The following is a 64,104-nucleotide window of genomic DNA, read 5'->3' as shown; positions in this document are numbered from 1 at the left end:
AGGGTGGAAGGTGAGCAGCAGGGGCGTTCTGTCCTTGTTACTGTTGGAGGGGTGGTATCTGAGGGCGGAGGTGTGGGATGTGGACGAGATGCGTTGGAGGGCACCTTTAACCACGTGGGAAGGGGAATTGCGGTCTCTAAAGAAGGGGGCCATCTGGTGTGTTCTGTGGTGGAACTGGTCCTCCTGGGAGCAGATACGGCGGAGGCGGAGGAATTGGGAATACGGGATGGCATTTTTGCAAGAGGTAGGGTGGGAAGAGGTGTAATCCAGGTAGCTGTGGGAGTCGGTGGGTTTGTAGAAAATGTCAGTGTCAAGTCGGTCGTCATTAATGGAGATGGAGAGGTTTCCAGCATCTGCAGTCATTGTTTTTACCTCATTGGTCTATAGTTCCCTGGCTTGTCCTTACCACCTTTCTTAAGTAGTGGCATCATGTTAACCAACCTCCAGTCTTCCCCTGGCAACATCCTCGTAAATTTCTTCTTCTCTCTTACCAGTTTAATAACATCCTTCCTGTAGGAAGGCTCCAAGTGCAGCCTCACCAACGTCCTGTACAACTGCAACATAATTTCCCAGCTTCTATACTCAATGCCCTGACTGACAAAGACCAGTGTGCCAATAGCCTTCTTCACTGCCCTGTCTACCTGGGACTCCACTTTCAGAGAACCGTGCACCTGAACTTCAAGGTCCCTCTGTTCCACTACATTCCTTGAGGCCCTACTATTTACCATGAAATTCCTATCTTGATTTAACTTTCCAAAATGCAAGACCTCACACCTATCTATATTCAACTCCATGTGCCATTTCTCACCCCACTTCCCCAGCTGATCAAGGTCCTGCTGCAATTTCTGATCACCTTCCTCACTATCCATGACACCGCCTATTTTAGTGTCATCAGCAAACTTACTAATCATGCCTTGTACATTCTCATCCAAATCATTGATATCGATAACAAACAGTAATGTTGTGCTGAACACAATGTCAAATGAAATTAAACCCTTCTGCCTGCCCTTGATCCATATCCCTCTGTTCCTTGTATATCCATGAGCTTATTTAAAAGTCCCTTAAACACACCTATCGTCTCTGCCTCCACCCCCACCCCTGGCAGCGTGTCCCAGGCTCCTATCACTCTCTGTGTAAAAAACCTGCCCCTCACATCTCCTTGAAATTTCCCCCCTCACCTTAAATACATGCCCCCTTGTAGTAGACATTTCAACTCTGGGAAAAAAAATTCTGCTCACCCTATCTCTGCATCTCATAATTTTCTAGACCTTTTTCAAATCTCCCATCAGCCTCCAATACTCCAGAGAAAACAAACTGAGTTTTTCTAGCCTCTCCTTATAGTTCATACCCTCTAATTCAGGCAGCATCCTGGGAAATTTCTTCTGCACCCTCTCCAAAGCCCCCACATCCTTCCTGTAATGTGGTGACCAGAACTGGACTCAATACCTTGTGTGTGGCCGAACCAAAGTCTTAGACAGCTGCAATATGCCATCCTGACTCTTGTACTCAGTTCCCCGACCAATAAAGACAAGTATGCCATACGCCTTCTTTACCAGCCTACCTACATGTGTGACCACTTTCAGGGAGCTATGGACTTTAATCCAAAGATCCCCCTGTGCATCAGCGTTGTTCAGGGTCCTGCCACTAACTGTATACTTTTCCTTAACATTTGATTTCCCAAAGTGCAGCACCTTATACTTATCCAGATTAAACTCCATCTGCCATTTCCCTGCCTATATCTACAACTGATCTATATTCTGCTGTATCCTTTGATAACCTTCTACAATATCCACAACTCCACCCATCTTTGTATTGCTTGGAAAAATTACTAACCCACCCATCGACATTGTCATGTAATTCATTTATATATGTCACAAACAGCAAATAGGTACAGGAGTAGGCCATTTGGCCCCTCTGGCCTGTTCTGCCATTTAATACGCTCATGGTTGATCTCATTTGGCCTCAACTGCCCATTCTCCATAACCCTTCAACCCATCCCCAGTTAAAATTCTGCCTGTCTCCCCCTTAAATTTACCCAATGTCCCAGCATCTACTGCACTCTGGGGGAGTGAATGCCACAGAATCAAGAGCCCTTGAGAGAAGTCATTTCTCCTCATCTCTGCCCCTCCTTATCCTAAAGCTATGACCCCTCTTTCCACATTGCTCTATGTCTACTTTGTCAATCCTCTTTAGTATCCTCTATACTCCATCACATCTCTCATTCTTCTAAGATCCAGAGGGATCTTGGGGTTCAAGTCCATAGCTCCCTGAAAGTGGTTGTGCAAATAGATAGGGTGGTAAAGAAGACCTAAACTACTCAGTCTCTCTTCATAGGACAACCCCCCCCGCCCCCCACCCGTTGGAATCGATCTATTGAACACATTGTTTGAACTTCCTCCAATGCAGCGACACTCCTCCCCGAGGGTTCCAAATTGTCTGGGATACTCTGGATGCAACGTCAACAATGCCTTAGTTCTGATGAAGAGTCGCCTGACTCAAAACATTAACACTGCTTTCCCACCACAGATGCTGCCAGACTTGCTGAGTTTCTCCAATTTCTCACCAATGCATGGCTGCAGCACTTCCCCACTTTTATACTCCATTCCTTTAGCAATAAATGCCAAATGATTAGAGTTAATGAGATATAGTGAGAGAAATTACTGGAAATCTGGAATTCACTCATTTAAAAACATTTGAGCATTTGAGTCAATTTGGAAATTATAAACAGAGTTTGGTAGATTTTTGTTCATTAGGGATAAAAAGGCAAATCGAGCAAAGCCAGATAAGTATAGCTGAGATGCAGATTGTTGAATTGAATGATTGAACAGGCTTGATGGGCTGAATAGCCTGGACCATTTTCTGTGAATCAGGTAAAACAGTAACATCTCAACAATGAGTTTTATTAACCTACAGTTACATTAAGGTGCTCACTTTAAATGGAAGCTAAATTAGATTTCATTCACGTTTAACTGCAAACACTATCTTAATCTCCAAGACAGAGCAAATTACTGTGGCACTGATTGCAGTTGTCCAAGTGACTTACAAATATGAATCTCATGTTTAACACACCATTACATGTAAATGGTCATGGGAGCCCTTTCAAATATTCCCAATGAATTTTTATTCACTGGCTGTGGAGTTGAATAGCAAATGTCAGAGAAGGATTTGAATGATTTATTTATTTGTTGTCACTTGCATTTTACAGTGAATAATACAGTAAAATACAGTGAAAAGCTTCAAGACACCACACTCTGCCACCATCATGAATAGTTTAAGATAAAAAAGGTTTAAAAAAAGTCTGAAAGAGAGTCCTGAGCCCAAGCTAGCTCACCAATGACATCCACACCAATACCCCTCCTCCACCACCTCGCTGGACCCACCATCATAGGAGTCACTACTCTGTCGGTGTCACCTCTTCGCTGTTGGGCCCACCTTGCCAAATCCCCAGCTGATGTTGATGTTCGGTCCCATGCTGAACCCGTACACATCTGCAACCAGGAGCCCCTGCTCTGCACCTACTGCAATGAGGAATCCCTGGCTCTGGGCCTACTTCAACCAGGAGTCCCTGTCTCTGGGCCTACTTCAACCATGAGTCTCTGGCTCTGGGCCTACTTCAACCAGAAGTTCCCGCTCTGCACCTACTGCAATGAGGAATCCCTGGTTGTGGGCCTACTTCAACCAGGAGTCCCTGGCTCTGGGCCTACTTCAACCAGAAGTCCCCGCTCTGCGCCTACTGCAATGAGGAGTCCCTGGCTCAGCTGTCAGACTGGGCCACCGTGATGCCTCGCCAAGAGTCCTGTTTCAGTCGCCCTCCTCCAAGATGTCATCATGCTGCAGCCACCATCAGAGTTAGGGTTAGAGTGAGGTTAGAGACACCAGAAATAAATGTGTCATACTCACATTAACAGCCTGTGAACGGGAATCAGCAAGTAGGCTCCAGTTGTAAAGGAGCTCGGTTAGACTGCTCCTGGAGTGTTGTGAGAACTCAGGAAGGATATCACTGTCAGAGAGGGAGTTTACCGAAGGTTCATCAGACTTGTACCCAGGACGGTGGGATTGTCATGTGAGGAGGGATTGGACAAACTGGGCCGGGATTCACTCGAGTTACAAAGAATGAGAGGTGACCTGGTTGGGGGACTCAGTTACTAGGGGCCACGAGTTCAAAGTGAGAGGGGAAAAATTTAGGGGCGATATGTGTGGAAAGTTCTTTACGCATAGAGTGGTGGGTGCCTGGAACGCGTTGCCAGTGGAGGTGGTAGAGGCGGGCACGATAGCGTCATTGAAAATGTATCTAGACAGATACATGAATGGGCAGGGAGCAGAGGGGTAGAGACCCTTAGAAAATAGGTGATAGGTTTAGATAGAGGATCTGTACTGGCACAAGCTTGGAGGGCCGAAGGGCCTGTTCCTGTGCTGTAAGACTCTTTGTTCTCTTTGTTCTTTGAAACTTACAAACTACAAAATGTGAGAGACGGGCAAGATGCAGGTGGAGATGTTTCCCCTGACTGAGGAATCTAGAACCAGGGGCACAGTTTAATCATAATGAGGAAGCTATTTAGAATGGAAATGAGGAGAATATGTTTGCATAGAGGGTTGTGAACCTTCGGAATTTCCTCCCACAGAGGGCTGTGGAAGCTTAGTCTTTGTTTAAGGTAGAGATTGATGGATTTCTGATTCCCAGTGGGGAATGGGGATGGGGTGAGGTGGAGAAAAGTTGAAACTTTATTGCTGGAACAGCACAGCAGGTCAGGCAGCATCCAGGGAACAGGAGATTCGACGTTTCGGGCACAGGCCCTTCTTCAGGTGGAGAAAAGGCAATGAAGAGGTTGATTGGTAACCATGATCATATTGAATGTTGGGGCAGTCTCATTGGGCTGAATGGCCTACTCCTGTTCCTATGAGACACAAATTGTTTCTGTACTTTACAAAAACTGAAAGAACTGTGGATGCTGTAAATTTAAACAAAAACAGAAGTTGCTGGAAAAGCTCAACAGGTCTAGTAGCATCTGTGCAGAGAAATCAGAGTTAACGTTTCGGGTCCGGTGACCCTTCCTCAGAATGCACTGTATTTGAGTACACATGGTAATAAAATCTAATTCTAATTTTCTTCCTTAAAAACAATATTTTTGACAAAGTTTTTTTTATATTGTTCATTCACAGGCTGAAAGTGTCGCTGGTTAGGCCAGCATTTATTACCAATCCCTAATTACCCCGAGGGCAGTAAAGAGTCAACCACAGTGGCATGGTAGCTCAGTGGTTAGCACTGCTGCCTCACAGCACCAGGGACCCGGGTTCGATTCCAACCTTGTCTATGCAGCATTTGCATATTCTGTGAGTTTCTTCCCACAGTCCAAAGACGTGCAAATTAGGGTGGATTTGTCATGCTATAGTGTCCAGAGATGTGTAGGTTAGATGCACTAGCCATGAGAAATGCAGGGATAGGGTAGGACATGGGTCTTCAGAGGGTAGGTATGGACTTGTTGGGCTGAATGGCCTGTTTCCCCACTGTGGGGATTCTATGATGATTCACGTTACTGTGGGTCTGGAGTCATGTATGAACCAGACCAGGTAAGGATGGCAGCTTCCTCCTCTAAAGGATATTAGCGAATCATTTATCGTCATCTATCCTGATATCTCCTTACCATGAATCAGTCTCAAATTTTGTCTGAGAATACAGGCACTTTGCAGGAGCACTTACATAGATGTGGTTGTGGTTTCGGGTTACATACAGTCTTCAGTGTGATGTAGTTTAACTGACAGGCCCATGTCCCTGTAGTAGCTTGAGGCAATTAGCAAACTTAACCTTTCATGCCAGTGAGCTATTTACCCATGGGGTGATCAGCAGGAGCCGATCACGGTGGGAGATGAACGATGCACTAATCCTCCAGGAAAGGAAGAGAGGATGTGAAAAGATTGCAGGTGTTGCACCAGGAGCAGACTCACAGCCTGACCTTCCTCCTCCGGTGATGAGGATAATCTGCTGCAGCATGGCATCCAGTCAGATGAAGATCAACCATTCAATGCACACAATCTGCCAGCCTTCCCTTCTGCCACACACTCAACGAAGGAATTCATCAAACGAAGGAACCCAAACCCTGTCACTATTTAATCCCTGACACTCGCTAAATTATAAAAAGATGTTGTAGTCAGGTCTCAAAACAGGGAGAGCTCAACTCTGATGTAAAGCGACCATAAGGGACAAGATTAAAATTGAGCACTCCTTGCTTCTGCATTTCTTTTACAGAATACCATAGTGATGGATAAAGCCCTTTGTTTAATAGTTTTTTCCCTCACTGAATTAAAAAAGTGCGAGCATTAGTCAGTTAATTTTGTTTGCTTTGATCTTCAAAAGTTCCATTTTGCCTGTTCTTATGATCTGACATTTGCTGATCGAATTCATTTATATTTTAATGAAGGCGCAATTTCATTTTCATACACACAGTTGGATTTTGTTCTTAGATTGCTTTTCACACTTCCCGACTTCTGCCTTTACACCGGACTTGTTAATTTGCAGCTCATTTTCAGACACCAGGCAGTGCAGGAAATCATTTCTTCATCATAGGTTCAGGCTTTCAAATTAGTCACTATGCCGCTATGACAAGCATGGTTTTATTTTGCAAATTAAATTTGCTTTAAAAAAAAAGTTGCTTTAAAAAAGTCAATTTAAGTAATGCTGAATTTTTACAGAAAGGTTCATACTCTATTACACTTATCGCTAGTTGGAAAATCAATGGAATTGTGCATAATATTGGTTTATACTCAGACAAACTTGAGAGGATTTAAATACAGCATTCAGTTTATCCAGGATTCTGACCCAGTGACACCGAAGGAACGGTGATATATTTCCAAGTCAGGATGGTGAGGGGCTCGGAGGGGAACTTGCTGGGGGTGGTGTTCCCATGTATCTGCTGTCTTTGTCCTTCTAGATGGAAGTAGTCATGGGTTTGGAAGGTGCTGTCTGAGGATATTTGATGAATTTCTGCAGTGCATCTTGTAGATGGTACCCACTGCTGCTGCTGAACGTCAGTGGTGGAGGGAGTGGATGGTGAAGGTGGAGAATAAATAGCTGGGGGCTGCTCTTTCCTGGATGGTGTCGAGCTTCTTGAGTGTTGTTGGAGCTGCCCCCATCCAGGCAAGTGGGGAGTATTCCATCACACCCCTGACTTGCGCCTTGTGGATGGCTTAGCGGAGTCAGCAGGTTAATTACTTGCTACAGAATTCTCAGTCTCTGTTCTTACAGCCTCAGTATCTAAAACAATTGCCAAAATTGCTGGAGAAATCAGCAGGTCTGGTAATGTCTATGGAAAGAAAGCAGAGTTAACATTTTGAATCCAATGACCCTTCTTCAGAACTGGTAGTCGCTCGGAAATGGTGGTGTATAATACTAAAGGCAGCCTGGGGTCAGGGGCTGGACGGAGAAAGGAATAAGTGGATAGGTGAAGATGGAGCTGTAAGAGTGTGAGAAAGACTGTTCAGCAGAAAATGATGGAAATGTTAACCCAGGGACTGAGAAAGGCCAATAATGGGGATCATTAGGAGGTGAAAATGAGGTGACTGTGCCTGAAAGCAGCTGCCAATGTCATCACAGAGCCTGAGGTGGGGTCCAGAACATGGAACAAAGTGTTCAGGTGGATTAGATTACTTACAGTGAGGAAACAGGCCCTTCGGCCCAACAAGTCCACACTGACCCCGCCGAAGCGCAACCCACCCAGACCCCTTCCCTAACACTACGGGCAATTTAGCCTGACCAATTCACCTAACCTGCACATTTTTGGACTGTGGGAGGAAACCGGAACACCAGGAGGAAACCCACGCAGACACAGGGAGAATGTGCAAACTCCACACAGTCGCCTGAGGCGGGAATTGAACCCGGGTCTCTGGCGCTGTGAGGCAGCAGTGCTAACCACCGTGCTACCCAGGTATTTATCTGGTTAGTCCAGTTCAGTTTCTGGTCAATTGTCAACCCCAAATAACAATACTGAGGGATTCAGTGATGAGAAAGTCATTGAATGCCAAAGGGTGGATTCTCTCTTATTGGAGATGGTCACTACCTGGTACCTGTGCAGCATGGATTTCACTTGCTCCCGAATATTGTCCAGGTCTTGCTGCATTTGGACATGGGCTGTGTCAGTATCTGAGGGGTAGTGAATGATCCTGAGCATTGCCATGATTCCAGTAGATGGTTTGGGACTATCTCAAGGGCAATTAGGGATGAGCAAAATGTGTTGGCTTCACATCCACATCACAGTGAGAAATTAGTAATCCTCTGTGTAAAAGTTGCCTGTGGGGAGTGGTTTAAATTGGTAAGTATTGACACCTCTACGTGAATGGGTGAGTTAGGAGTGGGTGTCTGTACAGGAATATCTGTAAACAGATAACATCCTGCCCCATTAAGGTGGACTGAAATAAAGTCTCTTTGAATTGCTCAAGAGGGAATTCAAAATAACAGCGCTTTCTCCTGATGAAAGCATGGTGCTTTCTCCAGGAGTCACTGGGGGTTAGTGATGTTATCCATATGACAATGAATCACAGCCCCTTACAGCAGTACAAATTCCAAGCTCGATAGATAAGGGGATTACCAAACCATCTCAATTCTCACCAGCTCCCGTCGCTGTTGCAGATGAAGTGGCTGCAATTTATGACCTGACCAATGCTGCCTGGAGGCCACACTAGGTGCTTCCATCTCACTGGTGAAGGAGCAGCACTCCAAAAGCTTGTACTTCCAAATAAACCTGTTGGACTATAACCTGGTATTGTGTGACTTTTAACTTCATCCCACTGTTGTGAGCGTTGGACTGAGCACTGGCCTCACTGTGCTTCCTCCCAGTGTCCCAGAACCCTCCTGTCTGGGTTAAAGCCGATAGCGGTGTGATTGCAAATCCCCTCGATAGCCCACCCCCTTCTCAACACTGACTTTGCCCTTCTGAAGTTCCTGCTGCAGACACTGGAGAATAAAGGGAGCTGTTAGAGGTGGATAAGATTGAGGGGCATGGACACGATGGCTAGAAAGCAGCTGTTCCCCTTAGTCAAAGGGTTAGTAATGAGAGGGCATAATTTTAAAGTGAAATGCAGGAGGTTTAGAGGGGATTTAAGGAAATTTTTTTTCATCCAGAGGTTTGTGGGGATGTGAAATGCACTGCCAGAGGTGTGAAGGGGGTAGTGGGGGGGGGGGCAGGGGGTGCAGTGTTTAGGTAGGAAACCTCACACTCTTTAAAAGATATTTGGAGGAGTACTTGAAATGTCATAACATTCAAGGTTTTAGGTCTAATGTGGGAAAGAGGGACTGGTGTAGATTTAGAGTACTTATTTTCTCTTGGTACAGACCCGATGGGCTGAAGGACCTCCTATGTACTGGGTGATTCTCTGATTCTATGAGCATGCTGGTGATTTCATTGAAACATTCTAAAGGGTCAATGCTGAGAGAGTGTTTCCCCTCATGGGAGAATCTACGACCAGGGACACAGTTTCAGAATAAAGGGGGCACCAATTTCAGACTGAGATGGGAAGGAATATCTTCTCTTAGAGAGTTGTGAACCTTTGGAATTCCTTGTCACAGAGAACTGTGGGAGTAGCATCCTGTGTCTATTTAAGGCTGAGATGGATAAATCGGTCAAGTTATGGGGAAAATGCAGGTGGGTGGACATGAGGGATGTTGGATCAACCATGATCCTAATGAATGGGGGAGCAGGCTCACGGGGCCAAATGGCTTATTCCAGTCCCTATTTCACATGGTTTTATTATACTCCCAGCCAGAGCCGACCAAAGAGGAGGATAGAGAGTAACAGAACATCACTGATGACAAGACCCAGTTGCTTTGACATTCAGAAACACCAGCTCTGATATTGGCACATCATTTACCTTGGAGGTTTGCATCAATTATGAAGGGCTTATGCTCGAAACGTCAATTCTCCTGCTCCTCAGATGCTGCCTGACCTGCTGTGCTTTTCCAGCACCACTCTTATTTGACTCAGTTGGGTTGATCACATGGTACGCCAACAGGTTCGAAATGGCTACACTCAAGGATGGCAAAGCTGCCAGCTCATTGGAGGGTGAGGACACAGGGAAGTTCCCTTGGGGCAATACCTCTTCCAAACCCAGCAATGCACAACAACAGTGCTGAGAAAGACTCCCGAGGTAAATCCAGAAGAGCAAAGCTCCTTCTAAATCAGCGTCCCCACAAAATGGGATAAATGGGGTTAATTTACACCAATGTAGAGCCCATCCTGCAGCTTAGCTTTCAGATCCAAATTAATTGTCCCTTCCAGTCCATGGGCTTCGTGTCATCAGGGTAGCCTGAGATCTCTGAAGCTTCTAGCGGAGTGTGGTGATGTCTGAGCAGACTGCACTAGGAGCAGCTGGGGGTCTAGACCACTGCAGGTAGACGTTGTGGTAGCGAGACAAAGTCTGCCCTGTGCTGGGGTATTGCTGCGGGGAGTGGTGTAATGAATGGATTAGGTGCACACTGTTGAGGGAGATTTCTGTGGTTGTTGTAAACCTCAGAACTGTTGCCTTGGAGATGACAGGTTATAACAATCGGAAAAGCCAGCTGAATGCACATTATTCAATCACTTTTTAACACTTGGACAGTGTTACTCCTGATTTACAGTGCATGCACAGCAGATACAAAGCTTCTATAGAAACAGATTCGTAGATGATTTCATGCTAGATTCTAACAGCCACTCCACTTAGGTTGCCATCTCGTTAATCATTTCAGAGGAATTAGCACTTCACTCCATTAATATTACAATCATCAGTGGTCCTACTCCCAATTTACACATTTAAATTATTTTCAAGGAAGGTACTTATTTCTAATTCCACCACAAATTGCAAAGTGGTGCTGAGAGTTGTATGCACACACACACATGCTGACATAAGTCCGGGTATAAATTCTAATTACAGCTCACCGAGGTAACCCAGTTCCAGAAGGGACTTGCTGGGATATTGTAATCCATTTTACTTCAAGCCTTGGCTCAGTGGTTGCCTCAGAGTCAGAAAGTTGTGGGTTGAAGGCCCACGTTAGGACATTGGCACCAAAATCCTGTCCGACCCTGTCGTTGCAGTCCGGAGAGAGCGCTGCATGATCTGAGGTGCTCGCTTTTGCTAAGGTGAAGCCCTGTTGGCCCTTTCAGGTGAATACAAAACAGGCCACTGGGCTGTTTGAGGGAAGAATTCTCACACCAACATCACAATCACAATCCTGTCCATTGAAGCACAAACTGGCTGCTGTAATTCCCGAGTCACAGCAGAGCCTGACGTTTAATTGGTGATGAAGTGATTTGGGTTTCCATGAAAGGTGCTACATAAATGCAAGTTCTTTCTGACTCTGCTTTTTCAGATTTGGGGTCTGAGCATCCCCTGAAATGCAAGGGTTTGATCAGCCACAAAGTATTTACTTATACATAATCCCAGGAACATAACAGTGTGCCTCCTTGAAATATGAGGTGATTATTAGTTGCTGGATTAAGAATTGGGAAGGAGAGCATTGGAAAACTTTAACCAGACATGGATTGCCTTCCCGCATTCTGCTTGGCCAATCAGAGCCATGGAAAGACCTCTTTGGAAGTCAGCCATGAGCCAGTAGGGAGCGTCAAACTTAATAAAAACCCAAAGGACTGCGGATGCTGTAAATCAGAAACAAAAACAGCAATTGCTGGAAAAACTTAGTAGGTCTGGCAGCATCTGTGGAGAGAAGTCAAAGTTAACATTTCAGGTCCAGTGACCCTTCCTCAGAACTCTGAGAACAGACCATTCTGAGGAAGAGTCACTGGATCCAAAATGTTAACTTTGCCTTCTCTCCACAGATGCTGCCAGACTTGCTGAGCTTTTCCAGCAACTTCTGTTTTTTGTTTCTGCGTCAAATCCCTCGGCTGACCAGTGCAGCATTCAGAGTGCAGTACTGAGGCAGTGCCGCACGGTTGTAGGTGCTGAATTTCAGATGAGATTTTAAATAACATGCATTAGACAGACCGGGCTTAGAGAGGAAGAAAGCTTTTCCCTTTGTAGAGGAGTCAATACACAAGTGTCACAGATTGAAGGTAAAAGGCAGGACACTTAGAAGGGTTTACAGAAGGATTTTTTCACCAGTATCTAGCCCTCACTACCTATAAGTGTGGGAGAGATGGGAGCCATCACTACATTTAACAATTATTCAGATAAACATTTGAATGACTACAGCATATAAAGCTACGGGCCAAGTGTTGGATTATGGGACTGGAGGAGATAGCGTAGTCTGTTCTGATAATGCCTCTTTCTACGGGGGGGGTGGGGGGAAGGCCTCAGAAATGGCCACCTTTTTCCTCAACTGACAATCCCCCCTGACCATGATCGAATGAGCCCTCCAGCTGTATCTGAACCATCTCCTGCACTTCCACCCTCGTCCCTTCCCTTCCCTCCCACTGTAGCGAGAGAGTTCCTCTTGTCTTCATCCACCAACTCACCAGCCTCCCCATCCAGAGAGCTGTAAGCTGTCACTCCCACCATCCCCAGTGAGATACCATCACCCCAGACACATATTCCCTTCCCTTCCTTGTCAGCCTCCCGCAAGGACCATTCCTTCTGGGGTACTCTAGCGCACTCCTCCTCCATCCCTAACACCTCCCCACAGCCCCACGGCACCTTACCCTGCAGCCACTGAAGGTGTAACACCAGCTTGTTGACTTTGTCCCTCCTCAGTACCCAAGGCCTCAGATTCACCTTCCAGGTGAAGCAGCACCTAACCTGCACTTCACTCAATCTAGTCTACTGCATTCGCTGCTCACAATGTGGTCTCCTCTACACTGGGGAAATGAAGGGTAGACTGGGGGACCGCTCTGCATTCTGTCCACAGAAATGACCCTGAGCTCCCAGTTACCCATCACCCTGTTCCCTGGCCAACATCTCTGCCTCAGGCTCGCTCCAGTGAAGCTCAGCACAAACTGGAAGAACAACACCTCATTTTCCACTTAGGAACCCTGCAGCCCCCTGGATCCAATATCGAGTCCAACAATTTTTGAGCTTAATTTCATCCTTCCGTGGTTTTAACTCACTCCCTCACCCTGTTTCTGTTATCTCAAGACTTGCTTTCAACACAGCCCACCCTTTCTCTCCTCCCCTCAGCTGTCGTTAAGACTGGCCTCCCGTCAATAACCCTCTTGGCTGCCTACCCTTTCTAGCTCACTCTTTCTGTCTCTGGGTTCCGTCTCTACCTATCCACTCACCTTTTCCCCATTCCCCAATCTTGTCTTCAGTAAAAATACCCAGCTGCTCAGTTCTGATGAAGAGTCACTGGACTTGGAATGTTACCTTGCTTTCTCCCCACAGACACTGCAAGACCTGCTGAGATTCACCGGCAATTTCTGTTTTTTGTTTCAGATCTCCATTGTGCACAGCTCTCTGTTTCATTTCAGACTGGGTCGGTGCTGGGCTTGGTGCAGACTCGATGGGCTGAAGGGCCTGTTTCCACGCTTGAAAATGCTCTGACTCTAAATGCCTGGTGGGTGTGAAAGACCCTCATCACTGTTTTAAAGAAGAACAGGGGAGTGCTCCCAATTAACAAAAACAGAAATTGCTGGAGAAACTCAGTAAGTTTGGCAGCATCTGAGGAGAGAGAAAGCAGAGTTAACATTTCAAGTCCTGCGACCCCTTGTTCTTGCTAAAGGCAAGTGTATGGAATTAGATCACAAATCAGCCATGATCTCTTTGAATGGTGGAACAGACTGGAGGGGCTGAATGGCCTACTCCTGTTCCTATTTTCCTGTAGCTTCATTGGCTGTAAAAGCACTTTGGGATGTCTGGTGTACATTTATGGGGTTTCTTTGGATTTATTTCAACAGTATTTTCACAATGGTCTAAGATAATGAATGTGTGACACTTTCCCATGTTTAGTGAGTTGTCTTTTTTGATTTAAACAGAACTGGTTCCAGCTACCAGTCTGCAACCTAACCAGAGTCTTAGAAACCTTCTGTTTAAGTGCCAAATGATTGTTGCTTATAACCGTTGTGTTCCCAGAGGGTAGCCAGGATGCCAGCCATTTCTGGACAAATATCTGCTTGCTCCTGATATAAATGCTGTAATGTGTTTATCGATTCCCAAGGCAAGATAATGAAATGTTTATGGCATTCTTGATGAGGATGATGATGATCGCAGATTAATATTTCACAGCATCAGAGAGCTTGAAGCAATTGTTTTTTAAAAAGTCTCCGTTTTAAGCATCTCACTCCAGTGCAGAGTCCACTGCTGCCCTCCTGCATCATCGGTTGATTTCTTTATCTTGAGACCACTCAGCGACCTCTCGTACCTAACCTGTGAAAGAAGGAAAGCCACATTATTAATTTCTGAAACAAAGGAATTTTAAAAGATTCTGCTAAAAGACAAAAGATCACAGCGTACAGAAGAGGGCATTCGACTCATCAAGTCCATACCAGCCTACCGGCACCAGCCCTGTTTTCCCACACTTAGCCCATAGTCTTGAATGTTCTGACATTTCAAGTGGCTCATCCAAGAACTCTTTAAAGGGTATGGGGTGTCCCAACTCAACTCCGCTCCCAGGCAGGGCATCCCAGACTCCAACCACCCTCTGGGTGAAAAAGCCTTCCCTGAAATCCCCTCTAAACCTCCTGTCTTTCATTTTAAATTTGTGCCCCTTGTAATTGGCGCTTTAACTGGGGGGAATAGCTGCTCTCTATCCAGCCTGTCCATACCCCTCATAACCTTCTACACCTCTATTGGGTCCTCCCTCAAAACTGCTCTGCTCCAAACAACACACCCCGGGCTTATCCTGCCTCCCTTCATCGCTGAAATGCTCCATCCTAGGCAACATCCTGGGGAATCTCTTCTGCACCCCCTCCAGTGTAATCACATCTTTCCTATAGTATGGGGGCCAGAACTGCACACAGTACTCCAGCTTTGGTCTAACCAGCTCCAGCTCCAACATGATCTCCCTATTCTTATAATCTACACCATGACTGATAAAGGCAAGTGTCCAGTATGCCTTCTATAGTACAGGTCATTCTGCTATAACGCATGTTTTATTTATGTGAATTGTGAGAACGCAATTGACAAATTGGGAACACTGTTTCTAAAGCATGAACTTTTAAAGCGTGTATTGGTTATAACGTGATTCCAGCCCCATTAGTGTAAATGGTGCTGCTATTATACAATGTTCTTATAACACAGGATTGCACGAGAACGGAGCTACCATGTTATAGCAGAACCAACTGTATCTATTATCCTTAAAAATGATATAGAAGGAAGCTGATGGGATGAATAGTCTCCTTCCCTGATGTAGAGTCACATAGTCATAGAGATGTACAGCACAGAAACAGACCCTTCGGTCCAACCCGTCCATGCCGACCAGATATTCCAACCCAATCTAGTCCCACCTGTCAGCACCCAGCCCATATCCATCCAAACCCTCCCTATTCATATACCCATCTAAATGCCTCTTAAATGTTGCAATTGTATCAGTAATGGGGTTTATTGATGTTCCCATTTTCAGTAGAATTTGTTCCAGTGATGTTTGTTTGTGATCAGTCCAATTGTCCAGAAGTCAGTTCCATATAGACTTCAGCACAAGTAGGGAGGAGCCTTGTGCCTATGTTCATCACTTCAACCACATCCACACCTTTCATACAGAATCATAGCTCAGAACAGCATAGCAACAGACCAGAGTCTAGATTAGAGTGGTGCTGGAAAAGCACCAGCAGACCAGAGTCTAGATTAGAGTGGTGCTGGAAAAACACCAGCAGACCAGAGTCTAGATTAGAGTGGTGCTGGAAAAACACCAGCAGACCAGAATCTAGATTAGAGTGGTGCTGGAAAAACACCAGCAGACCAAAGTCTAGATTAGAATGGTGCTGGAAAAGCACCAGCAGACCAGAGTCTAGATTAGAGTGGTGCTGGAAAAACACCAGCAGACCAGAGTCTAGATTAGAGTGGTGCTGGAAAAGCACCAGCAGACCAGAGTCTAGATTAGAGTGGTGCTGGAAAAACACCAGCAGACCAGTCAGCCCATCAGGTCCTATTCTAACTACTGGCTCTTCCAAAGTTAGTTAGTTAGTAATTTAGACCTCTTGTAGTCATAGAGTCATACACCAGGGAAACAGACCCTTCGGTCCAACCAGTCCATGTCGAACATAATCCCAAGCTAAACTAGCCCCATCTGCCTGCTCCTGATCCATGTCCCTCTCAACACCTCTTAGTCATTAACTTATTTAAATGTCTTTTAAGTATTGTAAATGTACCCACATCCACCACTTCCTCGGGAGGTTCATTCCACATACGAACCACTTTCAGTAATAAAACGTTGCCCCTCACGTCTTTGTTAAATCTCTCACCTCTCACTTTAAAAATATGCCCCCAAGTCTTGAACTCCCCCACCCGAAGGAAAAGACATCTGCCATTCATCTTACCTATGCCGATCATAATTTTATAAACCTCTATAAGATCACCTTCAGCCTCCTACACTCCAGTGAAAAAAGTCCCAACCTATCTAGCCTCTCATTATAACTCAAACTCTCCATGCCTGGCAACATCTTGGTAAATCTCTTCTGAACCCCCTCCAATTTAATAATATCCTTCTTATATCAAGGAGACCAGAACTGCTCACAGTATTCCAGAAGAGTCCTCACCAACATCCTATACAACCTCAACATAATAACCTTGTGTGAAAGACATGTGCCTTCCTCACCCAAACTGACCCTGACCACATCATGTGGAGATTTGAGAGGAACATTCCACCAGCTATTCCTTCAGGAACAATTAGAGTTGGGCAAAAACTGATTCTTAGGCCAACAACACTCTCATCCTGAGAATGAAGTTTAAAAAATGCCTGAGCTAAATAATGATGATATTGTGTTTGAGTTAACAACGGACACAATCATTTCAAAAGGTTTTATCTAATTTACGGAGTAACATGGTAACTGCGGAGTTGGGCACTTTTAAACTTATGTGCCAGGAACTGCTACAGTTTGGCCAAAGCTCACTGAATGTGGTCAAACCCCAAGTGATGAGCAAGATCTCCATCCCACTCCTCCCTCTGCTTCCACCATCAGTACATCGTTCTCATTCCCTCAATCAATCTCACCCTTCCATTCAGCTCTTTCTAACATTATCCACTCGACACAGGTAGACCGGGAGGGGGTGGGGGGGTGGGGGGGTTGGTGGCTTCATTGCTCAGACCATTGAGTGCAGGAGTTGTGACGTCATGTTGAGGTTGTACAGGACATTGGTGAGGCCTCTTCTGGAATACTGTGTCCAGTTCTGGTCACCCTGTTATTGGGAGGATAGTATTAAGCTGGAGAGAGGGATCAGAGATGATTTACCAGGATGTTGCCAGGAATGAAGGGTTTGAATTATAAGGATAGGCTGGGCATTTTTCACTGGCATACAGGAGGTTGAGGGGTGACCTTGTCGACTTTTATAAACTCATGAGGGGTATAGATTCACTGGCAGTCCCTCAGAGACGAGGATGACTCTCTTCCACTCTCAGGGTGAGTCTGTAAGTGGCTGTACAGACTGAGGGCTCTACCGCAGACTCTGTTATACTGGGGGCAGGTGGTGATTAGGGGGAGGGGGGGAGTGGGTGAGACCTTGGTGTGAGACAGTGCGCTCCTTTCCCTGTTTTCCCCAACGTCAGGTCTCGAGGTGCTCGTGCCTTCCCTGATGCTCCTCCTCCACTTTGGACAGTCTTGGCCCAGTGATTCCCAGGTGTCTGTGGGAATGCTGCACTTCCCCAATGAGGCCTTGTGGGTATCCGTGAAGCACTTCCTCTATCACACCAGGGGCTCGCATTGACCTGAGGTTTGTGGATTATTAATTGAGGGACATTACCATGACAGCAGCACCTCCCCTTAAAGGTGCCCTGTGCTTTTCAGCTTCATTCAAGTATCAATTATAACTTCGCTACTGGTGGGATCTTGTTTGTGTGTAAACTAGCTGTCACAATGCCCACATTGAAATAGTGCCTACACTTAAAATGTGCTTCAGGTTCACTAAGGGGTGTCTTGAGATGACCTGAGGTTGGCGAAGGTGCTATGAAAATGCAAGTTCATTCTTTACTGCTTACTTCACTGTATACAGCTTGAGACCCTGTGATGACCCTGAGCCAAATCGAAATTTAAAACCAATCTTGTTACACTTCCATCTAAATTAGACTTTCATTTATCCAATCAGTGAAATCACCTTGGCATCATGCTGCAAATCAGCTTAATTAAAAATGAGGAAGGAAAATGGTGTGTCCTAAATGTTCCTCACTTTATAACCAACATACCACAACACCTACACAATGCTCCTCATAAACCGAGTCAGGTCTGGGAGTCTATATATATTCTATGGTTACAAGACTAGGTCAGAGGTTAGGAATACCGCAGTGAGTAACTCACCTCCTGTCTCCCCAAAGCCTGTCCACCATCAACAAGGCACAAGTCAGGAGTGTGATGGAATACTCCTCGCTTGCCTGGATGGGGGCAGCTTGATGCCATCCAGGACAAAGCAACTCATTCAATCAGTACTTTACACATCACTTTAACCATTCCTGCTTTCACCACTGGCATGTGGTGTATACAATCCACAGGATGCATTGCAGTAACTCATAAAGCCTCAGGATTCATGGGAACACCATCCCCTGAAAGTTCCCCTCCAAGCCCCTCACCATCCTGACTTGGAAATATATTGCTGTTCCTTCACTGTCGCTGGTTCAAAATCCTGGAATTCCCTCCCTAAGGGCATTGTGGATCTACCCACAGCACATGGACTGCAGCGGGTCAAGAAGGCAGCTCACCACTCCCTTGCAATTGAGGATTAATACTGGCCCAGCCAGTGATGCTCAGAGCCTGTGAATTTATGAGAAAGGTATTTTAAAGGCTTGGGATTGGTGAGCAGGGCATCCCACACATGTCCAGACAAATAGACATTGCCTCAGCCTTCATCTTGAAAGATTGTCTTCATTGCAAGTCATCAATGTGTGGACTATTAACATTGAGAGTGGAAAGCAGAATCCTACCCCTTGGAGATGAATGAGACTTGCTGGGTGACACCTTACAGTCAGTAAATGAGTGTGCCTCTAAGAAACATGCTCATGATATCCTCACCATGTGACCTTAGGGAGTGAAGGTCTCAGATTCCATCTTAACTCAAGCCACTTGTAGCATGACATGCTGATGGATGTGTAAAACACTTTGCAACTGAATCGCTTAATGTTAGCCCACGTGCCTGAGAATGCAATCTTTGTGTGTATATAAGTGAGCAGTAACAAACATCTATTAAACCTTGCAACAGATACTCTAGTATCAATTGCGTCATTTCTGAGCAGACAGAGTTTGAATTGCGTTTCAGGAACATAAATCTCACTTCTGAAAGGGACCTCACGCTGTCGGGTGCCTGCCTTAACTTGTCTTATCTTGGATAATCTCAACTTCTATTCCACTTTACAAAGGATGTGAGGGTCCTTGAGATAGCACAGACAAAATCAACTCGAGAGGTTCCACGTCTGGGAGATCTTTAGCTACAAGGTTGCATTGAAGAATGTGGGCTTTTCACCTTGGAACAAAGAAGAGTTGGTTGAGGTGTACAAGGTAAGGTCAGGTTTAGATAAAGTATACAAGTCCATGTTACCTGATAGTACAAGGATGAATAGCAGGGATTTAAGGACGAGAGATAGAAGTGGATGTGAAAACTGCAGGAAGCTACAACACAGAGAGATTGGAAAGTCCTCAGTCTTGAACCTTCCAAAGCTAGCATACATGTTCAGCAGATAATAGGCAAGGAAAATGGAAGTGAAAAATGTGGTTCTGGAAAAACACAGCAGGCCAGGCAGCATCTGAGGAGCAGGGGAATCGAAGCCCTTCAGGAAGAAGGGCTTATGCCCGAAACGTTGATTCTCCTGCTCCTCGGATACTGCCTGGCCTGCTGTGTTTTTCCAGCATCACATTTTTCAACTCTGGTACTCCAGCATCTGCAGTCCTCACTTTCTCCAAGGAAAATGGAATGTTGTTCTTTATTTCAGAGGGAATGGAGTGTAAGACTAGAGAGGTTTTGTTAAATCTATACAAGAGTACTAGTTAGATCACAGCTGGAATACTATGAACAGCTTTGGACCTCTGACAGGCGTTGGTTAGAAAGTTTACTCAGTTGATTCAGACATCTTCCGCCTTGGGACCCTCCAACCCCAGGGCATCAATGTGGATTTCACCAGTTTCCTCATTTCCCCTCCCCCCCACCTTATCCCAGTTCCACCCTTCCAGCTCAGCATGGCCCTCATGACCTGTCCCCCTGTCCATCTTCCTTTCCACCTATACGCTCCAGCCTCCCCTCTGACCTATTACCTTTACCCCCCCATCCACCTATTGAACTCTCAGCTACCTTTCCCCCCCAGTCCCACCCCCCTCCCATTAATCTCTCCACCCCCGAGGCTCCCAGCCTCATTCCTGATGAAGGACTTTTGCCCGAAAAGTTGATTTTCCTGCTCTCTGGATGCTGCCTGACCAACTGTGCTTTTCCAGCGCCACACTCTCGACTCTAATCTTCAGCATCTGCAGTCCTCGCTTTCGCCTCATTCAGTCCATAGAAAGTTCATTTAGTCGAATCAGAGTACAGAGGGTTTTCTTGTGAGGAGAGGTTGAGTAGGTCGGGCCTGTACTCAGAAGAACAAGAGGCAACATTCATGAAATATGCAAGACTCTGAGGGGTCTTCTTTTCCCTTATGGGAGAGTCTAAGACTGGGATAGAGAGAGAGTGACTGAAGGGTGATGCAGGCACATTTGTGCCTAAATGTCATATGCCATGATGTCTTAAAAACTCCCCAGAACGGTCGTAAAGCACAAGCCAGTCTAGTCTGCAATCTATGCTGTAATGTAACAGAGACTAGGCAAGGCAATTGGAGCTTCCATCCTATGATGTTGCAGGCATGTTTCCAAACCCTCTTCAGGCAGAAGAGCCCTAAGGAGCTGTCAGCCAGACGCTTTCAAATATATTTCTAGCCTTGCTCCTGCACAGGTCATCATTTCTGCTGATTCTACAACAACACCTGAGAACCAAAGCCGATCTGTTTTTGGTGGGCACCACATCAGAGAGTTGAACCACTTCCTTGAAGTGAACCTTAACATGTCTGTCCACAGAGTGTGTGCATCATGGTAGACATCATCTGACTACGACAGACTGCTACAGATATGTCGATATGATAGTATTGTTCTAATGTATTAGCAGTTTGTCTTTTCCATTAGTTTTCTACCTATGCATTGGACACATAGTCCTTAGCTCATGCTGGTCTCTTCACCTAAATCTAAAATCTAATGGTTAGTGTGTATGATGTTGTTGGCTAATGGATAACATTAGAGAGTGTTGTTCCTGATTCATTTGTGGTTATATTTCCATTATTGGATTGCTGTGGTCCTCTGGGACTGATGGTAGATGTGTGTTCTGTGAAAGTACTGCATTCAAATCTTCATGGCCAGCATGGATGAGTTGGGTTGAAGGGTCTGTTGCCATGCTGAATGACTCTATGATCAGCTGTGTGCAGTTTTGGCTTAGCTCCTGTGATTGGTATTTTGTGCCTGTGATTACAAGAGTATACCAGGTTGTTCACTTCCATCATTCACATACGTAATTCTTTGAAGTTGGTGAAAAAGGCATTTGGCATTTGCCTTCATTGCTCAGTCCTTTGAGTATAGGAGCAGGGGAATCATGTACAGGACATTGGTGAGGCTTCTTGTGGAATCCTGTGTTCAGTTCTGGTCGCCCAGTTAAAGGAAGGATATTATTAAGTTGGAGAGGGTTCAGAAGCGATTTACCAGGATGTTGCTGGATGTGGAAGGTTTGAGTTATAAAGAAAGGCTGGGACTTATTCTCACTGGAGCTTAGGAGGTTGAGGGGGGACCTGATACAAGTTTATAAAGTCATGAGGAGTATAGATAGAGTTAATGGTAGTTGTCTTTCACTAGGATGGAGGTTTTCAAGACTAGAGGACACAATTTTAAGGTGAGACGAGAAAGATTTTAGAAAGGCCTCGGGGCGATTTTTTTACGCAGTGGGTGGTTTGCATATGGAATGAACTTCCTAAGGAAGTGCTGGATGTGGGTACAATTACAACATTTAAAAGATATTTGGATAAGTAGATGGATAGGCAAGGTTTGGAGGGACATGGGCCAGGAGCAGGCAGGTGGGACTAGTTTGGTTTGGGATTCTGCTCTGCATGGACTGGGTGGACTGAGGGGTCTGTTTCTGTGCTAGATGACTCAGTGACTCGATGTGCGATTGAGGTGACAGCTGCTCCATGCACAACTGGGTTTCCTGGCTTTTGTTGAGAGCGTGGCATGTTTGTACACTGACTGACTGTCCAATGTTCAACTCCAGAGATGAGGTCTTGTCAAGATGAAATTCATTTTTCTGCTGTTTCACCTGATTTTGTCACTGACACGCATTACTAATTCTGGCTTCAGTAGCATTTTTTTCCCCAACTTACAGAGTGTTTGTGTGATATTAGTCTTTGTACTGGATTAGTCTTCACATTTCCAGTCAGTGCGTTCCTCCACTCAATAATTACCTTGTGGGCATCTGTGCTGGATTGACTCAACTTCTTTCTGACCTCTTTCGTTATTTTCACCACTATCTCAGCCTTTCCGTTTCACTGGGGATAGTGTGGTGATGACGTGTGGTGTTGAATTTCCCGATCCCTGAATTCCTGAACTGGGGGCCACCATCGCTCGTAACAGTGTGAGTCATGTCATAAAGGCTAAAGTGTATTCCGTTAGATTTTCAACAATCTCACTCCAAAGTATTTTCCTCAGGTCATTACTATCTACTTCAAAGCATCAACAAGGAATGTTATTCTAGTTACAGAGGGGTCGTCTCAATGTGAAATATAAACAAGGAAATGAGATACATAAAGCAGTTGTGCTGTTGAGAGCAGCACTCCTGATAAAGAAAGTACAGGATTAGCATCGTGTAGCATGGAAACAGGCCATTTCACCCAACTCGTCCATGCCAACCAGGTTTCCTAAACTGAGCTAGTCCCATTTATTTTATTCACTCATTCACGGAATGGGAGCGTCGCTGGCTGGGCAGCATCTATTGCCCATCCCTCATTCCCCAGAGGGCAGTTAAGAGTCATAGTCTCATAGAGTCATAGAGATGTACAGCATGGAAACAGACACTTCAGTCCAACCCGTCCATGCCGACCAGATATCCCAACCCAATCTAGTCCCACCTGCCAGCACCCGGCCCATATCCCTCCAAACCCTTCCTATTCATATACCCATCCAAATGCCTCTTAAATGTTGCAATTGTACCAGCCTCCACCACATCCTCTGGCAGCTCATTCCATACACATACCACCCTCTGCGTGAAAAAGTTGCCCCTTAGGTCTCTTTTATATCTTTCTTCTCTCACCCTAAACCTATGCCCTCTAGTTCTGGACGCCCCAACCCCAGGGAAAAGACTTTGCCTATTTATCCTATCCATGCCCTTGTAAACCTCAATAAGGTCACCCCTCAGCCTCTGACGCTCCAGGGAAAACAGCCCCAGCCTGTTCAGCCTCTCCCTATAGCTCAGATCCTCCAACCCTGGCAACATCCTTGTAAATCTTTTCTGAACCCTTTCACATTTTACAACATCTTTCCAATAGGAAGGAGACATTGCTGGTAGTCTGGAGTCACATGTAGGCCAGACCACGTAAAGATGACAGTTTCCTTCCCTAAAGGGTATCAGTGCCCCAGGTGGGTTTTTCCTGACAATCAACAATGGATTCATGGTTATTATAAGACTCTTAATTCCAGACTTTTTTTTCTTCAATTCAAATTCCACCATTTATTGTGGTGGGGTTCAAACCCAGGTCCCCGGAACATTATCTGGGTCTCTGAATTAACAGTCCATCACTAGGTCATCGCCTCCCCATTTGTCTGCTTTTGGAGAGCAATGGAGTGAAGAAATAAGCTGTACATCTATGACCCCCTTCACTGCCTCAGGACATCCCAGGGCTCAGGGAAAGACAGAGTGGATAAGGAAGAACTATTGCCACCTGCTTACAAACATAGTTCATGGACCCCCTCCACAACTGCCCCAGTATAGCAATGTCAGGCGAGGAGGAGAGGCACGGTTAAACCTGAACATTCAGTGTTGATGTCGAGGCTGCATCTCTCATCTATCATTAGTGGTGCTGGGAGAGCACAGCAGTTTTTACCTCTCTCATCTATCAGCCTCCCAAAGGTGGCAGTTTTCTTTTAACCCCCCCCCCTTCCATTTGAACCCACGACAGACAGTCTAATCTAGCCAACAGAAACGTAAGCAACCTTTTAAAGCCATGAGAAACATTGGATTGCGATCAACCTCCCTGCCCGTGAAACTTTGATTTGTTCAGGAAAATATCAAAATCTGTCAAATTTGAAATTGAATTTTTAAGAACATTTTTATTTTCCATCACTTATTTGTTTGGGGAGAGATTATAAAATTAGCAGAGATGATACAAATGAGGCCCGTTTTCTCTAGAATTTAGAAGGTTAAGAGGTAATTTCATCAAAGTCTTCAAATACATTAACAGGAAAAGGGTCAGATAAAGAGAGACGATTTCCAGAGGTTGGGGATTCTAGAACTAGGAGCACAGCCTGGGAATGAGGGCCAGAGCGTTCAGGAGAGATGTTAGGAAGCACTTCGACACACAAAGGGTGGGAGAGGTTTGGAACTCTCTTCCACAAACTGCAGTGGGTGCTGGATCAGTTGTTCGTTTTAAATCTGAGATAGATACATTCTTTGTTCAGCAAAGTTATTAAGGGACACAGAGGATGCTGCGTCCATAGAATGAGCTGCCAGAGGAAGTGATTAGGGTGGGTAAAATTACAACATTTCAAAGACATTTGGATGGGTACATGGATAGGAAAGGTTTAGAGGGATGTGATTCTGTAACAGATAGTGAAATCTTCCAGATTCAGAGTGAAGCAGCATTGAAATCAGCCTGGTTTACACCCCAGTAGTCAGAATCATAGTCAAGTGTGACAAGGTATTCCGATCCTGTGAGCGTGAGGAGATCTACTCCCAGATTCAGCGACAGTTTTCCTGGATGTTATGTGTGATTGGTACCTATCTGTCCTGATTGGCTTGGTGCTCATTACAAACCCTTCACTGGCCGATGTGATCCTTCATTTCATTGCTCATGTTTGTCCAATAGAATACACCCCATGCCTTCCTCAGAGTTGATTCAATTCTTTGGTGGCACACATGGGTTCACTTTAGCTTCTCTTCTCTCCACCCCGTCAGGATAATAATGATTTCCTTTGTGCAATCTGCCATCTTAGGATGTCAATGCATCTCTATATGCCCAATCAGCTCTTACACCAACAGGTGTTCATGATGTGGAGATGCCACTGTTGGACTGAGGTCGGCAAAGTTAGAAAACACCAGATTATAGTCCAACAGATTTATTGAGATGAATAAGCTTTTGGAGCACTAACTACCTGATGAAGGCGCAGCACCCGAAAAGCTAGTGTTTCCAATTAAACCTGTTGGACTATAACCTGGTGTTGTGTGATTTTTAACTTTGTAAAAAGGTAAAAACAGGGTAAAAACAGGTAAAAATAATGACTGCAGATGCTGGAAACCAGAGTCTAGATTAAAGTGGTGCTGGAAAAGCACAGCAGTTCAGCCAACATCCGAGGAGCAGGAAAATCGACGTTTCGGGCAAAAGCCCTTCATCAGGAATACAGACAGAGAGCCTGAAGGGTGGAGAGATAAGTGAGATTTTTAACTTTGTCCACCCCAGTCCAACACCAGCATCTTCAAATCACATGTATACCACTGCATTCCTTGGCCATAATGTAATTTAGAGTGGCACGGTGGCTCAGTGGCTAACACTGCTGTCTCAGTGCTAGGGACCCCGTTCAATTCGGGTGACTGTCTGTGTGGAGTTTGCACATTCTCCCCGTGTCTGCGTGGGTTTCCTCCGGGTGCTCCGGTTTCCTCCCACAGTCCAAAAGATGTGCAGGTCAGGTGAACTGGCCATGCTAAATTGTCCCTAGTGTTCAGGGTCAATGTAGGGGAATGGGTCTGGGTGGGTTACTCTTCGGAGGGTTGGTGTGGACTTGTTGGGCTGAGGGCCTGTTTCCATACTGTAGGGATTCTACTGTAATGGCTCTTAATCCCACGACAAATTGGGCAGTGATTCTGCCAAGTATTTAACGAACTGAACAAACCCCAGCATTCGGGTCTGTTGGTCACTGCATTGTTATTGCAATTCTCTCACCTTTTTGGGATCTAGGAACAGACCTTTTGCTGTTAGTGCATGTGACTTTGGGAATCTTTAATTATCATATATATTCGAGTAATAGTCAAATTTCTTTGACTACTTTTTAAGGTTAAATTTATGGGGTTGACTATTACATGGACACTGTATTGAGGGGCTGAAATTCATGCCTGTCAAAATTCATAGCATATCATTAGTAGAAGCCTAAGTGATCTCTGAACAAAGAAGAAAAAAAATGAATTATGGTAATTCTGAAAACCAAGAATGTGAAACACAGCAGCCAGTGGACTGGAAGACAGGAAAGCCGGAGTGGGACATGACGGCCGACACACTGACTCATAAACGTTGAATTGTTATCTGTGAAGAACTAGGGTCAACCTTTACACAAGATATATGGAAAATTCCAGATTAATTGGCCAAAAATAGGGGAGAAAGTGAGGACTGCAGATGCTGGAGATCAGAGCTGAAAATGTGTTGCTGGAAAAGCGCAGCAGGTCAGGCAGCATCCAAGGAACAGGATAGGGGGTCAACTTTTACATGAGACCGACTATTAATCGAGTATATATGGTATAATATTTTCCTGTTTAGCATCACCTTGTGAACTCTGTCAAGTGGTTGCTTCAGATTCTGATCTTGGACAGTCATGGTTTCATCCATTGCGTCCCCACACCCATAAGCTCACAGGCTGTCTACTTTAGCTTTCACTCCGGGGGAAATGTAGTTTCCCATGTTGACTGTATGATGTGCTTCTGAAGCAGTGGAAATTCCAAAAGGTTTGCTCATCCACCTGTATGATTAGGTCCACTAGGATGATCGCTGGGATGGAGGGATTGTCTTTTGAGCAAAGGCTAAATGGGTTGGGACTCTACTGACTGGAGTTTAGAAAAATGAGAGGTGATTTCATTGAAACCTATCGGATTGTTAAGGGATTTGACAGGGTCAATGCTGAGAAGCTGTTTCCCCTCATGGAAGAGTCTAGGGCCAGGAGGCATAGTCTCAGAATAAAGGGGCACCGATTTCAGACTGAGATGAGGAGAAATGTCTTCTCTCAGAGGGTTGAGAGTCTTTGGAACTCCTTGCCACAGAGAGCTGTGGGGACAGAGTCCTTGTCTATACTTACGGCTGAGACAGAGAGAGATTCTTGATCAGTCAGGGAATCAAGGGTTACAGGGAAAGGGCAGGAAAATGGGTGTAAGGAATACTGGATCAGCCATGATCCTATGGATTGGCTAAGCAGGTTTGAGTGGCCAAATAGCCTACCCTTTTTTAATGGTCTCTCCTGAATTTGAAGCTTGCTCCTTTCATTCAGTTTCACTTGCCCAGTCACTGTTCCCCACTGAGATGGTGAAGACTTTACCCCTGCAAGCTGTGGCAAGATTCCTTCAGTGTTGGATGTAGAGCAATGAGATCTCGTCATAGCTTTATTTAGATTGTTTGGGCTTTGGTGCACCTCAGCTTTCCAGGTTGTTTCATTGTTGCCATGCTGCTGAGCCCCTCAGTAGGAGCTGTGTCTTCAGTTCCAGCACTGGTATCTGGTCTTTCACATTGGAACCTTCTTCAGCAGATGCTGAATTGGTTTTACATCCTCATCTACTTTGAGATGATATTCTCCTGGAAAACACCTAACCCAGTGAAGACGTTGTACTCTCCAGGATATATTTCACCATCAGTGGTACATTGCACAGTGACCTTATGCAAATCTCTTTTGCATGTGGTGGTGGTGGCAGGTGGGACTAAATTGGGTTGGGATATCTGGTCGGCATGGACAAGTTGGACTGAAGGGTCTGTTTCCGTGCTGTATATCTCTATGACTCTATGACCCTATGATTCAATGGTCTGAGCTATAGGGAGAGGTTGGACAAGCTAGGTTTTTTTTCTTTAGAGTGTAGGAGATTAAGGGGGGACCTTATAGAGGTGTATAAGATTATGAGAGGCATGGATAGGGTGAATGCACTCAGTCTTTTTCTCAGGATTGGGGAATCAAGGATTAGAGGGCATCAGGTTTAAGGATAGAGGGGAAAGAATAAAAGGGAGCCTGAGAGCACAACGTTTTTACACAGAGGGTGATACACATATGGAATGAGCTGCCAGCGGAAGTGGTTGAGGCAGGTACATTAACAACATTTAAAAGGCATTTGGACAAGTACAGGGAGAGGAAAGGATCAGAAGGATATGGGCCAATTGCAGGGAAATGGGGTTAGCATGAACGGACATTTTGGTCGGCATGGACCAGTTTGGGCTGAAGGACCTGTCTCTGTGCTGTGGGACTGTATGACTCGATGACAACAATCTGGGCCGAAGGACCTGTTCCTGTGCTGTACTGTTCTATGTTCTGTTTCTTATGGTGTCATTGTCAAGATAGTAGTTGGAGGAGTCTCAAAGGGAGAAAGAGGGAGTTGTACCAGAGATTTAAGAAGGGAGTTAAAATATCATACAGAATAACTTTTGTGAACAGTTTCCCTCCTAAATATTTGTGTGGCTATAAAAGGACTCGAGGTGCCGGTTATTAGCTTTGAGGTGAACATTATTGAATTAAATGAAATGTGAATGTATTCTTTGGAGTGAAGGCCTTGCATTGATATGGTGCCTTTTGAATTTTCCAATGTACTCTGAATAGAATGAATTAGGTTTGAGTTACAATCTCAAGTTTATAGAGAAACATTGCCCCAGCAAGATATCACAAGCAGAAATGAGATGGATGACCAATTGATCTGTTTTGTCTAGCACACACTGTCTTCTCCAAAGAGTGCTGCTGGATCTTCCACCATCCTGAAAAGAGTTAGAGCTTGGATTATCCAAAAGACAGCACTTTCAACAGGACAGCATTCTTAGTTACTGCATTCAAATGTTCGGGCTTTATTCATTACAGTTTAGAAGGGAAGTGAGGATCTTATTGAAATGCAGACAATTTGTACAAGGTTGGACAGACTAGATGCAAAGAGGATGTTTCCCCTGGGTAGGGGAGTCTAGAACCAGGAGACAGTCTCAAGATACAGGGTAGACCATTTAGGGCTGGAATGAGAAAACATTTCTTCACTCAGAGGGGAGTGAACACGTGGAATTCTCTACCACAGAAGGCTGTGGAGTAACTGAATGTATACAAGAAAACAATACATTTTTAGATATTAGAGGCAGACACAGGGAGATTAGGGCGTTCATTAGTAACATTGCCCACATCGCCATCAAATTCGAACAAACCTTTGAAAGGGAGAGGGATATGAATGCAAAGGTGTGGATTCCAGCAAGACACCTTACTAAATGATTCCAAAATCAGGGAATGATCAGAATTATCCAATGCACAGTGCAACGAGTAGGTTGGGAGAATCATGTGAGATTGACAGTGACAGAGAGAGAGAATGCCCCTGTTTTCTGACCAAGTATGAACCGTTGGAACAAGATTTCCACAGTGAGCGACAAGGGGCCTGTATACATGCATTAGCCTCCTTGTTATTATACATCTGACTTCACTGATAAACATTTTCCCACTCTCCCATCCCAGATAGAAACTAGATAGTGACAATTCCCAACATGATTGTCGGAGTGGCTACCTCACCACCCCAGCTCACTGCTTTCTCCTCCTGTCACTGAAATCTCAGGAGGTGCTCCATAGGCAGTGATTGCACATGCACCACCAGCCAGTCCACTCCCCCCCTCTCCCCTCAACCCAGTTCACCAGGGCCTCGAGGGACTCATCAACAAAATGGGGCCTGGTTTCTCTTTGCCCGCCATGCCTGGTGTAGTTCACAGGAATGCTCCAGGGCAACTGCCAATTGCCAGCATCTGCCCAAGAACCATCCAGGTTTTAGAGACAGCATTGACACCAGATCTCCCAGGATTCCCAGCAGTTTCCAGTTCTTCCATGTGTTGACAATGGGAGGGTATAACATGAGATCTGAAACAAATAAAGAAAGTGCTGGAGGATCCCAGCCGGCCTGGCAACTTCTGTTCCAAGAAGTAAAGAGGACTCATACTAGATTCCAAACATTAATTCCGTTTCTCTGTCTCCACAGGTGCTGCCTGAAAGAGGGTTAATGAGGGCAAAGTGGTGGGCATGATCTATATGGACTTCAGTAAGGCTTTCGACAATGTTCCCCATGGGAGACTGGTTAGCAAGGTTAGGTCTCGTGGAATACAGGGAGAACTAGCCATTTGGATACAGAACTGGCTCAAAGGTAGAAGACAGAGGGTGGTGGTGGAGGGTTGTTTTTCAGACTGGAGGCTTGTGACCAGTGGAGTGCCACAAGGGTCGATGCTAGGTCCACGACATTTCGTCATTAATATAAATGATTTGGATGTGAGCATAAGAGGTTTAATTAGTAAATTTGCAGATGACACCAAAGTTGGAAGTGGACAGCAAAGAAGGTTTCCTCAGATTTCAACGGGATCTCGATCAGATGGACCAATGGGCTGAGGAGTGGCAGATGGAGTTTAATTCAGATAAATACGAGGTGCTGCATTTTAGAAAAAGTAAATCATAGCTGGACTTATATATTTAATGATAGGGTCCTATGGTCTGTTGCTGACCAAAGAAACCTTGGAGTGCATGTTCATAGTTCCTTGGAAGTAGAGTCGCAAATAGATAGGATAGTGAAGAAAGCATTTGATATACTTTCCATTATTAGTCAGAATATTGAGTTTAGGAGTTGGTAGGTCATGTTGCAACTGTACAGAACATTGGTGAGGCTATCATTTCGTATATTTCCTTTAAAAACCTGCCAAAAACTGACAAATGATTCCCAAAGTCAGAATAGGGAAAGGCAAGTAATTTTGCAAAAAAAGGTATCAGGATTTGTTTAGCCTGTGAAACATCCCTGCACACTAAACAATTTGGAATATTGTGTGCAATTCTGGTCTCCTTCCTGTCAAAATTTGAAAGCATTCAGAAAAGACTAACAAGGATGTTGCCAAGGTTGGAGGATCTGAGCTATAGGAAGAGGCTGAACAGACTGGGGCTGTTTTCCCTGGAGCGTCGGAGGCTGAGGGGTGACCTTATAGAGGTTTATGAAATCATGAGGGGCATGGATAGGATAAATAGACAAGGTCTTTTTCCCTGGGGTGGGAGAGTCCAGAACTAGAGGGCATAGGTTTAGGGTGAGAGGGGAAAGATATAAAAGGGACATAAGGGGCAACCTTTTCACACAGAGTGGTGCGTGTATGGAATGAGCTACCAGAGGAAGTGGTGGAGGCTGGTACAATTACAACATTTAAAAGGCATCTGGATTAGTGTATGACTAGGAAGAATTTACAGAGATATGGACCAAGTGCTGGTAAATTGGACTAGATTAGTTTCGGCTATCTGGTCAGTATGGACGAGTTGGACCGAAGGGTCTGTTTCTGTGCTGTATATCTCAGTGACTGTATGACTCTATAACTGCTGTACCTCTCCAATAATTTCATTCTTTGTTCAAATTTTTAGTGTGCAGGGATGTTGCACAGGCTAAACAAATCCTGATACCCTTTTTGTAAAATAACTTGCCTTTCCCTATTCTGACTTTGGGAGTCATTTGTCAGTTTTGGCAGGCTTTTAAAGGGAATGTACAAAAGCTGGAAATATATGTTTGCAACTCTGCCAATAGATCAGCAACGAAGGTTGCTTTCAAAGCAAAAATGCCACCCAGAAAAGATTAACTGCAGGACCATGAAGATACCTCATTGTTACCTTAGTGATTGTGTGATACCTCTAATTATCATGAGTGAAGGAATGACAAATAATCAATGGCATGAGAAAGGACATTGTTAACCTTTATAGTAACTGGGCAGAATTAGTAAATGCAGTGTGCATCTGTTACCGCCTGCAATCTATCAGCACAGCTCTGAGGCATTGGTGACTTTGTAAAGTTCCTTCCCTTTTCTCGACGTTTCTTCAGTTTTCCATCAAAGACATCATTAACTGGGTCCACATCAGGCAGTCCTAACCTCCACTGGTCAGGACCGGCTACACGAGATAGCCCCCAAGACAAAGGGTGTTACACATTCTCTACAAAGAGGCAGGCACAGCTCGAACCCACTGGGGTATAGTGGGACAGAGGGTGACTGGAGTGAAGGAAGTTGTTCAGAGTCGGATCGAGGCTTGCACCTTCTCCCCATGTATGCATGGGCTTCCTCCAGGTGCACTGATTTCCTCAAACAATCTAAAGACATGTAGGTTAGGGTGGATTGCCCATGCTAAATTGCCCATTGTGTCCAGAGATGTGCACGCTAGGTGACTTAACCATGGGAAATGCAAGGTTACAGGGATAGGGTAGGGCAGTGAGCCAGGGTGGGTTACTGTTTGGAGGATCGATGTGGGTCCGATGGGCCAAATGGCCTCTTTCCACACTATAGGGATTCTATGTAGCCACACACGCAGACGACAAGCAACATGAATTTGACTGGGACAACACTACCATTATAGGGCAAGCGAAACAAAGAACAGCCAGGGAATTCCTAGAAGCTTGGCACTCATCCACAAACTCCATCAACAAACACATAGACCTGGACCCAATATACCGGCCACTACAGCGGACAGCTGAAACTGACAACCGGAAGCGGCAGGGACAGACCACTATAAACACCGGAGGAAACACCACAGAAGCGCTTCACAGGAGGCTCCCAAGCACTGAGGATGTCACCTAGACAGGGGACGAAACGTTTGCAACAAAAACTTCCAGCTCGGCGAACAGAACCACAGCAGCATTCTATGATTCTATAATTCTAAGTTCAACCAGGCGGGGGAGGAGTGGGGCATTGGATAGAGGCCTCAAATTATTCACCCTATGATGAGCAAGAGATGATTAGGGCTAGGAAGCCAGGTCAAATGTTAAAGTGACAGGGGACATCAGGAACACCTGAGATATAATTAACCGGGTCCATGGCAGACAATCCTAACATTCTGTGGCCGTGTAGAGAGAGTGGACGCCCTATTGCAAGCAAGAGACAATTAAGGTCAGGAAGATCACAGACATAGATGGGGAGTGATTGGCCGAGGGGAGAAGGTATCCGAGTGGTCATAGAAGAGAACAGCTCAGGATAGCAGAAACAGGCTGAACAATAGGAACACTAACATCGTCCTGTTTGTACTCCTCAGGGAGGAGCTAGTACAAAGTTGCACTAAAAGAGAGAGCTTACAGTCAGGGATGGTCCTAGGAGAAACAATAGCTGGTTAATATTAACCTCTGGTGTCCAGTAGCTCAGTGAGCTATGCATAGGATCTTTGCTCATCTCCATCCTGAGTGTGATGTGTCATGATGAAGCAGAAGCTGATTGCTGCTGTGTTAATGGATCAAGTGCAAATAGCAGGCTCTCACATTTATTCCACGTAATATCACTGTACAATTGCTTTGTAACTCTGCTTTAAGCAGTGGGGACCAGGATTTTGAGCAACCAAGCTATCATGTCCCAAACTCCTGGTACAAACCAGAGGGAGAGATGAATTGAATTATTTTTACTGTCCTCTTCTTCTGTCCCTAAGAGGGTTTTTTTTTTCTCGAACTTTCTTTTCCCTGTTTAAAAATAGGCAGTGGGTTGAATCCTCAAACTCTCTGAGTGACATCCAATTTAAAATAACCCCCGGCAAATCCTTTAGAGTTCCAACAAAGCAAAGTTTGTTACTGTATTCAAAACCCAGGGGCAATGGTTTGTGACACCCATTTACACAGACTTACTTGCAAGAAAGAATGAGAATACAAATGAGTGAAGTTATCAGCAGCAAATTTCTTAAAATCAGATGTTTCAGAATGAGCATGTGTGTGTGTATGTGTGTGTATCTGTGAGTGTGTGTCTGTGTGTGTGTCTGTGAGTGTGAGTGTGTGTGCGTCTGTGTGTGTGTCTGTCTGTGTGTGAGTGTGTGTCTGTGTGTGTGCGTGTCTGTGTGTGTGTGTGTGAGTGTGTGTGTGTGAGAGTGTGTGTGTGTGTGTGAGTGTCTGTGTCTGTGTGTATGTCTATCTGTGAGTGTGCGTCTGTCTGTGTGCGCGCCTGTCATTGTCTATCTCATATGTTACAGGCAAGGATGCCCTGAGGCATGGTACATTGGTGAGATCGAGCAGAGGCTAGGGCAATGGATGAATGGACACCGCACAACAATCAACAGACAGGAGTGTTCCCTCCCAGTCGGAGAACACTTCAGCGGTCCGGGACATTCGACCTTGGACCTTCGGGTGACCATTCTCCAAGGCGATCTTCGGGACAGGCAACAACGCAAAGTGGCCGAGCAGAGGCTTATAGCCAAGTTTGGTACCCATGGGGATTGCCTCAATCGGGACCTTGCGTTCATGTCACACTACAGGTGACCCACAGCACTACACACACAGACAGACACGCACACACAGACACTCGTACACACAGATATTCCTACAGACACACACACACACACACTCCTACAGACCCATACAGTGTGTGTGTGTGTCTGTGTGTGGGGGGGGGGGGTGTCTGTCTGTGTGTGTATGTGGGGTGTGTGTGTGTTCGGGTTGCAGTACAGCAATGGCCAATTGAAATGCACTCTGTTTGCCGTGCACAGAAATCCCTTTTATTGGAGCTTAGACATAGCTGAATTGCTGAGGATGGTACAGTAGCTGTAATTGAGGGAACGGTTCACATTTAGGGCTCAGCCTTTTGAAAAATATTGGGATAATTAGCCAAACCCAAAACTGCTTCCTGCTTTGGTGCTGCAAGCAGACAGACGTACCAGAGTCAAAACCATCTCATTAAATGTACCTCAAACAAACTAAGCAACTCAGCCACATGAATAGGATTGAAACACTCATTTAATGAGGTGGATTGATATCAGATCAAAGAAAACATTGTTTTTGTAGCAGATAACTGTGGAGTCATTTAGGGTCTCTGTCTTCCTGTGAAGTGAGCTGCCAGAGGAAGTGATGGAGGCTGGTACAATTGCAGCATTTAAAAGGCGCCTGGATGGGTATATGGATAGGAAGAGTTTAGAGGGATAAGGGCCCAGTGCTGGCAAGTGGGACTAGATTGGGTTAGGCTATCTGGTCGGCATGGACGAGTTGGGCAGAAGGGTCTGTTTCCGTACTGTGCATCTTTATGAAACCAAAAGAGAAAATGCTGGAAAATCTCAGCGGGTCTGGCAGCATCTGCAAGGAGAGCAAAGAGCTGACATTTCGAGTCTAACTGACCCTTTGTCAAAACTGGTACATCTTTTGGCACATCTTTATGGCTCTATGACCCCAGCAGCATGTAACCACTCAGCAGGTCTATTTCTTTATCTAACTTTCCAACGCATTGATGTTTTATTGGTTTTGGGGGGGTGTTTGGTCTTTGTAGGAGGACTCTGATTGTTCAAGGTCACAATCAGTGTGAGGGGCCAGTATAGCCTGTATCAGGCTGCAGGGAGGGACTGCGCAATGACAGTTACCAATGGATGGTTCAGTCATAGGCTCCTTGTGCCAAATGGCAAATCTTGAAGCACCACGGAGGAAGTGATCATTCTTGAACAGATTCAGGACAAGCCAGGACCTATGTACAAGCAGCTCCCACCCCGGGACCTCAGCACGAACCCCTTCCATTACTGGGGGATGGGGAGTCACAGACAAAGCAGCTCATGTCAAGGAACCTCTGCATTGCAGGCCCAGTGACGGATTCATCACCTTAACCTAAGCAAAAGGAGGAGCTAGGAGAAAGTGGAATGGGACTATTTGGCTCTTTTGGCTCTAAACTGTTTTGGCGCTCATTACCTTGGCGCTGAGCTGTTTTGGCGCCAGTACATATAGATTACCATCGTGTGAAAATGTTGGTTTGTCTCTTGCTTAGAATGTTTTCAGCCATTTCTGGTATGGGCTCGACAAGAAAATAGAAAGAAAATTGTATTACAGCTTTCCAAAATGAAGGGCTTAAGTATCTCCAAGGCAGTAGATGACTATTAACAATTGTTAAATGAGAAAATGATTACAAAACGAGATTTAAATCTACAGCGGGTCATTACAGCTTTGACTATCAACCCTTGCTAGTTGAGAAAATTACATCGGGTCGTTAGTCATCCTCTCTTCTTTAACCAAACAAGACTATTTTTTTATTCTGAATCGGCGCCAAAACAGCTCAGCGCCAAAGTAATGAGTGCCAAAACAATTTAGAGCCAAAACAGCAGGGCCAAATGATTGGCGCCAAAAGGGTGGCGCCAACACATACCCGACCCAGGAGAAAGTGAAGCCTACAAATGCTGAAGATCAGAGTTGAGAGAGTGGTGCTGGAAAAGCACAGCAGGTCAGGCAGCATCTGAGGAGCAGGAGAATCGACGTTTCAGGCATAAGCCCTCCATCAGGAATTCCTGTTCCTCAAATGCTGCCTGACCCTGTGCTTTTCCAGCACCACACTTAAAAGGAGGAGCTGATCTCTTGGCTCTTAGCTCTGACATTTACTGAACAAATATTCATCAGGTGAGAAACAACTGGAAACTATTTCGTGGTATTCCACTCGAATGTGAGCAAGGTCCTTCTGGTCCCACTTTTAGTTTGCAGACTCATGGGGGAGAAAGAGCCCCAGAATCTTCGAGTGACCTGGTGAATCAATCGGTTAAATTATTTGAGAATATGGAGAAGGTTCTGAACACTGACGTTTCAGTATAGGCAAAAGATAATGTGTTTGTGAGTGAAGTACACCAGGTCAATCAACGGCTGAGTACGTGGGCATCGAAATCTCTTCTGTTCATCTGACAAAGATACAATACTGATGTGCTACAAGTTCACTTAGCTGCGACATACACACATTGTGTTCAGTCTTACATTCAAGGACACAGAGCCGAGCAGAGAAAAGCGTGTGCAACAGATGTTTGATGTTAGATTGCTGTGATTTTCTCATTCTGTGATATCGATCAAGAAAGGCTTCACAGACTGGGGCTCTTTTCTGCAGAATAATAAAGGCTGATGGGTTAGGGGTTGTTGGGGGCAGCGGGGTAATGGGTGTGAGTGGGATGCTCTTCAGACAGTCGGTGTGGATTCGATGGGCCAAATGGCCTGCTTCCACACAGGAGAGATTCTATGTTCTCTGACCCCTTGTGATCTATAAAATCATACAGTATCTTTGGAATGTGAGCATTAAGGAAATGTTTCCCCCTTTTGAAGAAAAGCAGGCAAAGGTTAATAAATACCAGCAAGTCACTAATAAGGTCAACGGGGAATTCAGGAGAAAAAGCTTTAGCCAGGGAGCAGGGAGAGTGTGGCCCATGCTCCCGCAGGGAGTGGTTGATGTGAATAGCTGAGAGATATTTAATGAAACAGCAGAAGAGCAGATGAGGATGAAGCCCATACCTGATGGATTGCGATAGGATGGACTGGATTCAGGCTCAGGTGAATAGACCATTTCACAGGAGCTTTGCAGAGCAGGAGGCTATTCACCCCATCGTGCCTGGATTGGCTCTTCAAACCAGCATCTTCACCTAGTGCCAATCTCCTGTCTGATCTCTACACACTACTTCTATCCAAATAATTACCCAGTGCCCTCGTTAATGCCCCAATTAAACCTGCCGGAGAAAAGGCAGGAGAATGGGATTGAGAAGCATATCAGCCATGATGAAATGGGCCAAGTGGCCTATTCCTGCTCCTATATCTTATGGTCTCACTGGTCTAAAAGGAATGAACGAGATGGTATAGATTTGAAATGATGTGCAAAAGGAGTAAGGTTCATAGGAGGAAACATCTTTTTACCCAGCGAGTGGTGAGGGTCTGGAACGCACTGCCTGGAAATGTGGCAAGTTCAACTGAGGCATTAGGTGGCTGTTTGGAAAGAAATGATGTACATGGATATGAGGAAAAGGCCAGGAAATTGTCACTAGGGGATAGAACCGTGCAGCTACGATGGACCAAATAGCCTCCTTCTGTACCGTTACAGTTGCTTAATTCTGTGATTCTGAAAATAGCCATCTTTGGCTGGACTGAATTACCATGATTATCAGTGAAGCGTTGAAGGTTATATGTCAGTGCACTTGGGTGACTAGCTCTCACATTGTCCAAGTGAATAATCCCTAACACATTGCAGCACTAATGTAGCTCAGACAATGATCAAACTCAGTGCATCTGTGTTGTCAACAACTCTCCATTCCCATTAGAATTATATCAAAAACTATCTCTTATGTAGAATTGGGCTTCAAACTATAGAAAATCATTCTAGAATCCCTACAGTGTTGTAGCAGGCCATTCGACCCATTGAGTCCTCACTGACCCTCCGAATAACATTCCACCCGGATCCATACTCCCCATCCTATCCCTGCAACCCTGCTTTTCCCAAGGCTAATCCACCTAACCTGCACCTGCCTGGACAATTTCCCACAGCCAATCCACCTCACCTGCACATCTTTGGACTGTAGGAAGAAACCCGAGCCCTGAAGGGAACCCACACAGATACAAGGCAAACGTGCAAACTCCACACTGGTAGTCATCTGAGGCTGGAATTGAACCTAGGTCCCTGGCTGTGTGAGGTAGCAGTGCTAACCACTGAGTCACCATGCTGCCACAGATGATACATACAAGCACACAATGTGGAATCATTAGGGTGCTCCCCGGTATATAGAAATACAAGGAAATGGTTGGAAACAACAACTGGGTCCATTTTTATTTCATTTTTCTGATCAACCTGTTCAACAATGTTATCACACACTGCAGGAACTTAAACCAAACCCTTTACCATGAGTCTACAAGTATCCCTTTGGATCCACTGTGTTAGAATTAAGCAGATTTTTGGGCAATATGATAAGCATTAAAATACTGATGGAATAAGATGAGGACTAGTTGTTGAGATATCTCAGATGAGGAACTGCAGGTACAAAATTAAATGAGAGAAATTTAGAACAAAGGGAAGCAGACATATCTTCACACATAGTTGTGGTGTTCTTGGATTCGCTTCCAGCATTAATGATTGAAGCAGGAATTGTATCAAGATCAGACCAGTTAGATAGATGGAGAGAGGTTTCAGGAGAAATGGAAACTGGATGCTGAAAGTGATGATAACGATAAGCTCATGTGGTCTGTAAGCACCAACATAGACTGGTTGTGTCAAATGGCCTGTTTAACATTCTAACTTGTGAATATTTCCATTAAATCACTAGATTATCTGCAGTGGTACCTGCAGTCAGAAAGAATATAATAGCAGTTGGAGTTAGGGAGAAGCAGATTTAATGTTTTGAGTCTAATATGACTGTTTTTCAGATGCTGCCAGACCTGTTGAGTTTGCCCAGATTGCATCTTTTCATTGTTAGAATATGGAGCCTGGCTTCCCGATATCGACTGTGATGTAATATATGAGCTGGCTGGAACTGTGGTAAGAGCATGAAGAAGGTAATATTGCAAAAAAGCAGTTTATCTGCATTTATATGTCGCCATACATGGACACCTCCTGAGTGTTTTACAGTCAATTGAATTGCAGTCATTGTTATAATGTATGGAACCTAACAATTTGTTCACATCAACCTTCAAGCAGCAATGATCACACTGTACAATATATTTTACTGATGTTGACTGAGGAGTTATCATTATTTACCCAGGGAGCATTTTGATCAGAGTTCCATGAATGGTCCTTTATTATTCTCTCTTGTAAAAGCACCTGAATTTTCAGATGTGCTGCAGAGGTGTAAACCACGAATTCTAAAATATAAAAAACCAGGAGACAGTTCAGTGGGATTTGGGTGTCACTGGCTGGGCCCAGCATTTATTGCCCATCCCTAGTTGCCCCTTGAGAAGGTGGGGTTGAGCTGCCTTCTTGACCCGCTGCAGTCCATGTGCTGTGATTAGTCCCACAATGCCCTGAGGGAGGGAGTTCATGGATTCTGACCCAGTGACACTGAAGGAACAGCGATATATTTCCAAGTCAGGATGGTGAGGGGTTTAGAGGGGGACTTGCAGAGGGTGGTGTTCCCATGTATCTGCTGCCCTTGTCCTTCTAGATGGAAGTGGTCATAGATTTGGAAGGTGCTGTCTGAGGAGCGTTAGTGAATTACTGGAGTGCATCTTGTAGATGGTACACACTGCTGCTACTGAACGTCAGTAGTGGAGGGAGTGGATTTCATAGCAACCAAGCGGCTGCTTTGTCCTGGATGGTATTGATCTTCTTGAGTGTTGTTGGAGCTGCCCCCATCCAGGCAAGTGGGGAGTATTCCATCACACTCCTGACTTGTTCCCTGTAGATGATGGACAGGCTTTGGGGAGGCAGGGGGTGAGTTACTAGCTGCAAGATTCCTATTTATCTATCTGATCCAGCTCAGTTTCTGTTCACTGGTGGTCACCAGGAAGTTGCCAGAGGAGTTTGAGACTGTTCATTCAATCAGTGATTAAATGGAAAGATAAAAATAATACCAACAAATGCTAAAGACTGCACACTGGGCAAAACAACATAACATTAAACCAAACAGAACACCAGCTGACACAAAAAGACAGCTGGGGCTAATAGTCCATTTGTTATTGGCAAACTTTGCTCTTAACAATGACAACAGTAAAGTGCTTGGATTATAAAATCAGAACAACAGTGCAAATCTATTGGAATTGTGTCACTGCAGTGGAGGACATTAGCAGATTGCAATTAGAGTACACTGTATTGTGAAAGAAATGTGCAGGATCAGGACAAGGTGCAAAGGAGCAACGATAATGGACCCAAGTGCGACACATGATGAACTAATAGAGAGGAGATGATTGCTGAAAAATGTAAAATATTGAAGAGGTCAGGAAGAGTGAAACAGGCATTCATTTCTCTAAAGGAAGGAGAGATAATGGGAGCATAGTATAGAACAGCAAGCAGAGAATGAATTTAATTCAGGCACTAGCTTGAAATTATTATTCTTGCAACGCTGACAGATTTCCAGGAAAATCTATCTGACAACTAAAGGCTCCAAGTACCGTAGAAACCCTACAGTGTGGAAACAGGCCATTTGGCCCAACAAGTCCACACTGACCCTGTAAAGAGTAACCTGTCCAGACCCACTCCCCTACCCTATTACTCTACATTTGCCCTAACTAATGCACCTAACCCACACATCTCTGGACACTATGGGCAATTTAGCATCACCAATTCACCTAGCCAGCACATCGTTGGATTGCTCGAGAAAGCCGGAGTACCCAGAGAATACTCACACAGACACAGGGAGAATGTGTAAACTCCACACACAGTCGCCCGAGGCTGGATTCAAACCCAGGTCCCTCGCGCTGTGAGGCAGCAGTGCTAACCATTGAGCCACTGTGCTGCCCCAAAATGCAGTGTGCTGCTCAGCCAGGAAAGGTCTTTAAGAGATTCGATGTAAATTTTTGATCTTTGACTTCTCTCGGTTTGATTTTTCTTCATGGCCATTCTCAAAATGTTGGCTTCCCTGGCATTTCTAATTGGTTTGAACAGATAGATGGTGGTGAGGTGCCTTCTTGAACTGCTGCGCATGTAACTTGTAAATAAAGAAGCTGGACCCAGCTCCTTTTATATCTACATCGGTGCTGTAATTAGCGACGTGTAAACTTTACACTGTACTCATTGAGTATATGTGACAATAATTCCATTCTATTCTATTCTATTCATGGAGGATTGGTGTCATGTAGGGAAAAGCCTCCCATTTCCAAAGGATATTCCTGAGGATATTTACAACAGAGAAAAAAGCAGAAATTGCTGAAGAAATTCAACAGGTCTGACAGCCTTTGTGGAGAGAAAGCAGAGTCAATGTTTAGAGTCCAGTGACCCTTCTGCTTTCTTTCCTGAGATGCTACCAGATCTGCTGAGCTTCTCCAGCAATTTCTGTTTTCGATTCAGATTTTCAGCATCTGTGGTTCTTTATTTTATTTACAATGGAGGTTTAACCTTGTGCAACAACCTCTTAAATAACAGAAATGTTGGTGCTTGTTTCTTGCACATTTCAGGGTAATGAATATGGGAAGAAGTCAAATATCCAGGTGCATTTATTATATCTTGACTTGAGGTTAAGAACATCCTGGTTTGTTCCAGGTCACTACAAAAGCTCCGTGTCACCAGTGAAATGTTTCTTAAAATTCAATGCAGTTTCTCTTTCACATAATATGAAATATTTGTGATCAAGCAAGACTTTAAACATTTTTAACAAATGATTTTATTAAGATTTTTAAAATACCAGGACCTTTAAAAGTGGTGATTAATTTATTGTTTAGTTATAAGCATCATTCAAAACTCAGGACAGCAAATCTTTCAGTTTGGGGAGAATAAGAGATTACTAATTAATCAACTGTTAAACATCCCTCCGCCAGGTTGAGAAGGAAGGGACCAGAAGTTGATCGTTACTCAGTTGTAGACTAATTTACAAGGTCATGCATTAGAAATGTTTAGTTCCTAATTCTAGAACTACCACTAGTGTCAATGAATATACTTGAATACATGCTGGATTAATTATTCAGTGGCTACTCCCTACCTTAATTTAAACCATTAACTTCGATATTCCCTCCATGACATTCCCTCATAGAATGTTTCAATTCTTCCCATCAGAATAGCTACTCTTATACAAATCTTACTGGTAAAGGGAAGCTTTTCGCAAAATTTCCTTTCTCACATTACCATGGTTACACAGAATAAAACGACAGAATTAGCATCTGAGATTTGTAATGATTTCCTGCTGTCTCTCAAGGCCTCCTTATCCATAACTTTCCACACTATCTGAATAGCTCTTTTTCAAAGTGGCCAACGAGACCATTAATCTAAGGTTTTTTAGGCCACTCTTTTTATTGGATTAAAACTGGTATCTTACTTTGATATGAAAAGTCCAAAATACTTCAAGCATAGCTGCAAGCATTCTCCCATGTCCCCTCAGCTTCCACCCCACCATCACCAACCCTCTCCTCACCAGCACCAGTCTGCATGAGGAGGCTCCAGTTACATCAAACAGACAGCTATCCACACTGAAACCATCAGAGCTCTGAGGGCTATCTCCACAGGGTGACAGGTGATGAAGTGGACATTGAATTATTCTACCGGAAGAAAGGAAATAGGAGTAGGAATAGGTAATTCAGCCCTTTCAGCCCACTCTGCATTTAACATGATCATGGCTGATCTTATCCTGGTCTCAATCCCACTCTCCGACCTGCTCCCCATAACCCTTTATCCCAATTTTCATCAGAAACTGATCTATTCCTTTCTTGAATCTGTTGATTGATTCTGCCTCCGCTGCTTTCTGGGGCAGTGAATTCCATAGATTCACAACCCTCTGGGAGAAGTCGTTTTTCCTTATCTCAGTTTTGAACCTACCTCCTCTCACTCTATATCTATGACCTCCTGTTCGAGACTGCCCCCCAAGGGGGATAATCTATTCAACATCCACCTTATCAATCCCCGATAGCATTTTATATACCTCAATCAGATATATACACCCCCCATTCTTCTGAACTCCAGTGAGTACGAGCCCAAGCTATACAACAGCCCTTTCATCCCTGGAATCAACCTGGTGACCCTCCTCTGAACTGCTTCCAATGCCACCACATCCTTCCTCAAGTAAGGACACCAAAACTGCACACCATGCTCCAGGTGTGGTCTCACCAATCTCTTATTCAATAACACAGGCTGGTCCAAGTTGATCTCAAAGATCCCAACACTGGCAAGTAACCAAGACCAGGTGGGCAATGACTGACAAAGGGTCTCAATACTGTCAGAAACCAGTCCAAAATCCACAATAGGCCTTCCTGCTTCGGAATACATGATCCAAAAGTTTCATGGGAAGCCTCTCACTGTGTTGATAAAGTTAAAGTTAAAAATCACACAACACCAGTTATAGTCCAACAGATTTATTTGGAAGCACTAGCTTTTGGAGCTCTGCTCCTTCATCGGATGGTTGTCCACTCAGGTGAATGAAGGAGCGGCGCTCTGAAAGCTAGTGCTCCCAATTAAACCTGTTGGACTATAACTGGTGTTGTGTGATTTTTAACTTTGTACACCCCAGTCCAACACCGGCATCTCCAAATCATTGGTAAAGTCACATTTCCTTAATTTCTTGGCGTGGCTCTAAATTGAGCTACAACTCGTGTATGCAATTAACCTGCAATTATCACCTCTTCAACAAGCTTCCTGAGTTGAGAATTGTTACATCTGATGATGCACTGTTGCAGACCCAAACAAAAATACCAGCTTCGGTGAAGACTAGTGTTAATTGGGTGATAAAGGTGCTTTCACCTCTCTTGCTGAAAAATAAACATCTTCCGAATCTCTGGAACATGATGTGCAGTTAAAGGAATAAAAAGCTGAACCACTAATTTAAAATATATAAATATATGAAGACTTTCTCCATTAAACGTTCCGCCATATCCTCAGTCCAATGTATCATCCTTAAGATTGTACATCGGTCTTCCTTTTATGTTCAATTCAAATTGGATTACAGAAAGCTTGGAATTTGGTAGCACAATTCCATTTCTTTTGTAGAATTAAATGGAACTCCTTAAATGTTCTGAATGAAGGATTTTTGCATCAGTGTGAGAGCTATATCTCATATTAAACCAAGGTTCTGTCCACCCTGTTATGTGGATTCCTGTTAGTGCTTAAAGAATCACAGCGAGAGACCAACATTTAGCAATACCATCAAAATTAATTCAGGAATACAACCCGTCCAATTTAGATTAGATCAGAAATCACACAATACCAGGTTACAGTCCAACAGATTTATTTGAAATCACAAGTTTTCAGAACACAGCTCCTTCATCAGATGAAGCTCCGAAAGTTTGTGTTTTCAAATAAATCTGTTGGACTATAACCTGGTGTCGTGTGACTTCTGACCTTGTCCACCCCAGTCCAACACCGGCCCCTCCACAATTTAGAGTAGAAGCCCACCAATCAGCCATAGGGATTGGGTAACACTCTTGCCTCAGAGTGAGGAATGTTGTAGGTTTAAATCCCAGTACTGAATGCCCTGGATCCTGTGGGTTAGGGAGCACTGCTCTTTGGAAGGTACTGGTCTTTCACTCCAAAGTCATGCCTGACTCTGTGTGGGTGGAGATCCTGTGGCACTATATTGAAGAAAGACCTAAGTAGATATCCTCTTGCCAAAATTTGATCTCTCGACTAGCACTTAAAACCAATGGTTTTAGAGATTAGATTAGATTACTTACAGTGTGGAAACAGGCCCTTCGGTCCAACAAGTCCACGCCGACCCGCCAAAGCGCAATCACCGTACCCCTACATTTACCCCTCACCTAACACTATGGGCAATTTAGCATGGCCAATTCACCATAACCTGTACATCTTTGGCATGTGAGAGGAAACCAGAGCACCCGGAGGAAACCCACACAGACACGGGGAGAATGTGCAAACTCCAAATGTGCAAACTCCACACAGCCAGTCGCCTGAGGCGGGAATTGAACCCGGGTCTCTGGCGCTGTGGTCTTGTCAGTTGTTTTATTGCTGTTTATGGGAGTTTCCTGTATACAAATCAGCTGTAGCTTTGTCTCAATTACATGAGGAGCTAAGTTTCAAAAGCACTTTACAGCAAATTAAGCACTTTCCAGTTCCCAGAATCAGATAACAAAAAGGGAGGCCATTCAGTCCATCAGCTCATTTCAGCTCTCTGCAAGAGCGATTTAGCCATTCCTCCTCTCCTGCCCATTTCCCTGTTGCTCTGCATTTTCCCCTCTGAGATGGTGCTATACAAATGCAAGTTTGTTTTTCCACTGCTTTGGCATGTCCTGAAGATGTGGTAAGTCATTAAATAAACTCAAAGTTTGCTTTATTGATACATTCTGGTGGTTCACAGGCCACAATAGAAATAGGTGCACAGTGGGCTAATTAAGGTTGTTCACGTTTGAGCTTGAGTTTATGGACCCAGTCCCCAGCGCTGCATTATAAGCCAGACTTTTGCAGAGTTTAAATTATGATTGTTATATCAGTTACAACGGTACCAGAGACCGACGTCTGAAAAAAGAAAGATAGACTTTAGAGTGTAACAAATGAGTACCTTGTTTGTTATTGAACAATACCTATCACCGACAAGAGATGGATGTGAACCTTATAATAACATTCGGTGACTAAATTGGTTTCTGATTTTCCCCAAACTTTCAGTGGAGGGAAATTCAGCCACTTAATTTTTCAGTCAGTGATGCTGGACAGTATAAGTGGTCTAAACATTTGGACAGGAGAATAAATGATCTCAAATGGATGAAAACAAGAAATGCCTGTTTCTAATATATCCTGAGGTTTTGTGACTAAATATACTTCCTGTCGACAAACCTTTCCATTGCTAAATTTTACCATCATAAATTTCAAAGCTCAAATTTGCAATAGGAAGTATTGATGAAAACTTCTCACATTGAAATTACTCTTTGCTGTCACTACCTGCTGGTTTTTGATTCCTCATCTTGTGAAGCATAGTGACATAGAAAATAGGAGCAGAAAAAGGCCATTCAGCCCTTCGAGCCTGCTCCCCCATCAATACGATCATGGCTGATCATCCAACTCAGTCCCCCGTTCCTGCTTCCTCCTGATACCCTTCGACCCCTTTAGTCCTAAGAACTATCATAGTTTCACAGTCAGAGAGCAGGAGTAGGACCATTTGACCCGACAAGCCTGTTCCGTCATTCATTAAGATCACAGCTGATGTACCCATCATCTCAGCTCCTCCAACCTGCATGATCCCCATACCCTTAATTCCCCGACCATGCAAAAACCCATCCAGCTGCATTTGAAAATATTTAATGAAGCTGCTGCTATTGCTTCCTCAGGCAGAGAATTCCAAAGATTCACAACTCTCCGGGAAAAGCAGTTCCTCCTCAACTTTGTCTTAAATCTACTCTCCTTAACCTTGAGGCCGTGTCCCGTAGTCCTGGTCTCGCCCACCAGAGGAACAACTTGCCTGCCTCTATCCTATCTTACTCCTATCAAATTATATCTAACTCTTTCTTGAAAACATTCAATGTTTGGCCTCAGCTGCTTTCTGCGGGGGAATGGGATGGCCTCTCAGGGACAGAAATAGCAGCGGCCAGATCAGTGGCACCACGATGTGTTCTGTTGTATAACAGGGAGGGTCAAAGTGCAGGTGGGCAGTAAAGATAAGGGAGTCTATAGTCAGGGGCACAGATAGGTGCTTTTGTGGCCATGAATGAGACTCCAGATAATGTGCAGCCTCCCTGGGGCCAGGGTCAAAGTTGCCTTGCAGACAGAGGATATTCTGAAAGGGGTGGGCGATCAGCCAGAGGTTGTGATCCATATTGCTACTAACAACGTAGGCAGGAAGAGAGATTAGGTCCTGCAGTGGGAGTTCAGGGAGTTAGGTAGGACCTCTAGGGATTGCTTCCTGTGCCATTGGCCAGTGAGACTAGAAACAGGAAGGTAATACAGTTAAATACATGGCTATGAGAGGGGGGACTTCAGATACCGGGATCACTGGGATCTCTTCCAGGGCAGGAGGAACTTGTAAAAGAAGGATAGGTTGTACCAAAACTGAAGGGGCACCGATACCCTGACAGGGAGGTGTGCTACTGCTGTTGGGGAGGGATTAAACAAATGTGACGGTGAAATAGGAACCAGATCAATGGGTCATCATGTGGAGTGATAGAGGAGAAGGTAGAGGTTAAGTCAAGTCAGTCTAATCAGAAGGACAGGCAGGGCCAGGTTAATGAACACGGTGCGACTGGCAATCTGAAGTGTATTGATTTTAGTACAAGAATGCATCATAATAGATGGCAGATGATCTTAAAGACTGGATTAGTATGTGGAATTATAATGTAGTAGCCATTACAGAAATTTAGTTGAGAGAAGGGCTGGGCTGGATGTTCTAGGGTTTCAATGTTCCAGGCGAGATAAAGAAGGATATAAAAGGGTGGGGGAGTTGCGTTATTGTTTGAGGGAAATGTCACAGCTGCACTAAGAGAGGACATCCTGGAGGACACATCCAGTGAGGTCACATGAGAGCGCACAGGAATAAGAAAAGGTGCAATCACTATGATAGGGTTATACTATAGGTCTCCCAATAGCCAGCAGGAGATAGAGGAAAAGTTACAGTAACAGATCATGGACAAATCTAAAAACAACGGAATTGTTGTAGCAGGCCTTTAGTTCCAGGGGCTCCGATGGGGCAGAATATGTTAGGTGTGAAACAATATGTGGATAGTCCAATGAAGGAAGGGGCTATATTGGACCCTATATTGGGAAATGAGCCTGATCTAAATTTCAGTGCGGAAGCATTTTTGGAGCAGTGATCATAAATCCATAAGTTTTAAGATAGTCATGGATAAAGATAAGACTGGTCCTTGAGTGAAAGTGCTAGATTACAAGAATGCATATTAAAACAGTATTAGGCAGGAACTGGAGTTTTGGGAGTGACTGAGTGTAAATCCACATCTGGCACATAGGCATCTTTTAAAGACCAGTTATTTCGAGTTCAACATATTCCTGGCTTGCTGTGCTCGTCCAGCCTCCTGCCTGTCTACTTTGGCTTCAGCATCTGCAGTTTGTTTTGTCTCTAACCACCATCACCATCCCTGGATATGTCCTGTCCCACCAGCAGAGGGGCCAGCACAGTGGGATACAGCCGGATGGAGTTGCTCTGGGAATCCCCAATGTTGGCTCTGGACCCCATGAAGTCTCATGACTTCAAGTTAGATATGGGCCGGGAAACCTCCTGCTGATTACCACGTCTTGCTCCCCGTAGGCTGATGACTCCTTCATGTTGAACAACACTTGGAGGAAGCACTGAGGGTGGAAAGGGCACAGAATGTATCTGGCTGGGGGATTTCACTGTCCACCACCAAAAGTAGCTCAGCAGCAGCATTACTGATCAAGCTGGTCGGGTCTTAAAAGACATAGCTACTGGACTGGGTCTGCGGCAGGTAGTGACGGAAACATTAAGAGGGAAAAACACATTTGGCCTCATCCTTACCAATCTGCAGTCTGCAATGCATCTGTCCATGATAATATCAGTAAGAGTCAACAAGGCACAGTCCTTGTGGAGACAAAGTCCCACCTTCACATTGAGAATACCCTACATCGTGTTGTGTGGTACCATCACCATGCTGAATGGGACAGACTTCAAACAGATCCAGCAACTCAACAATGAGCACCCTTGAGGCACTGTGGGCCATCAACAGCAACAGAACTGTACTCCAGCACAATCCGTATCCTCATGGCCCAGCATGTTCCCCACTCAACCATTACCATCAAGCCAAGGGATCAACCCTGGTTCAATGGAGAGCGCAAGGGGGCATGCCAGGATCAGCACCAGGCAGACCTGAAGGTGAGGTGCCAACCCGGTGAAGATACCAAACAGGACTATTTACATGTCAATCAGCATAAGGAGTAAGTGATAGACAGAGCTGAGTGATCCCACAACCAACAGATCAGATCTAATCTCTGCGGTCCAGCCACATCCAGTCATGAATGGTGGGGGACAATTAAACAACTCACTGAAGGAGGAGGCTCCACAAATATCCCCCTCCTCAATGACAGAGGAGCCCAGCACATCAGTGTAAAAGGTAAGGCTGAAGCTTTCACAGCAATCTTCAGCCAGAAGTGCCAAGTGGGTAATCCATCTCGGTCTCCTCCAGTGCTCCCCAGCATCACAGATACCAGGCTCCAGCCAATTTGATTCACTCCACGTGATATCAAGAAATGGTTGGAGACACTGGATACTGCAAAGACTGTGGGCCCTGACAACACTCCAGCAATTGTACTGAAGACTTGTGTTCCAGAACTTGCTGCTCCCTGAGCCAAGCTGTTCCAGTACAGTTACAACCCTGGCATCTACCCGACATTGTGGGAAACTCCTCAGGTATGCTCTTTATACAAAAAAACAGGACAAATCCAACCGGGCCAATTCCTGCCCCATCAGTTTACTCTCGATCATCAGTAAAGTGATGGAAGGGGTCAGTGACAGGGCTATCAAGCAGCACCTGCTCAGCAATAACCTGCTCAGTGACGCCCAGTTTGGGATCCCCCAGGGTCACTCAGCTCCTGACCTCATTACAGCCTTGGGTCAAACATGAACAAAAGAGCTGGATTCCAGAGGGAAGGGGAGAGGGACAGCCCTTAACATCAAGGCTGCACTTGACAGAGTGTGGCATCAAGGAGCCCCTAGCAAAACTGGCATCATATCGGAGACATAGGAGAATGGTTGTGGTTGTTGGAGATCAGTCATGTCAGCTCCAGGACACCTCTGCAGGAGTTCCTCAGGGTAGTGTCCTAGGCCCAACCATCTTCAGCTGCTTCATCAATGACCTTCCCTCCATCATAAGGTCAGGAGTGGGGATGTTCACCGACGATATTTAAATAGACACATGGATAGGTAGGGAATAGAGTGATATGGACCATGAGCAGGGAGATGGCATTGTTTCGAAAGGCATCGCGTGCCCCTGCCTTGATTAATAGAATACAGATTATTTGGTGTTTTATTTCATTGCTGTTTGTGGGACCTTGCTGTGCACAACTGGCTGCACTACACGGGGGTATCAGTCTGGGCTTGTGGCTTGTTAGCTTGGATGGCTGGTTCCTCAATGCAGGGCGATGTGAACTGTATGGATTCAATTCCTGCACTGGCTGAGGTGACTATAAAGGACTCCCCTTCTCAACCTCTTCCCCCTGCCTGAGGCACAGTAACCCTCTGGTTAAACACTACCATCTCTCTCTCTCTGATGAGAGAGCAGCCCTATGGTCCAATAAGACTGTGGTGCTTTTACTGATCAGTCTCAGTTTTGTGCTGAAGCTTCCGCAGAGGGACATGATCATCTGACACAGTGTGGTTTAGATTTCCATTATAAATGCACCAAGAATATTTTTTTCCAATCAATTAAAAGGACCAACTTTACTCTAAATTTACATGGGAGGCAGCATAATGCAGGAACACCAGAACCAAGTGCAGATTGTCAAGCTTCTATTAATATTCGTAAACAGGTCAACTATTTCTTATTGAGGCTTTATTACAATGATTCCATGTGCAATCTCCAGTGAGAGACACTATAAGATGTTTCTCCCCAACAGCTTCATTACTGGCACTATAGCCCCGCTCAAACCCCGCACTTTTCCAGTAAATACTGTCAGATATTAATCACACAAACTAATACTTGGCTGTCACACTCTCCTCCGCACTTAGCTGAAGAATTAGACACTGGCATATGTGGACTTCTGAAAGAACTGGCTTGGTGCAAGATTTACACAAATGAATAATTCACACCTCCGTACTGGTACAGTTCCTGTTCTCGCATAGAAATTGGATCTTTTGCCTCCACGATATCCTAATCCAGCCTAATGTAACAGCTGGAACAGCATCTGTAATGAATGCATAAAAATGTCTGTGACAGTCAGGCGATTAAGTGACCAAACCAAGAATGAAATAAGCTGTGAGTTATTACACTCCCTGCTTATATCATGCCAATATTTGAATAATTTCAATCTGATTCCACACTGTTGGAAAGAGTGCAACCTTTTAATTTCTATGGCCACCATAGACAGAGTTAAGAGACAAGCAGTGATTAGAGAGAGCAGGCTCTTTCTGTATTTTCTATTGTCAGGGTCAGTATTGATTAAATGCAATGAATTATTCCCCTTATTCTGTGCGAGCAATGCTCATCATAAACAGGCCAGCAGTGTAGTCCTTATGTTATTGAATGAGTGATCCAGAAGCATGGACTAACAGCCCAGAAAATGAAAGTTCAAATCCCACAGCGGCTGTGTGGGAATTTGAGCTCTGCTTTAAAGGAAAAAATTGTAAATATAAAACTGATATCAATACAAGTAACCTTGAAACTTCAGCTAAGGAGATGTTTGTGCAAGGAAAGAAAGTTTGTTTAAAGGGTGTCTTTAAATAGAAGGTTTACAGTACACAGTGAGGTGACTTGTGTATACTGTTATGGACCAGACCAGACCCGTCATAAATATTTGAAGAAGGTAGCCTAGACCCTACATTTTCCTTATTTTAAAGGCAAAAGTAACATGCTGCATTCCAGATGTAATTTGATTGGTCAAACTACTCAATATTAAGCAAAATACAATTTATTAAAACATTGGAATTAAAATGCAACAAAAGAAATAAGAACTTAGAATAACTTAACTTAGAATAAGTATTGGAAAACTTAACAGAATAATAGGTACAGTACCCACTACTAATTAACTATTCCAATATAGTAACCTTCCCTAAACACACTCCTTAGGCAAAATGGCAAATTCAGGGAATAGATCTGTATCAAGGTAACCCAGCAGCAGAGAGAAACCCTTGCTTTTAGCTGTAACCGAGAGAGGGAAAAGGTAGCTTGTCCTTCTTAAAAACTCCAGCAACTTCTGCTGAACCTAAAATCTAAAGAAAGAAATCCCAGACTGTGAGAGCTGGCCACACTCAGCCAGGCTGCTTCTATTGTTCCAACTTTTTTTTAAAAACCAAGGCCTCACAAGCTGTTTACCACAGACAGCTCAGTACCTCTGTTCAATCTCTCTCTTAAAAGAAACCAGGACTAAATAGTCCTCTTAAAGGCACAGCAAAATAGTGATATTTAAGGCTGTGATAGATTCTTGATCAGTCGGGGAAGTAAGCATTACAAGAAACGGCAGGAAAGTGGACATGAGGAGTGTTGGATCAGCCATAATCCTATTGAATGACAGAGGGGGCTGAATGGCCTACCCCTGCTCCTATTTATTCTGGTTTTATAGTCTCATGTTTTTACTTGGCCATTTTGTCGGAGCTGGCTGTAAATTGAGGCGTCCAGCCCAATCGCACATTTTAGCACAGTCCCTGCAGTTTATAGAACTCCATGTGCCCTCTCCAGGTACCTTAGAAGTGGAAAGCTGGCAGAGAGGATTGGGGTGGGGGGGTTGCTTTTGAGATATTAGAGCTCACCAATAAGTGGAGGATAGAAATGTGGAATATACAAGAGACCAGGGTTAGAGGCATGCAGGGTCTAATGTTGCTCAGGGTTAAAATACAAAGATCAGAGGGAGTATGCAAAAGCAGCTTCAAGGTTCATAGGTAAAGGGAAGACAGGTCAAAGGTTACCTCCTAACTCTTCTGCCAAGGCCAAAGAATCGTATCCAGAAATCACTGACCACCTTGGGTGAGCAGGATACATGGAGAATTAAAAATAAGGGCTATTTTCATTACTTTTAAACCAATTCTCTATGAGGAAGCCTTCCTCTCCCATTCTCCAGGTCACTGTTTCAGTTGATTAATCACCAGAGCAACATCAGAGCTCTTGGTGTCGTTCTGAGCATCAGTGTGGAACTAGGGGGTGGCTGCTGTTTGACTAGCAACTAGTGAAAGAAAAATCCCATTAAATCAAAGGTCACAAGCCTCTAATAGTATAGACTCTGGAAATGGAATTGTAATTTTCACATAAATCTTATTTAAATAATTCATATCAAATACTCACCAATACTCACTCCCAATTTTGAAATGTCTCCATTTATACATTGCGTGGACTGGTAGACTCAACATGAATTATTCATTCTAACAATGGTACTAATTAATTATTCATAAGCCTATATGTATATATAAATAAACTTGGTACTTGACATCCCCAAATTCATATGCTGCCCTGGAATTGATGGAAAAGGACCTCATACCTTGCACACTTTATAAACTTGGGTTCCTCTAGCATGTCAAGGGTGCTACCTCAACCTCATGCTCAGTCTCGTTCTCTGTGCTCTCAAACTTACATTGGTCCACAATCTGGTCTCACTTTAAAGTTCTCACCCTTGTTTTGAAATCCCTTCATGGCCACATTCCTCCTTGTTCTGCAGCCTCCTCTAGCTCCACAACCAACTGGGATTTCAACACTCCTCCAATTCCCTCAGGGGTAAACTATTGAAGTAAACTTGGAAATGTTCCGGAGTTCTGATCAGCTTATGCAGCTTATTACACGCCTGAGATTCCTCTCTGCTTTCGTGTGTCATACGGACATACGAAGAAAAATAATGCCTTCAAAGTTTAGCTCCCTAGTAAACGTGGAGCCTCAGTTTGGCCACTTCCAGGGAAGCCCATTCAGCTCCTCTCTGTTCAACGTCTTGCACAACCACAGAATTTCTTAGCTGCAACACTGCCTGGGACCTAATCTTGGAAATTCCCTCCCTGAACTGCTCCACCATTGTCTCTCCTGCTTTAAGACACTCCTTAAAATTTATGTATTTGGTCACGTGTCCTTCACCCAGCAGACAGAGTCAGGGGTCATCATGATGACAAATCTACTGTTTGACCTTATTTCAAAGTGAATGGAGTATTAAAGTAGGGAAGTTTCGCTGAAAGTAAACAATGAACTCGTCAGACCCCATCTGGAATACTGTGACTAGTTTTGGGCTTCTTATCGAAGGAGAGATATGCTGGCATTCCAGTCAGTCCAGATACATCTCACGTGGCTGCTCCCGGGGATTGAGGGACTGTTTATGAGGACAGGGTGAACTGATTGGAACTGTACTCATTATCATATAAAATAATGCAAGGCGACCTTACCAAAACATACAAGATACTTGGGCTGACAAATAGCGAATAATATTCACATCACACAAATGCCAGGCTGTGACCATCCCCAAAACCAGACAAACTAACCACTGCCCCTTGACATTCAATGGTGTTACCATCACAGATTCCCCCACTATCAACATCCTGGGGGTTGTCATTGATAAGAAACTCAATTGGGCTCACTACTTAAACACAGTGGGAACAAGAGCAGGTTAGAGGCTAGGAATACTGTGGCGAGAAGATCACCTCCTGCCTCCCCAAAGCCTGCCCACCGTCTACAAGGCACAAGTCAGGAGTGTGATGGAATACTCCCCACTTGTCCGGAAGGATGCACTCCAACAACACTCAAGAAGCTCAACACCATCCAGGACAAAGCAGCCTGCTTGATTGGCACGACGTCCACTTCCTCCACCACCAACGCTCAGCAACAGCAGTGTGTACTATCTACAAGATGCACTGCAGAAATTCACCAAAGATCCTTAGACAGCACCTTCCAAACGCACAACCACTTCCATTCAGAAGGACAAGGGCAGCAGGTACATGGGAACACCACCCTCTGCAAGTTCCCCTCCGAGCCCCTCACCATCCTGACTTGGAAGCATATCGCCATTCCTTAAGTGTCACTGGGTCAGAATCCTGGAATTCCCTCCCTAAGGGCATTGTGAGTCTACCCACAGCACATGGACTGCAGCGGTTCAAGAAAGCAGCTCACCCCCACCTTCTCAACTAGGGGCAACTAGGGACACAGCGATAAATGCTGGGCCCAGCTAGTGACACGTACATCCCATAAAATGAATAAAAAATTTTTAAAATACTTAGTTGACTTGACAGGGTAGATGTGCAAAGAAAGTTTGCTTCCCTTTGTGGGCAGAACAGAAGGCATCATTTCAGAATAAGGGGTCATATAATTAAGGCAGAGCTGAGGAGGAATTTCTTTTCTCAGTACATCTATGGAATTCTTTACCGCAGCAGGCTATAGTGGCTGGGTCATTAAGGTTATTCAAGATAAAAGGCAGTTTTTTTAATTAGAAAAGGAATCGAGGGTTTTAAGGGAAAGGCAGGAAAGAACATAACAACATAAGAGCATAAGAACCTGGAACAGGAGTAGGCCATTCAGCCCCTCCATCATTTAATACTGAAATAACTCCATAGTGACTGATGTCCATTCACCAAGTTCCCCTTTACTTACACAGGGAGAATCCTTGATACTGATCCAGCTCCCTCAGCACCAGCTCTCAGGGTGACAGAACCTCTGACACTCCTGATTTTCTTTTCCTTTTTTCCCCACACTACTGCCGAACTGCGGGAGTGCTTATTCTCCCCAGCACCCATGTTGTGTGTGTGCTGATGTAAGATGCAGTGAAAACACTCCTGTTTATATCTGTCAGCCAGGGCTCCCTGATTGGACCAGGTTAACAGCCCCAATCAGGGAACTCTTATATTATAAGGTCCACCTGGTTTACCCCTTTACAACGAGTATGAAAATGATCATGGCTGATCTCACCGCAGCCTCAACTCCACATTCCAGCCCGATCCCCATAACTCTTCAACCCACTACTAAGTAAAAATCTGTCCATCCCTTCCTCAAATTTACTCACTGTGCCATGTCCACCGCACTCTGGGGAAATGATTTCTATGGATTGACCGTCCCGTCAGGGAAGAAAAGGGAGTTGAGGATTATCAGGTCAGCTATGATATCAGTGAATGGCAGCAGGCTCGATGGGCTGAATGGCCTATTTCTCTCCTACATCTGATGGCCTTATGGTTGATATCAGATGTTGTTCCATAATACTGCCATGAACTGTCTTGAGGAACTTTACTATATTAAAAACAATAGTTAAATCAACTTTGTTGTTTAATCTCGCAATTTTGAGTAAATATTGTAGAAGTCTGAATGGAGCCATTTCCAACATGCTAATCCCCTCATGAGCAAGAGCAATTGTGCTTTTAATTCCTTATTTGTGTTACTAAAGTCAACAGTGCACAGCCAGACTCAGTCTCAGCTAGTGCTGAGACTGTGCATTGACATAGAACGTCCAACAATCTCTCCCTGTTGTCCTGGCAGGGGTTAATGCAAAAGTGTCTTTCAGTGGAGATGTTAACCTAAGGGCTTGTCTTTCCTCTTTGAGCGTAAAATGACCCAATACACCATTCAACAAAATACAGGGGTCTCCGATTCAGGAACAGACTTACAAATGCTCTCGTACTTACATGCATGATCCCATAAAGGGGTGTAGTTTTAGCAATCTGACATATGAACATTTCCTGTACTTACAAACAGCTGCTTCACATTGTCCTGTGCTGTGTTCTGACTTGCGGACAGACTCCAGAACAGAATCCATTCACAACCCTGGGACTGCCCATGTACAGGATCTCTCCTTTGTGGCCTCGCCAATATTTAATCCCTCAACCAACGTTAACAAAATGGACAATTTGTTCATGGTCTCATTGCTTGTCTGTGGGATTTGCTGTGCATAAATTGGCTGCCACAGCTACTGTGTTCCAAAGCACTTCATTGGCTATGAAGCACGTTTGGATCTCCCGAGGTTGTGGCGTGAAATGTAACCTCATTCCTATATAACAGATTCAGGTCTCAAGCAGCTTTAAATTCTTGATTGAGCCAATAAGCCCATTAATGGACAGGGATTTTAATGGAAGTCCAATCGAGGAAGAGGCAATTTTACTGCATGTTCAGTGCTAATCGCATTTGATCAGCAGTGAGCCAGAATATTCAATTTTCAGCTTGGATTTCTATCAGTGTTAACCTTTCACTTCCCTCAGGAGACAAACATTTGAAGAAAACTTGTAAATTTACCACAGTTCTGGGAGAGAATTACTAATCAGCTTACATTGCTTATCATAGGGATGACAATCTTTGTATTTGGGTCTGTCATATTGAAAAATGAAGGAAGATACCTCCCTCAGTTCAAACATTTCACTCCCTACTGTCAACACTGAGAAAATCCCAAAAATGGAGGTCATTTCCAGGGAAGGTAACAGCTGTTTGCAAGAATGTCTTTCCTCTTATTCATTACTTCACAAGGCGCCTCGCCACAAACAAGGCCAGCATAAGTTAACTGTTCCTAATTGTCCAGATTCAGTCACATCACTGTGGGTCTGAATCACATTTAGGCCAGACCAGGTAGGAATGACAGATTTCCCTCCCTTAGTGAACCAGACAGATGCACTGCAGAAACTCACCAAAGATCCTCAGACAGCACCTTCCAAACCCAGGACCATTTCCATTTAGAAGGGCAACTGCAGCAGATACATGGGAACACCACCCCCCCTGCAAGTTCCCCTCCAAGCCACTCACCATCCTGACCTGGGAATGTACCACCATTCCTTTACTGTCACTGGGTCACAATCCTGGAAGTGTCTCCCTAAGGGCAATGTGGATCATAGTACAGCACATGGTTCAAGAAGGCAGCTCACCCCCACCTTCTCAAGGGGCAACTAGGGATGGGGCAATAAATGCTGGGCCCAACCAGTGACACCCACATCCCAGGAGTGAATAAAACATGTTAATAAAAGTTTCACAGTCACCAGTACCAATACTAGATTCCAACTGCAAATTTTATTAATTTAATTTAAATCCTGCCAGCAGCTTTATTGGGATTTCAACCCTGGGATTACTAGGTGTGGTGACATTACCACTACAGCATGAGCACCCACCTCGTTATTAACACAGTCTACCTGCGGTTCACTTGAATAATATAGAGTGGACAGCTCCAACTCAACATCCAACACCCACTCTGCCTTTTTGAGCTTTCCAAACACCATCTCCTGTACATTCTCAGCTGAACATGTGTTAACCCGAACCAGGGATATTCCCTGCACCCCACCCCCACTCCCTTCCCTATTCCCTCACCCTAACACCACTCTTTAAAACAGCCATCATTTCAGATTCACTAAATTGTTACAGAGCAGAAGGAGGCTCATTGTATTTGTGTAAGCTCTCCAAATTAATGATACATTCACTCTCTGGTCCCCGAAGATCTGCACGTTTTTTTGTTTTCAAATAATAATCCACTTTGTTTCAAATACCTGGACTGAAGTTGCCCCCAGCAGTACCTTCCAGATCCTAACCACTCGCTGCATGAATGAGATCTCCCTCATATTTATTTTTAGATTAGATTCCCTACACTATGGAAACAGGCCCTACGGCCCAACAAGTAACCGACCCAGACCCAGACCATTTTCCCTCTGACTAATGCACTTAGCACTACGGGCAATTTAGCATGGCCAATTCACCTAACTGCTCATCTTTGGAAGAAACCGGAGCACCTGGAGGAAACCCACACAGACACGGGGAGAATGTGCAAACTCCACACAGACAGTCACCCAAGCGTGGAATTGAACCCAGGTCCCTGGTGCTGTCAGGCAGCAGCGCTAACCACTGAGCCACCGTGCTGCCCCAATATCACTTTGCTCCTTTCCCCAATCTGTGCCCTCTCATTCTCCATCCTTTCAAAAGTTGGAACATTTTCTCCAATTGACTCTGCCCAGACCCCTCATGGTTTGGAATAAATCAATCCGTTCTGCTTTCAGCCTGTTTGTCTCCAAGGACAACAGTCCCAGATTCTCCAATCTATTTTCATAACTGAAACTCCTCATCCCTGGAAACATTCTTGTCCATCTTTTCTGCAGCCTGTCTAATGTGTTCACATCCTTCCCAAAGGGCGGACCAAGACCTGTACACAATACACCAGCTGAGGAGTAACTAGGTTCAGCAGAACTCCTTACTCAATGCCTCTCTTAAAGGCCAGGAAACTATATGCCATATTAATTGCTCACCAACCCTTCCTGTCACCATTAACGATTACTGCACATACACATCCCGGTCTTTCTCTCCATGTTCTTACCACCAAAATATACACACATCACACTTTTATATTGAACTACATTTGCCATCTATCTGCTTATTCCACCAACCTGTCTGTACCCTTTTGAAGTTCTATACCATCCTCAGTTTACAATGTGTCCAAGCTTTTTTAGATTAGAATCCCTACAGTGAGGAAACAGGCCCTTCGGCCCAACAAGTCCACACTGACCCTCCGAAGAGCAACCCACCCAGACTCATTCCCCTACATTCACCCCTGACCAATGCACCTAACACTATGGGCAATTTAGCATGGCCAATTCACCTAACCTGCACATCTTTGGACTGTGGGAGGAAACCGGAGCATCCGAAGGAAACACACGCAGACACGGGGAGAACGTGTAAACTCCACACAGTCAGTTGCCCGAGGCTGAAATCGAACCTGGACCCTGATGCTGTGAGGCAGCAATTTTAACCACTGAGCCACCATGCTGCCCTCAGTTCCGAACTTTCAAATCTCAAACTTCCAAATTGTGTAAAAGCTGAAAGAACTGTGGATGATGTAAATCAGAAACAGAAACAGAAGTTGCTGGAAAAGCTCAGCAGGTCTGACAGTATCTCTGAAGAGACCCTGAGCTTCCAGTTGCCTACCACTTTAACGCCCCACCCTGTTCCCTGGCCAACATCTCGGTCTCAGGCTTGCTCGAGTGAAGCTCAACGCAAGCTGAAAGAATAGCACCTCATTTTCCACTTGGCAGCATCTGACTCAACATGGAGTTCAATAATTTTAGGGCCCGACCTCCCCCATGTCCTAGTCTCCTACCACACGCACCAGCCTGTCTGCCATTACACACCACCCATTGTTAGCTACTAATGGTCTCCATTAACAGCTATCCATCCTCCCAGCCAGACTGGTATCCACTCCTTTGGCTGTCCAACCGCTCTTCTCTCTCTTTGGGCTTTATACCCACCGATTGTTTACTCTTTATCCATTCCCCCCACCGCCCCCCCACCCTATCTTCTGCATATAAACCAACATTTTCCGAGCTACCATCAGTTCTGAGGAAGGGTCACCGGACCCAAAACATCAACTTTGATTTCTCTTCACAGATGCTACCAGGCCTGCTGAGCTTTTTCAGCAACTTCTGTTTTCAGATTGTGTGATGTACCCCAAGGTTTGGATCAGTAATGTACATATAACAGGAGACGTAAAGATCCCAAATCTGACCTCCTGGGGGTGTTCCGCTACAAACATTTCTTCTGCCTGAAAAAACATTAACTACCCTGCTCTGTTTCTGATTAGCTAATTAATTGTGTATCCATTTTGCTACAATCCCTTTCATTCCATGAACACTAACTTTGTTCCTTTCTGTTGTCCAACACTTTACCAAATGCCTTTTGTATACTGCATTGCCCTCACCAACCCCTCTGTCACCTCATCGAATAAAAAAACCCTCTACCCACCTAGCACCCGAACCACCTCGCACCCTAACCCCTGAGCCACCTGGCACCCTGACCCCTGAACCACCTCGCACCCTAACCCCTGAACCACCTCGCACCCTGACCCCTGAACCACCTCGCACCCTAACCCCTGAACCACCTGGCACCCTGATCCTGAACCACCTAATCTCCAATCCCACAGGGGCTGTCCATGTGTCTGGCCATTGCTGCTGGATATTTCAATCTCTGAATGCGGCTCACTAACTGCTGTAAAGGAGCACTTGGTTTAACTCCCCCACCCTCCAAGGCAATCTATGATGTTTTCAGCTATGCTCCATGTTTCTGAAGGAGAGGGATAGTATCAGCTGTGACCCTCCAATCCTGTGCCAGTCAGGCATTCATGCCATGTCTGAAGTACAGTGAGGAACCCGATGGGTTGATTTTGTAAAGCATGAGCAGAGATTAGAGAGGACGCTGACAACCAAGGACCTTATTAATGATATACAATATTGACAATGGTGATCAGGAGAGAGTATTCCAAGAACTCTGCTGCTCAGGTGGACCCATTGACATCATAGAAATATAGAACCTAGGAGCAGGAGTAGGTCATTTCTCCATTCAAGACTACTCCACTGTTGAATCTAAATCATGGCTGAACCTATATCTCAATAGCATATTCCTACTTACTCTGCATATGCCTGGATACCTTCATAATTGAAACAATCATCGATCTCTGTCATGATTATATTTGATTTAGCCTCCACAGCCTTCTGCAGTAGAGAATTCCACAGGCACACTACTCTGAGTGAGGAAACGATTTTTCGTCTCAGTCCTAATCCTATATCCTGAGACTTTGTGTCATTGATTGGTAGGATTTACAGGTGGTAAGGGATATCCAATGTACACAAGGCTTGTGACTGCCTAGCCCACTGAAAAGTCAACCTAAACAGCAAACAGAAGATTTTTTTGGCTATTTTCCTGCTTCTCTTGCGTCCAATGCCATATTCCCAGCAGGATTCCCATTTAGGAATGTGAACAAGGTCCACACTGTAGAGTCATGAAACTCCATTGAAGTTCCAAATGTTTTCAGTCCAGGAGCAGGGCTTAGACTGACAGCTGTCTGACTCAGTGTCACTAAACTAAGCTAATGGTTAAAGCACTCTAACCCAAACAGGACAGCTTGTGTTCCAGAGATCCAGCTAACACACATAATGTTTGAAGTTAGCTGTATTCAGATCTGGTTACCCAGGTCCACCTCTCAGATTTATCTTATTATTTGATAAGAGTGATTAACACAGTCATCCAAAACTATAATCAGCATATCTATTGCAAATCGTGATTTTTCTCAAATGTTTGAACAGGGAGCAAGAAATTGCAGAGTAGGAGTTATTATTCTTAACCATAGAATCAACGAATCCCCACAGTGTGGAAGCAGACCATTCACCCATCAAGTCCATGCTGTTTCTCTACCTCCACCTTATCCCTGTAACCCTGCATTTCCCATGGCTAATCCATCTAACCTGCACATCTCTGGACATTATGGGGCAATTTAGCACAGCCAATCCACCTAATCTGCACATCTTTGGATTGTGGGAGGAAATGGGAACACCCAGAGGAAACCCACGCAGACACAGCGAAAATTTGCAAACTCTACACAGTCATCTGAGGCTGGAATCGAACCCAGGTCCCTGGTGCTGTGAGGCAGCAGTGCATCAATCTTCAATTAAAACGATTTTTCCCTTTTGGAAGCTGGAAAATCATCTCCGGGCTCTTATTCTGTTTGGAATAATCATAGCCACAGATTCAAACATGTCCAGTAACAGCAAAACTCATAATAATACAAATGATGGGCTCTGCGTAAAATGCTCTGGTGATAGTATTTGCTGCATTCTCTTCTCTCAGAGACTTCTCTCTTCTTCTCAGCAGAGCTGGATTGGAGAAGCCAGGTGTTGAAGATCAAGAACTCAGGATTGCTTTAGCCCAGGTTAAAGGTGGCAGTGCTCAGGTCTATAAAGTGGCCAGTGGTGACAGGGCGGGCTGACACCTCATTTGTATGGAGTGGCCACATTATGGTGATCATTTGAGGAGGCCACCTACCAGATGCTCAGACTGGGAGTGAGTTGTGGCTGGTTGGAACCCCAGAGAAGCTTGGCGAGAGGAGCTGGAGGATGGTAACTGCTCTTAGAATCTCTACATTGTGGAAGCAGGCCATTTGGTCTATCTGGTCCACACTGACCCTCCGAAGAGCATCCCGCTCAGACCCAGCACCTTACCTTATCCTAGTAATGCTGCTTTTCCTGTGACTAACCCACCTAACCTGCACATCCCTGGACACTACAGGGCAATTTAGCATTGCCAATCCACCCAAACCTGCACATCTTTGGACTATGGAAGGGAACTGGAGCACCCAGTGGAACCCCACACAGACACAGGGAGAATGTGCAAACTCCACACAGACAGTTGCATGAGGATGGAATCAAACCCGGGTCCCTGGCGCTGTGAGGCAGCAGTGTCATCCACTGAGCGACTGTGCTCACATTAGCTCTACATTCAAGGTAAGTATCTTAAATCCCTCCCTCTGGGCCAGGGCGTCAGGGTTCAAGTTCAACCTCCTCCAGAAGTGTGTCATAACATCTCTGAACAGGTTAGTTAGGAAAATATCGAAAAACTTTAACTTATCCATGGGACACCAGACATGGGAATGTCCCATATGGCTGCTGACTAAACACGTGACGACCAGTTTGAGAAAGATGTCTGAAACAGGGTTGGCTTACTGGTTTAGTAGCAGTTTCAGCCAGGGTGAGCACAGTGATTACACCACGCATGAAACGTTATGACTGACCTCCATACTTCCAGCTGGGAATTCCGATTCCAGCTCCTTCAGAAATGTGGAGAGTTGCTGAAATCACTGTAATTAACCCATACCAGGTGGGTAGGGTACCAGGTGGGTAGTGGTACCGGGTACACATAATACCAGGTGGACTTAGTACTAGATGTATAGTGTAACAGGTATGTACGGTACCAGATGGATAGGGGTACCAGGTACATATAATAGCAAGTGGAGATGGTACCAGATGTACAGTGTAACAGGTGGGTAGGGTACCAGGTGGGCAGGGTATCAGTTATGTATCATAACAAGTGGGCACATTAACAGGAGTATAATTTAACAGGTAGGCAGGCTCTTGGGTGTAGTGGATGTGACGAGGGTATGGTGGCAGTGTGGGGGGATGTCAGTGATAGTGGGGTGGTGATGTTCTGGGTTGGGGGGTGGGAAGGGTGTGGACTTGGATGTCAGAGCCAACGGAT

At 44.8% G+C, this 64,104-nt stretch overlaps 1 long non-coding RNA gene across 3 annotated transcripts; it reads right to left on the bottom strand.

The window, feature by feature from the left end:
* Positions 1 to 11,853: 11,853 nt before the first annotated feature.
* LOC122562508 lies at positions 11,854 to 57,090 on the bottom strand. 3 transcript variants are annotated; one of them, XR_006315340.1, is made up of 3 exons: positions 56,812 to 57,090; positions 51,267 to 51,361; positions 11,854 to 14,280 (listed from the first exon to the last, which is right to left on the bottom strand). It is a non-coding gene; the product is annotated as an uncharacterized LOC122562508 (long non-coding RNA). The 3 variants fall into 3 exon arrangements; XR_006315341.1 differs by having other exon boundaries at positions 11,854 to 14,275; XR_006315339.1 differs by lacking the exon at positions 11,854 to 14,280 and adding an exon at positions 45,757 to 46,018.
* Between the last annotated feature and the right edge of the window lie 7,014 nt (positions 57,091 to 64,104).

The sequence above is a fragment of the Chiloscyllium plagiosum genome, chromosome 25 (genome assembly GCF_004010195.1).
Source record: "Chiloscyllium plagiosum isolate BGI_BamShark_2017 chromosome 25, ASM401019v2, whole genome shotgun sequence".
NCBI lineage: Eukaryota > Metazoa > Chordata > Chondrichthyes > Orectolobiformes > Hemiscylliidae > Chiloscyllium > Chiloscyllium plagiosum.
This window is presented reverse-complemented; position numbering and strand designations above follow the sequence as displayed.